Source organism: Nanorana parkeri, unplaced genomic scaffold (genome assembly GCF_000935625.1).
Source record: "Nanorana parkeri isolate BGI_ZX_2015 unplaced genomic scaffold, ASM93562v1 scaffold8, whole genome shotgun sequence".
NCBI lineage: Eukaryota > Metazoa > Chordata > Amphibia > Anura > Dicroglossidae > Nanorana > Nanorana parkeri.
This window is the reverse complement of record NW_017306276.1, coordinates 2,464,494-2,536,582: the sequence shown is the minus strand read 5'-3', so window position 1 is coordinate 2,536,582 and position 72,089 is coordinate 2,464,494. Positions and strand designations below refer to the sequence as shown.

Here is a 72,089-nt window from a genome sequence, read left to right as displayed (position 1 = left end):
TCACACAGGACTTGTGGCTCCCTGCTGGGGCTGACCCTGTCACTTATGTTTCTTACCTCCGCGGCTGGAACTGGGTGGGAGGAAGTGACATCAGGGAGAGGGACAAATCATCCTCCGTCTCCACCACGCGCTGTTGTCTGGGGCCAAATAGCCAACACCGCCCCAGTCGCACTTTCCACTACTAACAGGTAACTGTATATATATTAAATATCAATTGAAAAGGGGGGTGGGGGGCTAGTATAGCATATTAAAACATACCCCCATAAAAAAATGCCACAAGTAACCTGTGACATCTTTTGTGGGGGCACCTTTTATGTGCAATAGTACATATCTGAACTCCAATTCAGATGTCACCAGCACACCAGCACAGAGATTCCATGTTAGTGCATAATCCATTTAATTCATAGTTGTCATTCAAACGGCGAGCGCTTTTGGGGCAGCGCAGGGTCCCCTTCATCAGGCTCAGAAATTACATTCTACTATGTCTATATAAAGCAATGGCAAGAAAATAAAAAAGTGAGGTTTTTGAGGCACCAAATGACAAGTCCAAAAAGCTACAGAAAAGTTTTTTTTATATAAAATAAATTATTTATTATAATCCAGTACAAAAAGTTATAAAACATCACAATTGATAGTAGGTTTTCTCTCTTTTTTTTATGATATACTAACACCCACTATGTTCCTAGATAAAGGTCATACTGAACATGATAAAGAAATGTGATAACATGATTGTTCTAAATAATACCATATAATACAGTAGATGGATATGCATGAACTAGACAAAAATATAGGAGAATACAATCAATTTCATAGTTGTGAGAACCTTAACTGGAACCAGATTAGTGGGTGGTGACAATATGCTCTACGCGTTTTGCACCAGCAAGCGCTTCATCAGGAGGAGGAGGTGATCCCCTCAGTGTGAAGCCAGCGAGTGCACACACCACATGCCGGGCAAGCCTGGGAGACACGTATTCCCAGGGTGAGGGAGGATGGAGACCCGAGTCAGAGGCTATAGCTAGGGGTAATAGTAGTATGGTGGGAGAGGAAAATTACCTCATAAACACAACAGATCCACCAATGAAAGGACACAGGACAAGAGGGGATTTGGCGTGATGGAGCATCAGGGCAACCTCCTGTCACCCTCCCACACTGAACGCCGCCGGTACAAGTGAGGCCGTCTCCAGCCATTCACGTACTTTTATGCTATGCCATTTCTGAGCCTGATGAAGGGGACCCTGCGCTGCCCCAAAAGCACTTGCCTTTTGAATGACAACTATCAATAAAATGGATTTGCACTAACATGGAACCTTGGTGCTGTTGTGCTGGTGACATCTGTATTGGAGTTCTGTTGTGAGCGTCGCCATGCATAGTCATAACGAGCACACGTTACTTTTAAGATATCTGGTAATGAGTGCGGCAAGGTAGTTACATAGTATTTGAGGTTGAATAAAGACATAAGTCCATCAAGTCCAACCTGTTCACAAAATATATGCATAGTGTATACTTTACAAAAAATTGCCGCCAGGCGCCACAGTGTTAGGGTTTGGCTTGAAGAAAAGGTGGCAACCCTAATGCTAAACTGTGTGGATGGAGGAATCTCCCACTGGGCCAAGCTTCAGTATCTCACTAGTTGGCCCCACTGGCTCTAAAAACACCTGAACAATGTTTGCATCCAATCCACTATTTTGACAGCCAGCAGGGCCGACTAGCAAGATACTGAAGCTTGGCCCAGCGGGAGATTCCTCCAGCCACACAGTTTAGCGTAGATGGAGGAATCTGTTGCACTTTTTCTGTCTGACCATAGAAAATCTGCAGATAATCTATAGGTGTATGGCCAGATTAAGGCTGAAAGTGGGTTGATCTTGTATATAGGGAGGCTTACGATGGTCCCTTGCAGCAGGTTAGCATACAAATGTTGCGTGGAGGACCTATATTAAACAAGAACTAAAATTGACCCATAGTTTATTTAAACCTTTTAATAACCCATTCTATATTATGACATCATGAATATCCTATGTCACTTTCTACCATTCATGTCTAGAGGAATTGAATCCTTGTTCCTGAGCATACAGGAATCTTCTGCTGAAATGTCTAATTGCCAGACTATCATGCTGATCCAGTGTCTTCAATAATTTCTGGTTTACTAACCTGTATCAAGTTGCATGGCTTTTGCCAGGTTGGTGAATAAAACTGAATAAAATTTAAAAATAAAAAAAAACATCATGACAGTCAAGTAACCTGCATTTTCAGAAGTAAGGCAGCAATGGCAGCCTACATTTTCCTGTGAGCACAGCCCTGTTCCTTAGCATGTGAACATGGCTGGGAAGGTAATGGCTAGGAAGGTCTAAACAAGGAACAAAGGCTTAGCTTCCTTGATGCAATGGGAGTGTCCAGTGTTCTATAGGAGGTCTTCCTTAAAGGAGAACTATGGGGTTAAGGCTTTTCCCCATAGTTCTCCTTAGGGTAACGGGAGGACACAAACTAGCGTCCTCCCGTCACCCTGGGCTCAGTATACCGCGAGCTGCTGCTCGCGGTATACTGAGACACCGCAGCTGAAACGGATCCCGACAATTGTGCCGGGATCCTCCCAGCTGCGTGACTGACAGCTGGCTCTGCCTATCTAGAGGCAGAGCCAGCTGTACCCACCCCCTCCCCCGTCAGTTCCGCCAGTCAGCGCTGGCGGATTGGAGCGGGGAGGGGGGAATCCAGCCCCTCCCCTGTCACGGCAGAGAGCCGTGACAGGATCGAGAGGTGAGCGAATGCCGGTATGTTTTCGCTCACCTCCCGATCTACTGAGTCGAACTGTGACAGTCTCATTGTCACAGGTCGGCTAGAACTATGAGGTGAGTGAAAAGCACTCACCTCATAGTTCTCCTTTAAATATGGCAGAACAGTGGGATGGTGGTTGAGGAAAATTCCAGATTTAATGACTAAGAAGTGGCCAACAATGTAGAGGATAGGCACGCATTAAGATGATAATAAAGATAAAAGGTTTTTAAGCTATTTTAAATGCTGCTGAAATAACTTATAATTGATGCTGCTCCTTGATGTTTAAAAGTTTTAGTTCCCTGCAGAATTAGCTGGTCACCTGAACACTGCCCCTGCCACCCTGTTGTAGGGTGTCTCCTGTCCCTTGTAAGGTCCTATGAATCCACCCTTCGGTTGTAGTATGGGAGTTGTGTGCATACAGGCAGATATTTCACCTTCTGAAATATCTGTTTATTCTGTGTGCAGGTACCATTAACTGTTCTGTTGCGTGGAATAATATTAGGTCAGTTAAAAGTGTTAATTTCGGCAAATCCACTCTGGTGATGATTAGGGGGAGTGGACGTTGACATGTGCTTTGCAGGACAGATATGCACTACCCTAGGGAACTAATGAGGAGGTCTTTTGAACCTTTTTAGTTCACTAGGGAAGCCCGAACGCCTTCTCAGGACCTAATTTCCCTTCTCCCCACCTAAGGACAGTCCAAAGATATCACATGCAGAGTACAAGAAAATAAATGGCCACTTAACCAAGCAGAAGTCTGTTCATTGTCTCCTTTCCCTGTGTGCCGAAATCAAATCAGTGACATTGGCAGCTTTTAAAACTAATCACATATGGCATTAATCGCACTGCTTGCTCTGCACTAAAAGGAAACTGTTTAGTTAAATGGATCTGTGATAAAGGAGGCATGCACAAACTGTTTTTTCACCAAACATTCACATTTTAGACAGAGAGATAGATAGATAGATAGATAGATAGATAGATAGATAGATAGATAGATAGATAGATAGCAAGGGAGGAATAAGTAGGCTGTGTACTGGTAGTAAGGAAGTTACAGGTAGATGGGATAGGCTGTGTACTGGTAGTAAGGAAGTTGTAGGTAAATAGGATAGGCTGTGTACTGGTAGTAAGAAAGTTGCGGGTAGATAGGATGGGCTGGTGCTAGTTATAGGAAGTTGCAAGTAGATGGGAAAGGATGTGTGCTAGTAGGGGGCAGAGCCGTCTTTAATATTGAATGTACCCTTGGCAAACATTTTCTTGCCTTCCCCGCTCCTACACGCTACACCCTGCCCCTACCTGCCCCACCTCTGCCATGCAATTTCGCTTTCCATCCCAACACCCCTCCCCCAAAAAAAACACATAGGAGGAGAAGTCAGAGGGAGACTTGACCTCGCGTGAGACGTCATGCAGTCACGCTACATAGCGCACGACAGGGGTGGAGAAACACTATGTGATGCCGATTGTATAGTAAACAGAATAGTGCCATGTGTGGATCAAGGGGCAGCTGCTTTGGGCCCCACAACAATGATTGGGCCTGGGTCAACTGCCCCTTTTCCCTTGCGTAAAAGATGGCCCTGGTAAGGGGGTTTCAGGTATATGGGATAGGCTGTGTATTGTTTGTAAGGTAGTTGCAGGTAGATTGAATAAGCTGTGTTCTGGTACTAAGGGAGTTGCAGGTATATGTGATTTGTGCTGGTAGTAAGGGAGTTGCAGGTAGATGGTATACGCTTTGTATTGGTTGTAAGAAATTTAGAGGTAGATAAGATAGGTTTTGTGTTGGTGGTAAGTTAATTGCAGGTAGATATTCAGGATGCCTGAACAGAGGTCTGCAGATAGGCAGTGGTTCTATGCCATGTGTAAAGATGTCCTTCATTCCATTACTGTAGCCTCCATAAGTCTCTTCAGCATTGGACACTTCTGGGAGTATGTCAGATGTCTGCATTCCCGCCAAGAGTGCTGTGGTTCCATCCTATGGCCCCTATGTCTCTGCTGTGTTTTGTAATAATGTAGGGTGTCAAAGGATGGAACCACCACACATTGTGGAAACATGGGTATTCAACTGTAAGTGTGGAATGCTGAAATGACTGACGCAAGCTGTAGCACTGAAATAAAGGTAAGGTAGGAAATATTGGCCACCAGTTATATGAAGGTCTGTTGGAGGGATCTTCCTTTGGAATTAGTTTTTGGCCTGACAGGGTAATTTTAAAGTTGGGGGTCATGATCTGTGGGGGTTTACTTTACTTTCCCCCTTGATTTCTGCACTAAAATCCGCAGGCTTAAAAATTCTTGGTGCCAAGTGGATGCGATCCGGACACAAAAGATTCCTTCAGACAACAATCATAATCCCAAGATTCCAATTATATGCTTCCTACCGTATTTTCGTAGCTGCAGGAATCCTCTTTGTCTAGATCACATATGGCTCAACAACCTTCTCCCTGTGAAATGATGGATGAATTGTATTCACCTGTTTGATGGGTGACTGCAGTAAAAAATAGATGCTAAAGTTCTGCCTGCTGGATGGAACAATAAGGGGCTGATGAGGTAATTCCTTTGTTTCCCCCTCCTGTCAGCATGCTCATTGTGTTTGACAGAATTGCTTAAAGGCATAGTCCATCTTTTGCAATTGCACCAACATTGCACCAAATGCACCAACATTGATATTGTAAAAATGTGCATTTGTTTAATGTTTGCATTGAGGTTTGCAGAGCATTGCTGCCATGACCAAAGTATTATTGGCACAATTCACATCAATTTTTACCTCGAGTTTTATGTCCATATGGGGGAATGGACCTGAATGAAGGAAGTGCTGCTGAACTACAGTGGGGCAAAGGAGGAGGAATTGCCGGCGCGCTCTCTACAAGTCCCATCTGACGCAGTGACAGTAATTTTAAGTAAATAATACCTGACCTGGGCGACGCAGCTGTGTGGGCAGAGGCACACACCACCGTGCTGAATTAAAAAAAAAAAGCAGGATTCTTCTAAAGAATGCACCCCTCAATTCAGGTAATGGGGTGGTTGGAGTATTGAGGATAGTGTTTTATACCATGTTTTACTCTAAATATGGGTGTAACATGAAACATGGAATACATTGTAATGTACTGTATGCCTTTAAAGTAGTAGAACCCTACTGGCCCGGAGTGCTGACCTTCCCTCAGTCTAGGTGCTGCCGTACATTGGATTACAATAACTTACATAAAGATAGATTTTGGCATTTATACTAGATGTATGTTCAAAAAAACTAAAACAAACCTTTTCGAGTGAGAGACTGAAACAGTTGAGTCTGTAATCTTTTTATTATTGCCTGTACAGCCCACATTACAGTTCTACAAGTATGTTTTATTCATTTACTTCCTTTTTTTATAGCGCTGAAAAAATCAGCAGAACTTTACAGAATACAGATAAACATTGATTTGAGTCCCTGCTCCCACAGGAACATACATCTAAAAGTCCCTAATAGAACCGTTAAGACAAGGGCACTAGGTACGGCCAATTTGGATAGACACTTATGGACCTGCAGGCATGTTTCTTTGGGATCTGCGTAGAAATCAAACCACCTGATGGAAACCTTTGCAAATGTGAGGATAAAGCACAAATGCCATGCAGAAAAAGTGAAAACGTTTCTTTCTTTCTGGATCAATGTATGTATTGTGCGCCAAGCATTCATTTACTGTGGTGTCTCATTTTAGTAGGCTCCAAGGATGACGGGAGTAGATCCTTTTTCATACACATATCCTTGGAGAGTGTCATTTGCGTAATACGTACTTCAGTTTATTGTGATGTGATTCATGCTGTTACTATGGAACTTGATCTCACCTGAATACTTCTCTGCTTGTTTTTAGACATTTTCTGAGTGATTGCTCAACCAAGTGAATTTCATAAGCAGGTAATTGTAGTGTAGAACCAGGACAAAGTGTGTACAGCGAGCAATGCAGTCACCTGACCCACACTGTACAGTATAACCCTGTCTCAATTCTAGCTAACCCTTCAGTGAACAACAGGATATGTGGGATGAAAAGGGATCCATTGAGGGGTACACAGGCCCACTTGTAGTCCAGCAAGTTTAGCCGTTTAAATGCCAGGATTAGTACAACTACCATTGTACTTCCAGGCCACTCAGATTTAAGCATTGCAGGTCTCAGAGACCCAAGCACTGCAGTCACATTTCCGCCTTCCTTTCCTCCTATCCATTCACAAAACTCACAGTCCCAAGTTTTTATTTGTAAATGGCCAGAAGGAGAGAGAGGCGGAGACGCAACCAAAGTAATGGGGTCTACGAGACCTGCAGTGCTTAAATCCCAGAGGGAGGTGTACTAATCCCGGCATGGAAACTACCAGATTGGCAGGACTAGGAGAAAACTTCTGTTATGGGGGTTGCCTTTGACAAAAATAAATGTTTTACTGCTTTCATCCAGGTAAGATTATTGTGCCGAGAGTTGGGCTTTAATTATAGTGAGTCTGTGTATTGTTCAGTATTTCGTTAGTTAAACCTGTTTGTGATGTGACAATTAATAAACAATATTCTGTGATTAGGCTCTCAACCACAATGCCTATATAAGTTGCATGTGCATTCAAATTCAAAAGGTTGATCTCATCACTCGATTGGTTAATTCCAGTTAGACATCTATTTGACTCAGAGTGACCAATAGTGATGGTAGCTTACATAAATAAAACAGTTATCGTCGCCCCAAAACGAAAAAACACAAGGTCAGAACGAACAGAAGAAAGAAGCAAGGAAAAAGAAGGAAAAGATAATAAAAATCGGAAAAACAATAGACAAAATGTCTATTACTTTATCTTCAATCCGTGAATAGTCTCCATGAGAAAGATCCATTTTGTTTCATTTTTAGAGACCTCCCTCTTCATGTGGTTCCCTCTACAATGTTTTTTTATCTTATCTAAACCTATGAATTTTATTCCCTTAGGATTACATCTGTGTTTCTCTTTGAAATGTCTTGGCATGCTATGATTTAATTTTCCTTTCTTGATATTATTGATATGTTCCCTTATCCTAATTCTGAGTTCCCGTGTTGTTCTCCCTATATACTGGAGTCCACAGGGGCATTCTAGCATGTATGTGATGTGCGTGCTTTTACAGGAAATTAAATCCCTTATTTTAAAATTCCTTTTATTGAAGTTGGATTGAAACTCTACTATTTTCCTTTTTTGGCCTGTCACAGTGCATCCTATGCATTTACCGCATGGGAAAAAGCCTTTTCCATCGAAGAAAGAGAAAGTTTTCTTAGGCGGGTCAACTATATTCTTTACTAACCGGTTTTTGATGTTGGGGGCTTTTCTATATATAACCTTTCTGACATACTGGACAAACCTTCAAAGGCTGGGCGCCGCTTATACCCATATGCAAATTTGTATTCAACCATCTCGTAAGTGTAATCATTTTATTTGGAATAAAGGATTTTTCGTGACTACACTTAGATCTTCCTTCTCTCTTGTGTCCTTTTCCCCGTCTTCCTCCCTCGGTCGGACTGCACCTGGAGGGCGTTCGACACCGGCACCAAGACCGTGTGCTGACCGATTGGAGGAGAGAGAGGAAATAAAGATCTCGGGGACTCACGGATTGAAGATAAAGTAATAGACATTTTGTCTTTTGTTTTTCCGATTTTTATTATCTTTTTCCTTCTGTGAGTGAAGGAGTTAAATGCCTCTTCGATTGAAAGAATCTTTGATGTAACTCTAATCCACGCCTAATACAAAGACACTGAAAATTGATGATTGAGGCCAGCATATAACAATCTTTATTTGAAGGATTGAAAATGTTCTAGGATTGGCCCAATCTGTTTGCTTCTTTCTTCTGTTCGTTCTGACCTTGTGTTTTTTCGTTTTGGGGCGACGATAAATGTTTTATTTATGTAAGCTACCATCACTATTGGTCACTCTGAGTCAAATAGATGTCTAACTGGAATTAACCAATCAAGTGATGAGATCAACCTTTTGAATTTGAATGCACATGCAACTTATATAGACATTGTGGTTGAGAGCCTAATCACAGAATATTGTTTATTAATTGTCACATCACAAACAGGTTTAACTAACAAAATACTGAACAATACACAGGTGCAGTTTATAATTTATTAATACTAATTTTATTATTATATATACTTTACACCATTTACTATTTTTTTGTTTTTTCCTTTTATTCACTTATTTTTCATTTATTTTTCACTTAATATAACAAACATTTCCATTGAGATAGAAACACTGAAAGGTAATACAGTAAAGAATATTGCTCACTACCAAGCGCAACACAATCGCTCACATTAATCACGTTTATACACATTTTTCCTAGCGCAACTAAATTGGTTTAAAATATGTAAAATGGTTTTGGGGTTTACATGCACTTGAAGTGATAACTCTTGGCATCTTGGAAAATCACATAATTTATTAGTAAATGTGTTGAGTTGTTTCCATTGTCATTTAGTTATTCACATACACTACTGTTTTAAAAAAAACAGAGCAATTAAAAATACAGTGTACAAATAAATCAATAGTTTGTTCCAATGGTCAGTCCGACAAAGCTCAATTTGTCTGTTTCATGCAGATTCTGGTTTTTAGCCAACCACATAAGTCTTCTATCTCCCTGGTACTTCATGGTGAAGATTTTTCATCCTGGCTTTCCTAGGTCAGTATATATGATATTACATGCAAAGATCAGAACCTGGAGGGTTTGAAGCCTTAGTCCCCTGGTGACCTAGTTGAATTGTTGTGTGGCCCTCAGACCTCAGCAGTCTGTACAGAAGTCAGTAGTGAAAGTTGGAATATTGATTTTTAAAATGATAATAGCAGTAATATCTAGTAGTCTTATACAGTACAACATGTCCCCAGTTGCTCACTGTTCTCGAGTGCCCAACCGTACCTGCAGCATGTCTCCATTCTCCAACTGTACCTGCAGCAGGTCTTCGGTCTCTAACCGTACCTGAGGCATGATTAAAGTCTCAAACCATACCTACAGCTTGTCTTCAACCCTGCCTGCAGCAGGTCTTCAGTCTCCAACCATACCTGCAGCATGTCTGTATTCTCCAACTGTACCCGTGTATGCCTGTAGTCTCATAATGTACCTGCAGCAGGTCTTCAGTCTTCAACCTTACTTGCAGCATGTCTCCAGTCTTCAAGCGTATCTGCAGCATGTCCCCAGTCTCCAACCATACCTGCAGCATGTCTCCAGCCTCCAACCGTACCTGCAGCATGTCCCCAGTTCCCAACCATATCTGCAGCATGTCTTCAGTCACCAACTGTACCTACAGCGTGTCTCCAGTCTCTAACTATACCTGCAGCATGATTCCAGTCTCCAATCGTACCCGCAGAAGGTCTCCAGTCTCCAACCCTATCCGCAGCAGGTCTTCAGTCTCCAACCATACTAAAGTTCTACTCTCGCTCTGACTTCACTTGTTGCATGCTGTTTCCAAGTCAGGGACTCAAGGAATTGAAGCCAGGGACAGTCAGGTAACTAGTATACTGTATTTCAGAAGGAGCTTAGCTATGGAAGCCAAAAAGTTTTTTGTCTTTGCAGGCCTATTTTAAAGGCTTAGCAGAATGCCAACTGTAGTGCTCACCCTTGAAGGGACCCGTGGATGAATTGGGTACTCTTAGCATGTCTAGTGTACTCAGTTCCATAGCTGTTCTAAAGCAATTAACCCACCAGTGGCGACCAATTAACTGACCCCCATACGGTCGATCTTTTGCTTGTAGGGAATTTATTTGATAGCTTTAGGAGAGAGTACTAGGGCACAGGACACCCATGGACTTGCAGACTCCAGAAAACAGAAACAGAAGTACTCACAGCCTTCACAGATAAAGAGCCTTTAAGTCGATCTGGCATTCTGTGAATTCAACTTCTGATTGTAAGATACTGGATGTTGCAGCCACCGATTCAGTGGGTAGAGACTAACATGCTTCAAGTCAGGACTGAGCTTCTACACAGCTTCTAAGACTGTGGGCTCATGATGTTTTCTAACTTTTGACAGGGGAAGTGAGCCACATTCAAAGAGAAAGCAGAGAAAGCAGACATTTTGGCCATATGTCTCCCCTCTACAGATTGTTTGGGGAGTCCTTACTCAAAAAAACATAACCCAACACCAGATAGCTGTTTAATAACACTACTGAACAACTTCAAAGTTGCCACCGCTTAGAGCTGTTTGGATTTCTTCAACACAACATAGCCAAGACTCAGAAACCCATTGTTTGTCAGTAGTTTTCCAGGAGGCAATGGATCTCCGAAGTCTGGCTGCATTTTATCAAAGACAGCTAAGCAGAACCTTGTACAGTGGAATCTTTGGAGCGGCTAGAACCACTAATACCACTAGAACTGCTATAACAGCTGAGTGATGGCGGTTCTCCATGGTGAGACCTTCCACTCAGCAGCAGAGGGGCTGCAGTCAAGTTTTTTTTTTCAAATTCATTATTGACTGAAAGAGCGTCAAATATAAAATAGACATTGTAGGTGAACACAAAAATAGGTGCATAAAGTCAACAGAGCACGTATTAAAACGGACTACACCGTATCACATTTGCATATCCTGACTAATAAAGTCACATCGGAATAATCATAAATCAGCTCAGTACAGTAGTTGACTCATCAAACGTTGGACTCAATATGCAGTCAAGTTTTTAACTTTCCCTGAAGGTGCAAACCTTTTTTTTTAAAGAGGATCTGTTCCCAGTAAAGTCTATTGTAGTTTTTCGCTATCTAGGTCTCCCAGATTTCTTGGCTTTGGTAGGGTCCCAAAACTTTAGTTATTAAACACTTAGCTAGAAATCAAATAGTTACAGTGCCCGAATACTGCAGACTGAATTTTTCCAAGAGGAATTATCTCTGCCACTTGCTTCTGTATTTTTCCATGTCACACTCTGTACTTCCCCTTTGTGCACTATTTATTTATAGTATGTAAAAAATGTAACTTGTATAGAAGTATAGGAGTTAAACGTCTGCCAATAACAGCCAATAAAATCCACCTTTATTACAAATCCACTGGTGATTACAACAGGCAAAGAAACATTGCATGTGCCAAAGGACTGCCTCTCCCTGAGACGAGAGAAACAAACAAGAGAAAGGAGAGATGGCTTCACATAACCTGAACATCATAACTGCATCAGAACTGCGTACATCTGCGCAGCTGCAGTGCGATGCATTTTTACGCATTTTTGCTGCGTTTTCGCCACCGTCCGGTTTGTTTTTTTTAAGCTTAAAATGGGCCCAGTGCGTTCCAGTGTGTTTGCATGTGTTTTTATTGTGTTTTGATGCGTTCCATTGCGATCATGTGCAGCTAAAATGTGGCAAGCAGGATTTTTTCTGACTGCATCAGAGCTGACTGTACTGGTGTGAACAGAGCACCAGAAATCCCATTGGAAAGCTTTGTGATGCAATTTTGATGCAGCTAGCTGCCAAACTGAACGGACTACATCACAACTGCATCTGGTATGAATTAGCCCTAAAGAGTCTTCTGACTGCTATCACCATCTCTCTTTACTGCACAGCTCCTTTGCTGAATTTAGCCACGGTTAGTCAAAAGAAGAACAAAGAGTACAAGGGAGGCCGTATGACATTACATACCTTAACCGCTTCCAGGACAGCCATTTTAATTAAATGGTAGGCTGGAGGGGGACAAGGTGCTGGAGTGAGTAAATTTGATCTCTCCCCCATTCTCTGAATGTAGGAAGTGATGTATATTACATCACTTCCGCATTCAGCTGTCATTCTCCGGCTTCTGTAGCTGGAGAGAAGCTGGGGAAGCAGATCTCTCTGTCCCCAAAAAATTATATAAAATTAATTTCAGTACAGCGTTGTATGACTGAATAAATGTCAGTCAAAGTACTGCAGCGCTGAATACTGAAAAATGGCCTGGACAGGAAGGGGGTTTAACACCGCGCACTTAAAGTGGTTAATAACAGTTATTATGGATGGCATCTAAAAATAAAAGTGTCTGTGGAAATGATCTAATGGTGTGTACCTGTAGTCTGATGTCATTCCAGCACATTGCCCCCCTTCACTCCTCATCATCCCTGGGTTGTATTAGTGTGTGTCATTGAAGAGGAGGGAGAGCTGATTGTGCATAGTGTCTGTGGAAATGATCTGATGGTGTGTACCTGTAGTCTGATGTCATTCCAGCACATTGTCCCCCTGCAGTCCTCATCATCCCTGGGTTGTATAAGTGTGTGTCATTGAAGAAGAGGAGGGAGAGCTGATTGTGCATAGTGTCTGCGGAAATAATCTGATGGAGTGTACCTGTAGTCTGCTCTCACTCCAGCACCGTGTCCCCCTCATCCCTGGGTTGTATAAGTGTGTGGCATTGAGGACAAGGAGGGAGAGCTGATTGTGCATAGTGTCTGTGGAAATGATCTGATGGTTTGTACCTGTAGTCTGCCCTCACTCCAGCACATTGTCCTCCTCAAGTCCTCATCATCCCTGGGTTGTATTAGTGTGTGTGTCATTGAGGAGGAGGGAGAGCTGATTGTGCATAGTGTCTGTGGAAATGATCTGATGGTGTGTACCTGTAGTCTGCTGTCACTCCAGCATATTGTCCCCCTCTAGTCCTCATCATGCCTGGGTTGTATCAGTGTGTGTCATTGAGGAGGAGGGAGAGCTGATTGTGCTTAGTGTCTGTGGAAATGATCTGATGGTGTGTACCTGTAGTCTGCTGTCACTCCAGCATATTGTCCCCCTCTAGTCCTCATCATGCCTGGGTTGTATCAGTGTGTGTCATTGAGGAGGAGGGAGAGCTGATTGTGCTTAGTGTCTGTGGAAATGATCTGATGGTGTGTACCTGTAGTCTGCTGTCACTCCAGCATATTGTCCCCCTCTAGTCCTCATCATGCCTGGGTTGTATCAGTGTGTGTCATTGAGGAGGAGGGAGAGCTGATTGTGCTTAGTGTCTGTGGAAATGATCTGATGGTGTGTACCTGTAGTCTGCTGTCACTCCAGCATATTGTCCCCCTCTAGTCCTCATCATGCCTGGGTTGTATCAGTGTGTGTCATTGAGGAGGAGGGAGAGCTGATTGTGCTTAGTGTCTGTGGAAATGATCTGATGGTGTGTACCTGTAGTCTGCTGTCACTCCAGCATATTGTCCCCCTCTAGTCCTCATCATGCCTGGGTTGTATCAGTGTGTGTCATTGAGGAGGAGGGAGAGCTGATTGTGCTTAGTGTCTGTGGAAATGATCTGATGGTGTGTACCTGTAGTCTGCTGTCACTCCAGCATATTGTCCCCCTCTAGTCCTCATCATGCCTGGGTTGTATCAGTGTGTGTCATTGAGGAGGAGGGAGAGCTGATTGTGCTTAGTGTCTGTGGAAATGATCTGATGGTGTGTACCTGTAGTCTGCTGTCACTCCAGCATATTGTCCCCCTCTAGTCCTCATCATGCCTGGGTTGTATCAGTGTGTGTCATTGAGGAGGAGGGAGAGCTGATTGTGCTTAGTGTCTGTGGAAATGATCTGATGGTGTGTACCTGTAGTCTGCTGTCACTCCAGCATATTGTCCCCCTGCAGTCCTCATCATCCCTGGGTTGTATTAGTGTGTGTGTGTCATTAAGGAGGAGGGAGAGCTGAGTGCACAGTGATCTGCAGCTCCTGCACAGCACACACAGCTCGGACTGCTCTTGATGAGCTCCTGGCTAATTATTAATGGCCAGTCCCTCCCTTCTGTAGAAGACTGATCGCAGCTCATGGGTGCCAGCTGATAAATACATCTGGATTGTAGCAGCAGGAGGAAGACATTATTAAGAGATGGCAGGTGTCAGGTCACTAGTCTTGTGGCTGGCATGGGGCTGGGGACTCTGTGCCCAGCATGGCAGCACAGAGAACATATGGGAAAGGTTTGCCAATCTGCCTTACCCTAAGGACAACCTTTTCCTCTATGACACTTTCCCTCCAGGGTTCATGTGGTCTGTGGGCACAGCTGCTTACCAGGTAGAGGGGGGCTGGCAGCAAGATGGCAGAGCACCCTCCATCTGGGACACTTACTGCCACAAAGAAGGACGAGCCACTGGAGATGTGGCCAGTGACAGCTACAACAACCCATTCAGGGACACAGAGGCTCTACATATCCTGGGGGTGACACATTACAGGTTCTCCATCTCTTGGTCTAGGTTGTTCCCTAATGGGACAGAATCTGGTGCCAGCCAGGCAGGGCACTCCTATTACAGAGCACTCATTGACAGGCTAAAGGACAGGGGCATAGAACCCGTGGTCACCCTCTACCACTGGGATTTACCCCAGAGGCTGCAGGAACTCTATGGTGGATGGCTCAATGAGTCCATGGTGGGCATCTTCCAAGCCTATGCTAAGGCGTGCTTCCAGCTCTTTGGAAATGATGTCAAGTACTGGATTACTATTGACAACCCTTATGTGGTGGCATGGCATGGGTATTCCACTGGCAAATTACCCCCTGGCATCAAAGGAGATAAACTGCTGGGGTACAGAGCTGGACACAATCTCATTAAGGTAAGAAAGAAGGCGTATGGGTTGTACATATATACATTCCAATGAAAATAATGTTATCTTTTAAATTAAAAAATGTTATTGATTCAAATGTATAACCTCTCCTGCCCACTCACTGGTCATTGTCTGATTGTGCACCTGTTGGATAGATGTGGTATAGGGCACATGAAGTTCCATTATAATAGACATAATCTGTCACCAGTATATGTACATACCAGTTACCTTATTTCTTTAAAGACTGGTGACAGTTTATGTCTATTATATCTGGAAATGGAACTTCATGTGCCCTATACCACATCTATTCAACAGGTGCACCATCAGACAGATACATCGGTCTGTATTGTATTATTTTTGTGAACAAATGTTACATACACAATATTTTAGAATTTAGAGCCAGATTGGGGTAGGTCGCATATGTTAGTATCTGACATTAATATCACAGATGCAACAGCCTGAGAGCTTCTTACTAAAAGGGATACAAGCAGTCAGCATCAGCATTACTGATGTATTGATAGCATAACATGGACTTGGTTGTTTTGTACACTGTGACTGATGGATAATCAATAATATTAAAAGTGTATGTCCATCCAACAATGTTTTCTCTGTTGTTGGATAGAGTGGGGGAGGGTCAGAACCCCTGGCTGGTTTTTACTGCTATCCGGACCTCTGGAAGAGATTTATCCTTAATTAGTGTCACGGTGACAGCAGTTTCATCAGACAGTATGTGAGGGAAAATCTGAAAATTCCCCTAAATTGCTGTCTGAAGAAACCCTTGTTAGCAAAACAGTAAGTGATGGTAATTATTTTTTTTTTTACCAACAAAGCCCTGGAATGCACCCCACGGGGGTTCTAATGTTTCCCCAACTTATCCGAAACGAGAAGAAAAAGTTTTGGGTGTGCATACACTTTAAGAATTCACATGGTATTTTTGTTTCAGAGCTGTCAAAGCCTGCTAAAGCTTGACCAAAGCTACAGTCTGCACACCGACAGGTGCTTTAATGGCTTTTATACAGCTGCTTGAAGCTTGTTAATTGCTTTGTAAATGAGTCTGATGATCTCTGAAATTGTATTTACATACAAAACATTAAGCAGTGCTTGTGTGCGCAGAACCTTTCACTGCCATGTTATTGCTTGCTGGTGATTATATTGTTCCAAATGTTTCCTGAAACGAGAAAAGTTAACAAGAGCTGGTCATTTGTCTTCCAGATATTCAGAAATTAGTAATACTCTTTAACCACTTCAAGACCAGGTGTTTAGACCCCCTTCCTGGCCAGGCCATTTTTCAGTGTTCAGCGCTGCGATACTTTGACTGACGTTTATTCCGTCATGCAACGCTGTACTGAAATGAATTTTATACCATTTCAGTTAACTGAGAACTGATTATTTTAGCACTTTTACCGGTGATGATCCCATAGATATACATTTTAGGGATCTATGGCTTTCTCAGGAATCTGTCCACTCTCTGTTGTCCATTAAGATCCATCGAATCAACACACTAGCCCACATCTTCAGTTTCTCCACATTTTCTCTCCACCAATGATGAGACTGCAACATTGTTACTTTGTATCAGGCCACCACATGAGATACTGAAGTAGAAGGCTGGTCTGTCAGACGTTTGTGAATACAGCCAAGAATTGCCCAGGCACCAGGATGGATATGAGTCTGTCAGCTTTGAGGGCTAGTTCACACCAAGCGCGTTCCAGGAGCAGAGCAGTTACAGAACGCAACAAAACTGCTGCCAATGTATTCCAATGGTATTTTGGGCTCTAGTTCACACCACAGCGTTCAGTTCCAGAGCATGTAAAAAAACTGCAGCAAGCACTATTTTTCCTGGTCTGGAATGCATGGAAACGCATCAAAAATGCATGCAAACACCCTGAAACGCACAAAAAGCCAATTTTAAGCAAAATATTTTATTTTATACATAAACGGCCCGTAAACGCGGTAAAAACGCGGCAAAAAAACGAGGCAAAACACACTGCACTGCTTGTGCAGAAACTCATGCAGATCTGGTCCACATTTGGTGTGAACAAGCCCTGATCCAGCATCTCAGTCCAGGAAGAAAATGCTGACCCTGGCCAATGCCTGACCAAAGATGGCACCATCCTTCTGAAAAGACAAACTGTACTATGATCTCTGGGAAGTAATAAACAACTGTAAATGTTGCACTTACATATTACTTAGCATGCATGCTCAAAAATGTATCTCATGCATGTTATGCTCACTTGAAGCTCCGAGCAGGCTTCTTAGACCGTTCCTCCAGTGTCACTCCCCCTCCTCTGCATTGGTCTAACGTCCCATATATCATCACATGTATACACAGTGTATAGATGTGAGGACGCTGAGGAAGATTCCAATGCTACTGAGGAGGGGACAGACGGAAGGGAACGATGTGACAGCTGGCCGACTGGGAGCTTTGGGTGAGTATAACTTTGTTATTTTTGTCCCTAGACACAAACGAGCCCTTGCAGTGCACAGGTTAATAAAAGGTTTTCCTGGAGATCATCTTTAACCACTTGATGTCCGCGCATTGTAAATAAATGGGTGGATGGCAGCTTCTTCCCAGCGGATGGACATACATGTTTTTTTCCCAGTTTTTTTTGCTAAAATTAGGTACCTCGGCTTATATTCGGGACGGCTTATACTCGAGTATATACGGTACTTGCAGTGAGAACGGAGGAGAGATCAGCATTCTTCCATTAGCTGTCATTTCTCTGGCTGCTATAGCCAGAGAAGAAGCTGGTAAAGCAGATCTTTACTTCATCAGCTTCTTTGGGGGTCCCAAGGTGACATTAGGGGTCTTAGAGACCCCTGATGTCTCCATAAAGAGGACCTGTCATTGTATATTGGCTATCACATAGGGGGCTTGTTAGTCCCCTATGTGATAGCAATAAAGTTATTAAGTGTAAAAAAAATAAAAAGTTAAAAAAAAAGTCTATTAAAAAAACCAAAACCAAAAACCCCCCAAAAATGTAAGGCCCCTGCATGCATGCACATATAAACGTAAATACATGTTGGGTGCGCCTGTGTGCAAAAGCAATGATTACACCACACATGTTACATATCAAACTTGGGAGTGTGCACAATCATTTTAGGGCCATCAATCACTAAACTGATGAGCGGTAAAAGCTTTTAAAGCCAATTTTAGGCATGGTAGTTTTTTGCGATTTCGTGGGCGAACGCAATTTTAAAGCTTGATATGTTTGGTGTCTATTTACCCAACATGACCCCATCTTTTATGTTTTACCAAAAAATTGGGTACTGATGAAATCCACGGTCACAGCCCCACGGTCTCTGTAATCACACAGAGCAGACGATTCGCTCCATAAGACGCACTTTTTGTGCCTGCGTCTTATGGAGCGAATACCTATCGCCCGATGCCCGGAACATGCAGTTTCGGGCGGCGGGCGAATAGTTTTTTTGTACATTCAGCCCTGACTCCTGACAAGCAGCGCTGAATGTACAGTGAGAGCCGCTGCTCGTTTAATACAAGTGATCTAATTAGATCACTTGTATTAAATTGAGCGGCGGCAGCGATCGCGGTGGCAGTGGTTTACTAGGCGATCGCGCACGGCATAGGAGCTCACCATAGAGCCCTTTGAGCAGACGAAGAACATCGTTCTTTTCCCCAAAAATTGGTATAAAATTAATTTCAGTGCAGCGTTGCATGACAGAATAAATGTCAAACTAACACAGCGCTGAATACTGAAAAATGGCCTAGACAGGAAGGGGGTTTGACACCCCAGTCATCAAGTGATTAAGAAAAAGGGCACACGGGGCAATGTCTAATGTAACAATATATTATTTAAAGTGCATTTGGTGTGGTAGGTTAGCGCTAATTCAGTGTCGGCAGGAAAACTAAAAAAATAATATCAGAAAAGTGATGAGAACAAAATAAGCTACTAAACCTAAAATGACCCTCTAAACCTAATCTTCAACTTTGTCCTAAACCAACCTGTAAACCTGAACCAGAATGTAATCATATCTTAGAAGTCTATTCCTGTAGACGCCTCTTCTATTCACTTCTCTCCTCAGTGGTTGCTCCTATTCGCAACTCTCCTCAGTGGTGCTCAGCTTTAAATAGGCCAATGCGTGCTTAGACATGGTCATGTGCACACAGACATAATTTGCCAACTTAGCCCTTTGCCATGAACCACGTCCATGTGCATTTCTCTGAGCACACCCGCATGCTTGATTTGTCATCTGGCCAGACTTTTGGGCATGGCTGCATACTGAATTAGCCTGACACAGTCACTTACCTTCCTCGTTCCATCACCTGCGCCTCTTCCATCTCCCATGGCCATTTACTGGTTTTGATGGAAATGTTGCATCATGTGACACCAACATCTATTTAAGCTCGAGCAGGACATGCTGCCACTGCTCAAGCATTGTGTCAGTATACTGTCAGACCGCGATGTCCTAAGCTCCCTGACACTTGTGTGCCTTGCGACCAAGTACTGCCTTGTTTCCAGTGCACCCAGCTACCAGTCTTCATTGCTACAAGTACAGAATTAATACTATTAAACTTCACAACCTTTGTGCCTTGTTACCAATACAGATTAAGCTACCAGTGCACCCAGCTACCCGTCTACCTTCCTATAAGTACAGAATTGATATCAGTGCACTCTGCAACCTGTGTGCCTTGCTACCTGTACAGACTTGATACCAGCGCATTCTGCTATCCATGCAACCTTGTTACCAGAGCACCCAGCTACCATTACTACTTTGCTTCCAGCATTATCCTGCTTATTGTGGTACGCAGCAGGCTGAACATCTCTTAGCGCACCTACCCTCCTCCATGTCCATGAGTACTTGTCAAGTGACTTGGGGGTAGTTTGCAGACACCATTCGTGACACCATGGTTCTCTGAAAACACTTTGTCATGTAGTAATTCATTATTATTTATTTGTAAACCAGATATTGTATACATCTAGTAAAAAAATCAGATATAAAACATGAGTTTAAAAACATATGAAGTTAAAAATAAATCTACCCAAATTATTATAATTTCCTTTATCAGTTCACTGGCTGATTTTACTTGATGTCTTAAAGCGGAAGAAAACCGCTTTGTAATTCTTTTAGTTTTTGCACAGCATACTTGCGCATTAGGGCACACTTACTTTACAAGTGTGCCCTTCTCCAGCAACAATATCTCCTGCCATCTCTAACATTATACAGGCTCTAGAAGACCTTCATTAGAAGACCTCTCTGGCTTTTGAGTGGCCACTGATTGATCTTCGATCCTCAACACTTTCCCTTGCCGCCTCCGAGACTCAGAAGTGCTTTATAGCCATTGGGTGGCCACTGATCGATCTTCGAACCTCGACACTTTCCCTTGCCGCCTCTGACACTCAGAAGTGCTCTTTAGCCATTGGGTGGCCACTGATCGATCTTCGATCCTTGACACTTTCCCTTGCCGCCTCTGACACTCAGAAGTGCTCTTTAGCCATTGGGTGGCCACTGATCGATCTTCGAAACTCAACTCTGTTCTCAGCCACCTCCGACACTTCCGGGCTCTCAGATGTGCTCTTTAGCCATTGGGTGGCCACTGATTGATCATCAATCCTCAACGCTGTTCTCTGCCACCACCGACACTTCCGGGCTCTCCGAAATCCTCTTCAGCCATTGAGTGGCCACTGATGATCATTTATTATATTTTATTAATCATTATCATGTACACACCACAACCTTTGTGCCTTGCTACCAATACAGACTAAGCTACCAGTGCACCCAGCTACAAGCCTACCTTGCTACCAGTACAGAATTTATATCATTACATTCTACAACCTTTGTGCCTTGCTATGAATACAGACTAAGCTACCAGTGCAGCCAGCAATATAAGGAGTGCAATGCTATCAATTCTGTACTGGTATCAAGGTAGACGAGTAGCTGGGCGCACTGGTAGCTTAGTCTGTTAGATAAACTGATTTTTTATTTATGTTTTGCCCATGCACACAGGAGCTCCAACCTCCACAGCGCCTGACCCATTCCCAACATCTTAGAGTTGTTGTTAATAAGCTGTGCGTACACTGCACGGCGAATGTGTCACACAGTTTATACAAAAAATACAAAATTACTGGGGGACAGTGGCATAATTTTTTTGCCATGTCTCCTCTTCCAAAGGTCCAGAGCTCCCAGCAATTTTTTCTGACTTTACTTCACCTTTAAGTTTAGGCTTTTTCCTGTGAATCACAGTAACTGGCAATTACAGCTGATTGAACAATGATTTACAAAACTTCTAATGATTCTCCACATACTTGTAGAGTGGGTTGTTTGAATATGCCTGAGATCACTTTAGCTATCAGAGTTTAATTCTAGGCTAATGGATTATTTTCACATTAGTTTATCACTGTATTCTTGTTTTTAGTTTTGTGAAGAATACAAGACAGAGAACCATTAATATGAACTTTGTCATTCAGAACTAGTCAAGCATTTTTAATGTGGACAAAGTTCCTATGGTTTTGGATGAACATCTTCAGGTTATTTGAAAAAAAGATTGGGGAATTTACTGATAATAAGAAGACTTGATTGTTGTCAGCAAAAACTTAACTAGTGTTTACTACAGAACTTTGTATGTCCCTTTTCTTGGCAAGGTGCATTGATGATTCCCTGAATAATAGGCCTCTGTGCTTTAAACTATTGTGACACAAGTTAGACTTTACAGCTTGCAAGTAAACACAAATTTTCATTTTTTGTAAGCACAATTTTATATAATTTAAATCTGAATTACAATTTTTAGTTTATTATAACTCCGTGGTTACTTATCATTTGCAGACACCTGGTTTGGTTTTGTAAATTATTTCTATGCAGTTTAAAAAATATATATATTTTCAACCTTATAGCATCACTGAACTGAGATGATAAGGTGTCCCATTGAAATGCCAGTAACCCACCCCCCCCCGGAAAATGTGTGGTGGTGGAGGGGTAACATTGTAGAAAATTGCATGGGCTTTGCTGACAAGTATGTACTTGGTTCAAACGTGATTGATAAATTCATAACTAGATTATATGGGGGCTCTGCCTGGAGGTCTCTTTCAAAACAAGACTGGAAAGCCAGATGGTCCTATGATAAGGATTGTGGTGGGGTCAGTCATATAAGTGCAGATGCCTGTGGACAGCTCTACTACCCTGGCAATATCTCAATCACTGCTACGCTCTGGGGAAGGGACAGGTTGGGTCTGAAGGGGATTTATTGTTGCAGCTAATTTGATATATTGGTCAAATGGTACACATTAAAGTCTGTTATAGTCAGAAACAGGAATTGTTTTGGGTGAGACTAGTTTATAACAGGAAAATTGTATTTCATACTTACCGTCATTTTCCTTTCCTGTCCAGCTCCATGGCAGCACACGAATGGTTAATCCCTCCCTCCTCCCCCTAATCAGGATCGTAACTCATAAAAGCTGAAAGAGTACCCTGGCTTGCCGTTCCGTAACTCGACTACTATACGGGTGGGCCTTGTGCTGCCATTGAGCTGGACAGGAAAGGAAAATTACGGTAAGTATGAAATACAATTTTCCTGTTTTCCTGTCAGCTCCATGGCAGCACACGAATGGGAATTAACTAGCCAAAAACAGGGGTGGGTATGTTTGAAAATTTTTTAATCAAAACTCATGGTAGAAGAAATAACCCTACGGCCGAATTCAACTTTAGTTAAGGCAGCTGGATCTACACAGTGGTGTGTCATGAACGTGTGCAAAGAAGACCATGTGGCCGCTTTACACACAGTCTCTAAGGAAACACGATTGGGTGCAGCCCATGATGTGGCCAGACTCCTAGTGGAAATGGGCAGACACCCCACTTGGGACAGTCATATGCTCGGCTTCATATGCTGACGACATCGCCTTCCCTATCAAGGATGCTATGAGCCTACTGGAGGAGTAGCATCCTTCCTGGCACCTGCTGTAAAGATAGAGATGACTCGTAGACCTGAGCTCTTCCGTGGCCAAAATATACGCCTTTAGCGTATTACCTACGTCCAAGCGGCTAATCTGGCCCCCATCATCCGACTTGAAGGTTGGTAATACAATTTCTTGGTGTATGTGAAAGTCAGTCACAACCTTGGGAATGAACCTCAGCATGGGAACTAGAATCACTACATCTACCAGGAAAGTGAAGAAGTGTTTTTTAAACTCAAGAGCAGCCAACTCCAAAACCCGTCTGGTGGAGGTGATAGCAACTAGAAAGGCAGCATTTAATGCGAGGACGAGTAGTACTGGGCTTCCTAGAATGAAGAAGAGTATTGACTACCCTATCTGAGCAACCCAATGTGAGAAGTCTCCGCCTCTCAATATCCATGCTGCTAGGCAAAGTTTCACAGGTGCTGGGTGAAGGATCGGACCGTGAAAGAAGATCGGTCAATGGCGGTAAGAATAGTGGAGGCTGGATACCCATCAGGCGGAGGAGAGGATACCAAGGCCCCTTGGGCCGGTTCGGAACCACTGCCAGGACAGCCACCTATTCTCTCCAGAGTCTCCTCAGAAATTGTAGTATGAAAAAGGCACTGGCGGGAAGGTGCAAGCCGTCCAAATGTCCACTCTGCTGTCAGGGCGTCCGTTGCCACCGCTTGTACACATTGAAACTTCGAGAAAAACTTCACGACTTCGGTGTTTGTTCGCGACAAAAATAGGTCTACTGCCGGAGCTAAGCCCCAGGACACCGTGTCCTGAAATATATAATCGAGGAGACACCACTCGTCGTTGTCCAGACCAACCCTGGATAGATAATCTGCTTGGTGATTGAGGGGACCCGACACGTACACTGCCAATAAGTGAAGATGGATCTGAGCCAAGGTAATAATAGTAGAGACTTCTCCCAGCAGGGCACGACTGCGTGCATCCCCTTGTCTCCTGATACAAGCCATCGCTGAGGTATTGACGATTTTCATCAAAACTGACTTCCCCAGGATAAATCGCTGGAAGGCCAATAGCGCCTGAAACACTGCCCTCAGCTCCAGGACATTGGAGACAAACCCCCACTGCAGGAAAGGACCAGAGACACTGAGCACCCTCGCTCAGACAGACGGCACCCCAACCCCATTCTCTTGTAGCTGAGGAATTCACGGTCCACGTGGTAAGGAGGAGAGACTGACAGCCTAGTCAGTTGCAGTCCATGAACCACCACCCCAGGCTACTCCGCATTGGGGAGAGATCCAAATGAGGTGGTCGAGACTTTCCGGCTTCCACTGCCGCAAGAACCTGGTCTGAAAGAAACAAGTTCGCCATTGGGCCCACTGGGCTGCAGGAAACATTGACATCATGGACCCGACAATCTGAAGACAATGAGACACTAACAGTAGAAGGTACGATAGGGCACCCGGGATTGCACTCAAAACCCTGGCTAAAATTAAACATCGCCGAACCTCGGTGCAGAATGTAGAAGACAATCTGATATTCTTTAAGCCGTCTAAGATCTTAGATTTACTAAGATTCTGCGAAACTGCTGCTTCAGCGCTGCCCACCCAAGCCTTCAGGGCCTTGGAAGGTACTGCCATAGCAACTGCAGGTTTTCAGGCCCCACCGGCCAAGAGATAGATCTTTTTAAGATCCAAATCTGCCCAAGACATCCTTAAAGGTAACAGCGTCACCAAGGGGCAGCGTGACATGCCTTGCCAGCCTCATTAAGGCCGCATTAACCACAGGCGAATCATCTGAGTGTTTAAGATCCTCTTTCTTAAAAGGATACAGTTTAGAGAATCTATTTCCAAAGGAATACTTCCCATCCACCTGACTCCATTCATCCTGGATACATTCTTCATCTGAAGAGGGAGAATCAGAATGGGGTTCGGAGGACTCCCAACTGCGGCCAGCTCTAGAAGGGTCCGGACTAGACTCCTAAGCTGGATCTACAGTAGGCTGGTTTAAGGACTGACCCTATGCAGAAGAAACATTTCATGAGGGTATCCTGAAAGACTTTCTGCAGTAAATAAATATCCTGCATATACCTGCCTCCTTGTCTGTAGTGGCCTCTGACAACATGATTCACACGCTGTTTTCTGCTGAAAGACAAAAAAATCTCCAGATTATTGTAAGGTGTATGGGGTCCTTTAGGTGCCCAGACCATGTAGGAATATCTCCTCCACCATTAATGAGCAACAGCAGTGTACTTACACCTTGTTAGCCAGGCCCCGAGGATCACCAGCGGGGCTCCCATGGACCTGCACCATTTAGGAAAGGGCTCACAGGGACTTTGCCAACTGAAGGAGGTAGAAGAAGAAGGCGGACAGCAAGAACTTTATCCCTGCTAGGTAGGCACCCTGCTCGGATCCTGACATGTAGGAGGAAAAAAAGGAACGGCAAGCCAGGGGACTCTTTCAGCTTTTATGAGTTACGATCCTGATTAGGGGAGGAGGAAGGGATTAACCATTCGTGTGCTGCCATGGAGCTCACAGGAAAAAGACTGTGAACTCCAGACCCAAAGGTTTTGTGCTTTGTTTTTGTTGGTGTACATACCTCTTTGACTGGTTAATCCCTCTTTGGCCTCCCAGAAGTTCACATTCACTTCCATCCTAGCCAGTTATCATTCATATTTTCTCTTTACTCGGTTCTTATATTACTTTACTCTCTGCATGTTTGCTATTGCACATTTCTGAGCCCGAAGGTGAGTATTGGTTTGTTTATCATTTTTGGTATTGCTTTGCCATAAGATCCGGTTCTTCTACAGACACCGTCAAAAAAAACCTTTTCAGCGATGCACATATGTATTACAGAGGCAGGTTAGTGTTTAATGTGGGAATTATCATTTATGAGGTATGTGAATTTGTTTTTTAAATTAGAACTCCGGGCAGAATTTTTATTAACCCTTGCAGTGGGGCTACCCGGGGGTAACCCCCCCACACACTGCAAGGGTAAACTGCACATTTTTGTCTAGGTTAAACAAAAGTTATACTTACCCAATCCTCTGAGCCAGCTTTCTATTAGACTGGTACTTTCAGCCTCTCCCCCCCCCTCTGGAGCAGCTGTGCCTGGCAACCAATTCGCTTTTCTCTTTCATTTTAAAGTCTTAACTGGACAAACTGAAGAGAGAGGCTGGTTGGTTACCATGGGCAACTGCTCCAGAGTCTGTCTGCCCCAGTTTTGATAAATTCCCCCCACTGTATACTGAGGACTCTGTGAACCATTCTAATGCTGTAGTGTAGGAGGAGACAGACTTTAGTGACCGGAGAAGCAGGCAGGCGGCTCAGCGGTTCAGGTGCATATAACTTTTTTTTTTTTAGTACTTAGACCAAAATGAGCACTTAACCCTTGGAGTGTGGGAGTAACCCCACTGCTAGGGTTAAGAACACTTTTGCCTGGAGTTCTTCTTTAAGTGTTTTATTGGCTAGCGTATACTTTTTGTACTTTTGTATACTCAAGTTTTTTGTAATTGCATAAATAAGCTTTTGATAATTGCTGTGCATCAGCTTGTAAGAATGCGTTGTCTCCTTTGTGGCTGTGATGACATATGATCTATAAAAGTTAGAGGTGCACCATAATGAGACTTTCAAAACCGAAACGAAACCGAAATTTAAAAAAATGTCAGGCTGAAACCGAAAATGTTTTTTATTTTAACTTTTTCCAATTTTTTTAAATATTTTTTTTTATAAACTTTACATTTTTTTATATTTATTTATTAATTTTTTATTAAATATTTCTATTTTTTACTTTACTTTTAGGGGCTTTGGGGAAATATTAGGGGTCTAAACAGACCCCTGATATTTCCCTTTTTTGAAATATAAAAAGAGATTGAGGACACAGAGTCCTCAATCTCTTTTTCTGCAGCCCCTGTTATCAATGAGCAAGAATCCTCTATACTGAGTGTTCCTGTCCATTTATAACATGAGCACAGAGTGTGTTTACTATAACCACAATCATGAATGAACAGGAGGTGATGTAGATAATTTCCCATTCATTCATAATTGAGGATATAGTACACATACTCTGTCCTCAATTATCTACAAACACTCAGCGATCACTGATCACTAAGAGGGTTATTCACAAAAGGGTGAAGAGTTTGGAGAAGGCAGGAGAACTGAACAATCTAGGACAACATAGCTGATTTGGAACATTTCTCCAATTCAGCTCACTTTTCAGTTCAGCTATGTTGTCCTAGATTGTTCACTTCTCCGGCCTTCTCCAAACTCTTCACCCTTTTGTGAATAGCCCTATGAGTGTTTGCACTCGTCTCCTTCCTGACACGCTGTCACAGCAGGCTGAGTGAGCGGAGTCTGGAGAGCTGTGACAGGAGGCTGAGAGGTGTGGCAGGAGAGACGCTGGCCGCTCACAGCGCTCTCTCCTCCCGCAGTGCTCGGCCACCTGTCACAGTTTCTCTCCTCCCGCTGGGACACAGAGCAGCGCCCAGCGGGGAGGAGAGAATAGAATGGATGGGCCGCTGTATCGGCCAGAAAATTGCACTTTCGGCATTGTGCCAAAAGTGCCATTTTCGGCTGATATGTTTGGGCAGCCGATGTATCGGTGCATCCCTAATAACAGTGGTTCTCAACCTGTGTAACCTCAGGACCCACATTTGTCCTTGATCTTTACATCGCAACCCAAGTCTCACTGCACTGGAATGCACAGCATTGCGGTACCATGCTCTCCGCTTGAGGGCGATCTAACTGTAGACAGGAGGTCCTTTTGGAGGTGCCATTTAACTGAATAGCAACCCAACGCACCTCCCACACCAGAACACGTAGGTGCAATTGGTGGGTGCAAGACTTTGCTTCCGTTCGCGAACTCCGCTTTGTGTGATGAACACAACCGCAGCCATCTTCCCTGCTCTGACACATGGTCATGGCTTCCTCTAGTCGAGATCGCGTTCTGATCACAGTTGGATTTGGTTCACGACCAAATCAGTTTGCGACCAGAATCGTGGAACGAATTAAGTTCGTGAACCGAGGTACCACTGTAGTATTGGATTGTGTAACATATTATTGTATATTATAGTATAACATTGTATAGTATAGTATAGCATTGTATAGTATAGTATTATTTATACATATATTGCACTGTGCTTTATAATATCTAAACTTAAAAATAATTTTCTCTAGCTTTGCTAAAGGAATTATTTTTAAGTTTAGATATTTGAAAGTGCAGCGCAATATACGCATAAATTGTGGTATAGTGAGCTTTCACTGACAAGCACAGTGTGTCGGAGCCTCTGTGACAGAACAGACGAGCAATGAGGGGAGAAAGAGGCGCCGGCTGTCAGATCCTGGCCGAGCGTCTCTCTCTCTCTCTCCTCACCGCTCTGCATTAGTTCTGTGACAGCGGCTCCGTACTCTGCCCTCCCCCGCCACCGTTACTTCACTTCTTCTCGGATCCCCACTGGGGAGAGCAGTGGGGATCCAGAGAAGCGGCGGGAGGAGAGGACATGGCGATCTACCAGTGATCGCTACGCGATCGACTGGTAGATCGCGATCGACCTTGTGGGCACCCCTGGTATAGTGCATAGTATAGTAAAATATAGTATAGTATTATACAGCATAGAATAGTATTGTATAGAGTAGTAAAATATAGTATAGGAGTGTAGGAGTGTATAGTATAGCATTTTATAGTATAGTATAGTATTGTATAGCATAGTGTTGTATTATATAGTATAGCATACGATTGTATAGAAATGTATAGTATTGTATAGTATTGTATAGTATTGTATAGAATAATATAGTATTGTTTTGCATAGTATTGTATTGTATAGAATTGAATAGCATAGTATAGTATTTTATAGAATGGGATAGTATAGTATTCTAATGTGTTGTATAGCATAGTATTGTATACAATTTTATAGTATTGTATTGTATAGTACAGTATAGTATAACATTTTATAGTATAGTATTGATGAGGGTGGGTTTAGGGGCGGAGTTAAGGCCGAGGCAGGGTTGGGGTTAGGTGGGGTAACTGGTGGCGAGTAACTCTTAAGGCCTGGCTAGTAGCTCAGGACTTGAAATTTTGAGCCCTGTAGTATAGTATAGTATATTATTGTATTTTATAGTATAGCATTGTATAGTATGGTATAGTATAGTATAACATTGTATTGTGTAGTATATTATTGTATAGTATAACATTGTATTGTGTAGTATATTTTTATATAGTATAACATTGTACAGCACAGTATTGATTACCATTACCATAGTATACCATTGTATAGTATGGTATAGTATAACACTGTTTTGTATAGTATAACACAGTATAGTATAGTATACTATAGCATTGTATAGTATGGTATGGTATAGTATAGTATAGTATAACATTGTATTGTATAGTATATTATAGGTATAGTATAACATTGTATAATATAGTATAGTATAACATTGTACAGTATAGTATAACATTGTCTAGTATTGTATAGTATAGTACAGTATAGTATTGTATAGTATAGTATTGTATAACATTGTATAGTATAGTATAACATTGTGTAGTATAGTCTAGTAAAGTATAGCATCGTATAGTATATAATTGTATAGTATAGCATTGTATAGTATAGTATAGTATATTATAACATTGTATAGTATAGTATAGTATATTATTGTATAGTATAGTGTAACATTTTACAGTATAGTATAGTATGAGATTGTATAGTAAGGTACAGCATTGTATAGTATAGTATAGTACTGTATAGTATTGTATTGTATAGTATAGTATAACATAGTATAGTATAGTATTGTATTGCATAGTATAGTATAACATTGTATAGTATGGTATAGCATTATATACTATTGTATAGTACACAGGGTTTTATCATAATTTTTTGATCTGACATTTTTACAAAATTATGCCTCATTTTATATTGTAATAAATGTAGAGATTGTTAGATTAGCCACTGATGTAAATTGGATACTACAACAACTCAGCCTAACTATTTAACACCTCTTAGCATCACATATTAGACACACAGTGAGCACTTTGTTAGCAGTATGTCTGTCAACTTATAGACTTGCATTGTGTAAAGGAGCGGCGCAGCACAACCACCACAGCACTGCAAAGCAGGACACAGATCCTGAGTATGTAATCAGCACATATGGCTTTTTAAACATATCTATATGATATTATTATTATAATTCATAGTATAACCTATACATGGGTTTTATGCATTTTAAACCTGTTGTTAGGAGTATTTATATCATGATGGTGTCTTTACATGTACAGTAAATCTAAAATAAAGTTTGAAACAGCTATACGTTCCCTTTAAATGTAAACTCCGGACAGGCGAGTAAGTAAGTAAGCAAGTCATTGGTATGTTTATTATCTGCCTGTAGTTCAGCTTTAAGAGGAAAGTGCTTGAATAGCACAGTAAGACTGGGCACACAGCTTACAACCATCGCAAGACTTTTGTCTTGCGATGGTTGTAAGGTACTTAAAAAAACGTACGATCTGCCTATGTTGCATAGGCAGATCGTACTTGCGATGATCGCAAGCCACGCCCCCTGAGGGGCGGGCTTCCGATGACCGCAATGCCGAACGGGCAGTGTGCGCTTGCGCACACGGGCCCGTGCGGCTGTTATCGTACGGACATGCCACAAACCCGCCGAACATCGTACGATGCTCAGCGGGTTTTCAAACATGTCCGTAAGTTTAAAGTCGTGCGACCTTACAGTAGTAGAGCAGTAGAAAGGCATCATGGCACACTCACAAACTAGCATGTAAAACAACTAGTCTCACCACTAAGGACAATGACTATGACAATGACTATCCGCACTATAAGAGGTGCCTTGGCGCGGCAGTGCGGCTTACACATCCTTTGCAGAAGACGTGTATCCACACCTCTGTCATTGTCCTTAGTGGTGAGACAAGTTGTTTTACATGCTAGTTTGTGAGTGTGCCATGATGCCTTTCTACTGTTCTACTGTTCAAAGCCCATTTCGTGTGCACCTTACTGTACAACTGGTAATTGTTGAGTGCGTTTGTCGTTTGTTTTGCCTTACAGTAGTAGAGGTCGCACGGCTTCCACACACCTTACGATCATCGTACGATCGCGGGATTTCCCGCGATTATCGTACGATAATCGTAAGGTGTGTGGGGACCCTAAGACAGATCTTGCCGGGTAGTGAGCTTGCCTCGGTATGGTGATATAAACAGCTTTTATTACGTATGTTCAAGGTCATCTGTACACATAAAATAATTGAATGACACTGTTTTCAGGCAGTAAACTGTGGATGGCCCTTGTTACGGTACCTGTTATCAGTGCTAGAATTACTGTCATTTCCTATTGCATAGAGCAATACATCTACCCTAGAGCTATTTTCCAGGGTGCATGTTTGCAAAAAGTCATAAAGAACAACTATGAGTAGCTAAGATGCCACATTCCAGATGACAGGAAACTGACATGATGAACACAGATTTATATATAAACATAGATAAAACCAAATTAAAGGGAACAATTCAGAAATAACAGAACACTTGGGTACACAGCAGGTCTTTAATAACCCACCTGTCCATAACCCATGGTATCAGGAGCAGAGTCCTGCCATGAGCTAAGCTGCACAAGGTGAGGAGCTAAGAAGAGAGACGGGGGGTGAGCAGTGTAGGAAGAAGGATGCAGAGGGTGCAGAAGTTAACATTGTTAAAAGAGTGTGGCAACCTGCAAACTAGGGATGCACTGATACCGTTTTTTTCGGTATCGAGTACAAGCACCAATATTTTTTTCAGTACTCGCCGATACCGAGTACCGTTACCTTGTCATCATGAAGTCAGGCGGCGGATCATGACCCATCGCCCGGCTTCCTGATTGCCTGTGTGTGCTGTATATACTGTATGTACTACATATACATTACACACATCCAGTACACTATAGCAATAGATTTACAGCCAGCCCTGTCCCAGCTTCCCTCACTCACAGTTTCACTCCGATCCCTGGTGCCTCTCGTAGTCGGCACTGGGCAGGATCGCTGCATCGCGTCTCCGTGCTCAGCTTGTGGAAGACGCTCACAATTCTGCCCTGCTAACATGAATAGGCTAAATCATGATCCATAGTACATATACAGCACACACGTCCAGTACACTGCAGTGATAGAGTTACAATTATCCCCTGCTAACATGAATAGGTTAAATCATGATGCATAGTACATATACAGCACACACGTCCAGTACACTGCAGTGATAGAGTTACAATTATCCCCTGCTAACATGAATAGGTTAAATCATGATGCATAGTACATATACAGCACACACGTCCAGTACACTGCAGTGATAGAGTTACAATTATCCCCTGCTAACATGAATAGGTTAAATCATGATGCATAGTACATATACAGCACACACGTCCAGTACACTGCAGTGATAGAGTTACAATTATCCCCTGCTAACATGAATAGGTTAAATCATGATCCATAGTACATAATATGTACATAACATGTAGTTGTACTATGGATCATTTAACCCCTTCATATTAGCAGTGCAGAATTGTAAATCTACTGCTGCAGTGCATTCTATATGTAGGACATATACAGTACTACATATACATATACAGTAGACTGCACTGCAGCAGTAGATAGTTTTTTGTGTGAGCAAGAACAAAGCCCAGTCCCCGTCTTACTCACTGTTGCCTCGATCGTGGTGCCACACACATGAGGACGTCGTCGACGCTCAGCTGGAGAGGAGCGTCACTGCTGCTCCGGTGGTCGGCGCTCCAGTTTGGGTCCTAATTTAGGTGGCCGTCGACTGCCTGGAGCGCCGCCCACCGAAGCAGCAGTGACGTGACGCGGTAAGTAAAAAAAAAAACACATAGCGCAAGCTTCGGCGCTTTGTATTATGGCATTTTGACATGTACAAGTACTTTTCAAAATGCCCTGTATTGGTCCCGATACCGATGCTTGTATCGGTATCGGGACATCCCTAGTTAGTAGTACAAGCTTTTAGTACATTACATGTTTGATGAGAGATTCCCTTCATGGGGGAATAAAACTTCTGACAGCCAGGATTGTCTTCTTTTAGGCCCCTTCCACTCCTCCCTAGTACTTTGTGACTAATTACCTACTATATGCTGTATTTTGTGCCTTAATTTGTGTTGCGTTATTCATTTTCAATCGCCTGCCAACGCACCACAATTCACAAAAAATGGCCATTTACCTTTTTTTTATGCAGCAAACCACAATACACACATGCACAAAATTAATGGCACTGTGTATTACCGCGCTTTGTGGTAGTAAGCAGCAGGGAGGTATGGTCAGGGGAGGCAGAGCTTCACCTAGTATTATGGCGGAAAAAGCTGTCAGATTCAAATCTAAAGCCGACAGCTTTTTCTCCATTCATATTGGCTTGTAACAGGTTACACAGCAGGGAAAGCCTCCCCTCTATGTAACCTGTCATGGACGGAGTGCTGCCTGTTAATTACAGGCAGCGCTGCATCCGGCTTCTGACAGGTAGTTAAGTTACGCAGCAGCGGGCTTCACCACTGCTTGTGTAACCTAACTAGTGAGGCAAGAGCTGTCACAGAATCTACTCTTTATTAGATGCGTGAGCTCTGTGGATGGTTTGGACCAATGGCAAAGCGCCATTGGTCCAAGCTGTGCAATCAAAAAAGTAAAAAAAAACACTGAGGCCATTGATCTCGATGCCTCAGCAGTGACGAGCAAGTGAGGGACAGCGAGGCTCCTCCCTGTCTGCTTCCTTCCTCCTCCCTCCCTTCTTCACACTAGCTGGGTGTGGCTTTGGCAGGATGTGGGTGGGGCTCTGGTGTGCTTGGGGGCGGGGGGGCTGGGTGTGCTGGGAGCGGGGCTGGGGAATGCCTCACTAAGAAGCGAAGGTACCGCACGTCACTGGTAAGCAGCACAGTGGTGTAGTGGTTAGAACTTCTGCCTTGCAGCACTGCGGTGTACCTGTTTCAAATCCTTCTATATGCAAGGAGTTTGCATCTTCTCCCTGTGCTGCGTGGGTTTCCTCCAGGTACTCCGGTTTCTTCCCACATTCCAAAGACATGCTGGAAGTTTTATTGGCTCCTTTCTAAATTGGCCCCCATATGTATGCATGTGGGATAGGGAACTTAGATTGTAAGCTCCTTGAGGGCAGGGACTGATGTGAATGTGCAACTATGTACAGCGTTGCCGCTATAGAATAAATAATAGTGGGTAAACATGTGAAGTCAGCCTTATTAGTCACACACATAATGATTTCTTATAGCCGCACCCCCCTTTTATCTAAAGGAAAACTATACTAAAACACACACAGAGGCTCCCATTGCCTACCTTAGTCTGCAAAATGATAGTTACCTGGCAGCATACCTCCAAACCGTCCTGGATTCCATAGGATTGTCCCGAGATTTCAACAAAATTCCGGCATCCTGTGGTTCTGGGCTGTATCCTGGAGCTAAGTGCCCAGATGTAAACCCTTCCCTGACACCTCACTCCACAGATACTAACCCTTCCCTGACAACCTCACAATGCCCAGATTACAGTGACTGCAGAGGTGTGTGTGGGGTTTATAGCTGTATGGTAGTGACTGTAAAGGGGGTACATTGGTGGCGGGACATTGGTGGGGGAGGTGTACTGGGGGAGAAGTGCTGACAGAGGGATGTGGGGTACATTAGAGGCAGAGGTGTGGTGAAGGGACATTAGTGGCAGACGTTTGGTGGTGGGAACATTAGTGGCAGAGGTGTAGTGGGGGGACATTAGTGGCAGAGCTGTGGTGAAGGGATATTAGTGAAAGAATTGCAATGTGGGGACATTGCTGACAGAGGTGTGGTGAGGAGACATTAGTGGCAGAAGTGTGGTGGGGGAACATTTCTGACAGAGGTGTGGTGAGGGGGCATTAGTGGCAGAAGTGTGGTGGAGGGACATTGCAGGACAGAGGTGTGGTGGGGAAACATTAGTGGCAGAAGTGTGGTGGGGGGACATTGCAAGACAGAGGTGCGGTGGGAAAACATTATAGGAAGAAGTGTTTTAGGAGGGGCATTGCTGGCAGAGGTGTGCTGAGGGGTAGAGTGTCATCAGACATGCACCAATTTGTTGAACACAGTGCATCATAACAAAAACTAGTGCATTACGGGGCATTGTGGTGTGCTGCAGTGCAGGTGCGTTGCAGCAACACACGTAATGTGCATTATGGCAATGCCCTAGTGTGCACTACTGTGCACTTACTGTATGTCAGTGTCTGGAAAGGGGGAAGTAGAGTTATTCCTTTTACCACCAGTACCCCAGGAGACAGGTTTCTTCCTCCCACTGATGCAGGTGCTGGGAGGGGGGAGGGTTTCTTCTCACTGATGTAGATGATGTGATTTAGCTTGAAACAGGCCCTCACAGACCTCTGTAGCTGAAAGTACTGTGGAGTAATTAATCGTCAAAGTTTACAGCAGAAGCACTGAGGTTGTTCAACCCTGTTCTCTCTACAGCACAGCTCCCCTTGCTCCCCTCTCCCAGCTGCCACTTAGACTTCTAATCTCTAATATATACACAGAACAGAAGCAGAATATGGTGAGATGCCAACTTGAATAATTTCAGTGCTTCTGCTGTGAAGTTGGATGAAGTGCTCCTTAGTGCCCGCAGCTACAGAGGTCATTGAGGACTCATTTTAAACACTATGTACTGCTTGTCACATCTATATAAATAGTTGAACTTCCATACGTTGGTCATAGGTTTAGCTTATGGCAACAGTTGCAGAAGCCTCATTTTGTTCGGTTTGTGTAGTTTCAAATAAGAGCACTTGTCCCTGACTGATTTGATCATTTGCTTAGCTAGTTAATCTGCAAAGGCAGCCTTGTATGTCGCAGTAACACAGAGTTTAACACATTCCACCACAAGTATGCTAAGACGATTAATTGATTTTTCCTTATTTTCCATGAACACAATAAAGAGACAAGTTGAGTCTGGTTATAGTTTTTGATAAACAGGGTACCCGTCATCCTGGCTTATAAACCTGTATGTTGTGAGTATATGCTTGAGGAAAGAGTTCTCACAGCTCTGTTCACATCCTAATTGTTTTGGTGCATAAAGAATACTTTGCAGTCTATTCATTTTATGTTTTGGGATTCATCAGTTTATAAAAGTAAGAGGAAATCTCCATTTAAGACAAAAAATGCCAACCTCCTTTAAAAGGGTGACAATATTTTAGAGGTAGTTAAGGAGACTATGTGCCACTGCCCAGCCTCCTACCTGCTCTATGGCTTATTACTGAACATAATTCCTCTGGTTACCCAGAACCCTCAATTTTGTCAGGACCCAAAACCAATTCCTGCCAAACCATTCCTGCCATGATCTTAACCCTTGCATTGGGGCTACCCCCCGCGCTGCAAGGGTTAAGGGTGCACCTTTTCGTCATGGAGCAAAAATAACAAAGTTATTCCCACCTGATGAAAAACAGCAAGCTATTGCATTAGGAGTAATGGACAGTGTGTGGTGAACTACCAGCTGCAACAATGTATGGTGATAACCCGTGTAAATCTATTGCTAATATGTTGCGCTAGGTCCTAATTACGATTCACATTATGAATTATGTAACAACATTAATTCTCCTCCAACGAGTGTGGTTGTGAATAAATGAAATAAATAGTATAAAAGGTGGATTGTGTCTTAAATCATTACTATTGTGCAAAATTTCAAAATTATATTATGTTTGATATTCGTGATCGTAGTTCAGCCTTATAAACATCTATAAACGTCAATACTAAAGTGCAATTATTTGAAAATGGGCTAGAACAGGGTCACTCATAAGCATAGATAACCTGAGTACCCTGGTGGGTATGTCCGAGCAGTCCTCTTCTATATATCAAACATAATATAATTTTGAAATTTTGCACAATACTTATGATTTAAGACACAATCCACCTTTTATACTATTTATTTATATTTATTTATACAATCTTTATATACAAGATTATTTATATTTTTTTTATAGAATATATAACATTTTCAATCAAATTCAAATATATTCATTTATTTATTTATTCACAACCACACTCGTTGGAGGAGAATTCATGTTGTTACATAATTCATAATGTGATTGGTAATTAGGACCTAGTGCAACATATTAGCAATAGATTTATACACACCTGAACCTCGGAGCCAGCTTGCTCTTGGACCGGTCCTTCCTGCCTCTCTCCTCCTCTGCTCCAGCGGTCTAAGGCCCTTCGAGTCATCGCGTCTAATACAGTGTAGAGGATGTGAGGACGCCGAGGGACATTCCATCGGACCAGGGTAGCAGCCAGCCGGTTCCAAGGTTTAGGTGAGTATAACTTTGTTATTTTTGCTCCTAGATGAAAACAAGCACTTAACCCTTGAAGCGCAGGGGAGCGCCATTGCAAAGATTGTTTTTACCTGGAGTTTTTCTTTAACGTTTATTAAACGCTATTTTTTTTCTATTTTGGAGGAGAGAATGGTTAATGAGTATTATCACAATTGTAGTCAAATTTGAGAAACCCCATTCACATAGCATACCTAAAAATATCTGTTTAAAAATCACAATACATTTGCTTAGAAAAGTATTTTCATTTTAGTTGAGAAAAAAAAAGTCAATGCCCTCTGGGTGATCTGTGTACAATAAAATGATTTTAACAAACTTATTTGCAGATTTCTGTTTCTGTTCTGAAGAAATAGCTGTATGTTTCTCTATGGCCTTTGTCCCATAGCTAGGGAAGGGGCAATAAAACTGTGCGGTTGATGTGCATTTTTACCACCCCCATCCACCCACTGCAATGGTATCACTGCGGCCCCACAATGCTGTATTTACTGCCACAGTGCATCGCAGCAAAAAATATACAGCACTTGTCAAACAATTGAAATGAATGGGAAATAAATGGGAACGGTATTTCAATAGAAAATCCCATTGGCATTAAAATAAACTCCCTGCATTCGGGAGGCGGTAGTATCACCTCCTGAATGCTGGGCAGCCACTGCTGAAAAGCCATGCTGAACACACTCTGGAAAGCGATCCACCACAGATCATTTTTCACAGGGCGGTGAAATCTGCAGCCATTCTGGTCAAGACCTACGTCCTTTTCAAACTGATTTCTGAATGGGAGGGTCTGGTTCATTATAACCACCTGGTGCACTTTCAGTGTTCTAATGAGAAACGTTTCAGTGTCTGCTTCCCTTTACAAGAAGTTAATTTTTAAGCAGTGCCTCCAGGGGCGTAGCAAAATCTTGTATGGGGCCCTGTAATTTCTAGATAAGTCCACCTGATAACCCAAACAGCCCACCTGAGGGTGACCCTGCAGACCCCACCATAGACGCTCTATGGTGAGCTCTGCAGGGTCTCAGGTGGGCGGTCAAGCTCCTCTGTCCGACTCCTTCTCCTCCACGATTGCTTGCGGGCCCCGCCTCCTCCGTCACTGGGCCCCACTTCCTCGATCGCCGGGCCCGCCTCCCCATCGCTAAGACCTGCCTCCTCGATCGCTGGGCCCCACCTCCTCCATCGCTGCCGACGACGGGCCCAGCCACCTCCCCCGAAGCTACTGGTTGTCATCGACTCAGCAGCTGTGAGGAGGTACGCGCCGCTGCACATGTGAATGGCTGCGTGTTTCTCCTCACAGCTGCCAGTGACAGCCAGTAGCCTGAAATGCCATAGTGACCCAGGCGGCCCGCACGGCATCAGGGGGATGTCCTGGCTGGGCCCCCCTGTGCCCCGGGGCCACATAGCGGCTGCCTGGGTCGCTATGGTGATTGTTATGCCACTGAGTGCCTCATAAAAAATGAAATTTCTATTGCAGGGGATGCCTTGGACCACCATAAAATGAAGTTTAGTGCCCACCCTGAAGGAGCCGCTGGACTATGCCTGGTTCATCATCACTAGTCTGTCTAGGGGTATGATCTTCAGCCGCCTCCATTAACATTAACCTTCCTCTTCTACTGCCCACAAACTGATGTCCACTCCAGTAATGCTGAATAACGTTTATTAACATCTTCATACTGGGGAGAGATAGTATAGGGGTCCTAGACATCCAGGGTGTAACAGACATAGACTCCAGACTCACCAGACCTTTCTAGAATCTCAGTGTAGATCCACTAGGAGTACAGCAAATAGCAATTGGAGTAACAGATCAGCAGGAGATAAGTACAGATCCTCACCAAGAGAGACACTGGCCATGTCCCTAAAGTCCTTTAGAGTTCTAGGTAATTTCAAGAGCCATCCCTTGTTCTGGTTCTCCTCCTTTGGCAGCAACACAGAGCTCCTCCGTGTTGGAGGCCCCAGGCAAACACTTCCCTCACTCCAGCCTCTGCCGACCCCCAGGCCTCGGGCCTAGCCTGGGGGTTGGCTGGACAGCATCCAGCCTTAATCCATGGCTGGTCCTGGCTAGTCTGAGCACATGGCAAATTCCTCCAGTATATGCACCTATCCCAGCATGCACCACTGGTGATTGGCTGCTATACCGTACATACACTACAGTGCCTCTCTTTGGCTGTCCCACAATACACTGGAGTCACACTCCACCCAGAGGGGTTACAGACAATGCCAGACACCTGGAATTAAACAGATAACCTCCATATTAATCCAGCCAAGCTGAGTACAGCCCTGGCAATCACTAAGGGGGTTATTCACAAAAGGGTGAAGAGTTTGGAGAAGGCAGGAGAAGTGAACAATCATGGACAACATAGCTGAACCGGAAAGTGAGCTGAACTGGAGAACTTTTCCAAATCAGCTATTTTGTCCTAGATTGTTCACTTCTCCTGCCCTCTCCAAACTCTTCACCCTTTGTGAATAACCCTGTAAATGTTGTGAGGATTAGCTTCAAATGGTAGCGCATTAAGTATACTTCCACTCGTAAACAACTTTTTTTTAGGGAGTCCTGCCCACTTTTATTTAAACGGTCACATAAGTTTTTCCCTCACAGGGGTTCCTCCAACAGGTTAAACACAAAATGTTGCTTTTCCCTTCAGCAATATAACATTTGCTACATCTCACTGACTTCAGGTTGTCTTTTTCTACAAAACCTTTCCCACAAAGGCTGTCTCAAACACCCTTGCCACGCAGGCTGGTTTTCACCACACAGGTGATCCGCTGCCCCCAGTCTGCCAGACACAAAGACTGGTTCTAGGGTGGGGGCCCCTTCCTTAGGAGGCTGGGAGTTTTTGTAGAGGTCTTAACAAGCCAGCTAGCTTCAGCTGAGCTTGTTACCTCCAAGCCTCCAGCCCTTCCCCCTAGAGGACAAGTCTTTAGTATAACCCCTGAACCTGGCATATACATCTCTTGCATTCTGGCTAGACCCAGACATTTTTATCAGCCTGCTGCCACAATGTCTAGTAGCCACCTCACAGAAGGTAATGGGGCTACAGAAGCATGCATAAATGCAGGAATAAATGGCATCATCGTTTGACTACGGCCGCCCCCCAGGAAGGTGCCGCCCTAGGCAAACGCCTACTTTGCCTCGCGGTAAATACGCCCCTGCATCAGATCTTCCTGCAGAAATCCATGAGCTATAGAGATGGGGTTGATAGGATTGATTTACTAAAGCAAATAAACTGTTCATTTTGCAGGGGAATTTTCCCTTAGCTTAGTGAATATGGTAAAGCTCTACTGATTTCCATCATCCAATTATGTGGAAAATAAAATACTATTTTTTATTTCCCTTGCATCTGATTGGATATTCTTTGCAACGTGAATTTTCACAACAACATTCACTAAGCTAAATGGAAAATTCCTCTGCAAAGTGAACAGCCTATTTGCCTTTAGTAAAGCAACCCCCATAATGTATATGATCATCATTTACACAAAGTAGGAATGTCACTAAGCCCCCCTCCCCATCAATTGAGAATGGCAACCAGATGGAGCCGGTGGGCGGAGCCTCAGGCCGCCCCGTCGTGATTGGACGGCGGCGGACCGTAGTGTGCGGCCGCCGGACACCCTACACCGGCGCCCGCAACTTCCCCACAAGGTCACCGCTGCCGCCCCTCTGCGCTCTGCCGCCCCGAGGCCGGGCCTCGGTGACCTTGTGGGAAATCCGGGCCTGGTCCTAATGGTCACTGATGAGTGTTGTATGACATGCATACATGTGTGATTCTCAGAATGTAGCGTGACCTCTTACATTCATTGTACTCTATCATACAAATATCTCCTTTATCAGCCATTTGTTCCTAATGGGTTCAGATTGCTTTTTATTGATGTTTTAATGCCTTGACCTTCTAATAAAAATCTGCCTTCAGAATGAGATCAAAGTCATGGCTTCATTATCTCTTCTTGATAATTCTTCAGAGGTGATAAGTGTTTCTTGCTGCTGATTAAAATAACATATGTGATTAGATTCAAAAGCCTTAAATGACCCTGCTAGTCTCTGTCCATATCTGCAAATCCAACTCTGCTCTGTTTCAGGGTGAAACGAGCCCCTGCTCGCTCTGTTCCACTCTCCCGGCACTCCTCTGCTACTACTGGATCAGACCGCAACGTCTGATTTTCCGGTCGTCCGATGCTCCGGTATTCGAACTACAGCTATGTGCCGTTTGAATCCAGTTGTAATAGCTCAGAACAAACACCAGGCAGGCTGTATGTAAGTTCAAACAGGAATCTCCTTTATTGGATGCACACAACACACTTTTATACATAGCAGTTTGAACACTCCGCCCAAACAACCACCTCCCTATTGGTCAATTGTAAAGTACCCTCTAGTCTTCACTTGGGTCCTCTTGGCCAAGCAAATGAGGACTTGAAACAGGGTCAGCAGGGATTGGTCCGATAGCTTGAATGGGAGGGATGATATGTGTAATGACACAGAGACGTCCCAGGAGATAATTAAATTGCATAAGCAACAAACAGTCAAACACAGAGTGATCCAAACATAAGACCTGATTCAATAATTGTTTATGCATTCACGGGCGTGGTGTGGATTATAAAAGTTGGAAGATATATCCTCACATGTTTCAAGGACTTTATTGCATCAAGAAGTAATGGACTTCACATATGAATATGTAGATTAAGAGGGAGTTGTACATCACTTGTGAGATTTAACATAGGATGTTCTATATGTACACATTCTATGAGATGTACTAGCACATCTTTTTTTTTTCTTCTATGTTTATTATGGTTTATAGTGTCTAGACCATTGGACCTAGAGTTTTTTCTTACTATCATCAGCACAGGCATTGTGCAACATAGGTGTTGTGTATTACAGAAAATTGTTTATCACTTTGCGACAATTTCACAATTCATACTTTTTTTTCCTTCACATTATAGGAATATTTTTTGAGTTTGTGAAGCACAGTGCCATTTTCTTTTTTCCTATTTTGGATGTACTCACCTATTAAGCACAGATGCTTTTAGAGTGCTATTTGATACCTAGCGCAGTTTTATTCTATCTAACAGTATATATGAACTGTCTTACCTATTAAAAAAATTGTAATTCTGTTCATCCACTCTTGTGACCTACTGTAGGCACCCCTGCTATATATAGTTACATAGTATTTGAGGTTGAATAAAGACATATGCCCATCAAGTCCAACCTATTTGTGTATGTGTATGGTCCTATTGGTGTGTAGTATGTTTAGGTCCCTGTGTGTTCTCAATCTTAAGAGTACTTGTACCCCTGTATATTACAATCCCTGAGAAAATCGTCCAATCGCCTCTTGAATGATTGCACACTCTCAGACGAAATCACAGCACGTGGCAGCGAGTTCCAGACCTTGACTGATCTAATAATAAGAAGCCCCTTGTGCTGAAAATTTTTCTCCACCAATTTTAAGTGGTGGCCTCTCGTTGTTGTCATGGAGTTAATTGTAAAAAGTTACTGCTAATGTTACTATCCCCGGTAAACATTTTATACATGAAAATCATCGTAAATCGCTGATGACAGAGGGGAAGGAGCTCTCTCTCTCTCTTCAGCATTTACTACAAATCGGAAAGTCCATATCGTTTTAGTATGTCAGTGTCAGCAGGGAGAGAGAGAGAGGGGGGGAAGGAGCCCGGCTGGCACACGGGGACGTGCAGGTAAGGAGAGAGCTGCTGCGCATGTCCATATATTCGTGGACGTGCAGCAGCTCTCAAGAATCACTGTCAATCATCAGCGGGGAGGATCCCGTCGGGATGCCTTCTCATTGCGGTGCTTAGCCCCGCCCACCACCTTAAATAAGGTTTTACAGCCTTACTGTGCATTTTGGCTAATTACAGTAAATTACATTATTTACTTATTTAGCCTAAGGAATGCATTCATAAAAAAAAGATAGAACCCCATAGTTCTCCTTTAATGTATTGCCTGGCCAAAACAAACATCACACACTCTAAAATTTAGTTGGACCCCCTTTAGCTTTGATTACGGCATGCATTTGCCGTGGCCTTTTTTAAATAAGCTTATGCAATTTCACAATATTTATTTCCGTCAAGAGCTGCATTCTTTTTTCACCAAGATCTTTTGCAGTGATAATGAGAGAGTCAGACCACTGTGTAAAGTCTTCTTCATCACCTAAAGATTCTCAGTGGGATTAAGGGCTGGACTCTGTGGTGGCCAATCCATGTGCGAAAATTATGTATCATTTGGTCCCTGAACCACTCTTCCACTCTTTTTGTGGCATAACGTTTCTGAACCTAGGCCTATTATCCAGTAGAAGGCTCTTACCAGATTGCTTAGCTAAACCCAAGTGGTGACTTTTTTTTTGGCCAGGCAGTGTACTTGCCAAGCAAACATGGTTGCAGTGCTATAGCTGTCCAGTAGATAATATATTAGTGTCTGGTGTCTAATGATATTTGGACCAGTTCTTCAGTAAATGTTCAGCTAAGTTTGGTTTGTAGGAAATGATTTGTCTTCTAAAAAAAAGAGCTGTGTCCATTTCAGTATACCAATATGTATGTACAAGGGTCCATTGGTGGATACACAGCTGTAATGGAGTGTGCACATTAACCTGTGCAAAGCATAAACTGTATGACATGCATTGCAAAGTAAGGTCCACATGGAAGGGCTTTGCACAGTACAAAAACAAACATTTACCAGTATAGTTACCAGCTAGCCTGCAACAAAAACAACGTCATCAAGGCCCATCTGTGTAGTGTGGTCCTAACTCTAATCTTTGAGAGCCTCCATCTTGGAGCATATATAACAGTATACAGTTGAGGACATGTATGCCCATTTAAAGAGGAATAGGCTAACTCCAGGCATACCCACCCTCATTTGATTAATTGCTATATACCAGGGTAGTGATTTAAAATTTAAAACTCAGCTCCCATGCTTGGAGATTTCAGCCTCAACATTTTCCTTGACAGCGTCTAGACGATCACAAAAGGTTACAGACACAACGCCATGCAGTTTGTAACAGATAAAAACACATTTGGCTAGGCGTCAAAGACTTGTTGTACATGCTGCACTTTGAACAGAATCCTTGTAAAAACTAAATCAAAATATGTGCTGGACTCACTACCATCGATCAAGTTAATGTTACACTGAGCTCTACTAAAATTTCCTTTTGTAAGACGAACATCAAGATTTACATATTCAGCTGTGCAATACATTGAGTATTTTGTAAACATCATTTGTTTTACTGTTCTTAGTAAGTATATTCATGTGAAAGTTGGTGAAATAATTTTTCAGCAAAACATTTTGTATTATATTGTGTATGTGTACACTAGAATTCATTTTAGTGTTTTTTCCCCTTAAAAATATCAATGACATAAACATTTGCACATATATCCTACAACATAAAAAATTGCAACTAACATTTTTTTATTCTACAGGGCTTTTGATTCTGAAAAATATATCATTATTTGGGGGTTTTAAAAGCTTTTCTAGCCACAAATTCAGTTTTTAATATGTGTGTTAAAAAAAAATAATTAACTGTAATTGGGTTTAAGTACTCCTGACAGGATAAAGCTGCATTTGCTAGTGGCAGGTATCCATGTCCAGCCAACAGTATTATCGTTTCCTGTTATCCATGTTAAAGTAAGTCGTCTCATCATATGTGCACAAGCATGCTTGAAGATGCTGGAGTAGCACCTGAAAGTTCACGGTTACCACAGTATGTAGAGTGGACTATACAGTGATTTTCAGCATCACCAGCCCTCGTGAGATCAAATACAGATACTTACATCAAGCCAAGCTGCACCAATGTAGGTTTCCTGTGCTGTGCATGACGATGATAAACCACTTTATCATGTCTATAGCCAGTTGTTGCCTTTACGCTTTACCACCAATAGATTGTAATAAATTATAAACTTGACACATAGGATAACCTGGTAATAAAACAGCTCTCTTTTTATAACAGGCTCATGCATCTGTGTGGCATCTCTACAACAAAGAATTCCGTTCCACGCAAAAAGGTCTGGTATCAATAGCACTGGCTTCTCATTGGATAGACCCAGACAAAGATAACATGTCAGAAGATAACGTTCGTGAATGTCGCAAGTCCCTAGATTTTGTGTTAGGATGGTTCGCAATGCCAATCTTTCTAGATGGTGATTATCCTCCGTCAATGAAGAGCAACCTTTCCTCCTTGCTGCCGGAGTTCACAGAGAAGGAGAAGAGGTTTAACAAAGGGACGGCTGATTTCTTTGCCCTGTCTTTTGGACCGGCCTTAAGTTTCCAGTTGTTGGATGTGGACATGATGTTCCGACAAACAGAATCTCTTAACCTTCGCAAGCTCTTATACTGGATAACTATGGAATACAACAAACCGCCAATATTTATTGTGGAGAATGGCTGGCTCCTCGCCGAAATCACAAAGCAAGAGGATGCAAAGTTTATGTATTATCTCAAGAAGTTTGTCATGGAAACTTTAAAGGGTAAAATTAAAGAAAGCCATAAAAAGCAATTCTCCAACAGATGATTTTATTAGAGGTTTTCTGCAGTTTTTGGAAATGTGTCACTTTTGTTTCATTCAACTTATTTTAACCACATTTGATGCCTATTGCAGTTTTTTTGTATCAAAGAAAAAAGTAAAAAAAAAACAAAAACCCTTTCATTAGTGGAATATACCTGACAACATATGCTGTTAGCACCAACCTTTAGTCTTATGATGTGTCAGTGCAGACTCACCCAATGCAACTTTCTCATGGTCACTATTTTCCATGTGTTTTATGCAGCAGTGTCATGACCTGATTGATGATAGGTTCCTGAGGCATAGGGCATTGCAGTGTGAGATTAAGTTGCAAGACATACCTATTAGAGATAGTCCTGGAGGGGGTCCTGAACTGTGCAGCACTGACAGATCATGAACAGAAATATATGCACTGATACTTGGTGCTGTTTGCTGTTAGCCATGTGCTGCATATGTTAGTTTGGTACATCATTGCCAGAGGTAAACTCTAGGTCTCTATAAGAAGAGTGCAACCTGAACAACAAAAAGCGTCTCATGTCCCAGAGTCAACTGAGCACAGTTTTAGTATAGTCTCCTCACAATAGGGATGAGCAGAGTAGTTGTAGCAAAATTAATTTTGCTGCAATTACTAGAGGCACCTTTACACTTAAAAGAGAACTAAAGCCAAACCTTGTAATTCCATTTATGCTGTAGGTGCATTTTTAAATGCTTTTTTTCAGACTGAATGTGCAACTTAAAAAGTAAAAGGGTCAGCATTTATTATTATTATTATTATTTTGTTGAAAGTATGAAATTATACTTGTTCCTTTCTCTTCCTTTTTTAGCCATTAGGACAGATGGAGTGAATGTCATTGGCTACACGGCCTGGTCTCTGATGGATGGATTTGAGTGGCACAGAGGGTACCTGATTCGCCGTGGATTGTTTTATGTGGATTTTAGAAGTCACAACAAAAAGCTGCTCCCTAAATCCTCGGCCTTATTTTATCAGCAGTTGATTAGGAAAAATGGATTCCCTCCACAACAAGAATATCAGCTAATTCAAGGAACCTTTCCCTGCAATTTTGCATGGGGAGTTACTGCATGCAGAATACACGTATGTCAGATCTTTTTACAGCCGACTGAAACAGTTACACATTAATTATTAGAATTGCACAGACTTGTCTGTTATCAGTTTCTACTTGTCCCTTTTTTAAGCTTAGCTTAATTAGTCTGTGAATGACGCTTTAGAAAACCTGGGGTCAGAGGTCATCTGACATCTTGATAGTTGCAACCTTGTTAATTGCCTGACCTCTTAGACTACTTTTCTATATAATAATAATGATATTAATAATAATAAACCTTACTATTTCCAAACGGATCAAACATTAGAAAAGTGCTCACGCAGTTCAATGCCATGCTTCCACTGTTCGCCCTGGAACTCTCTTTAGTTGGCTACATATGTTGTATTTTTTGTTTTGTTTTATGGGAAATAACTCAGCCATAAAAACTGTATAATTATTTTCTAAGCTGTGATTGCCCATGTTCAAACCAGCAGCTGCCCCACCAATGAAAGGGCCTCCAAACAAAAAAAACAACAACAATATACAATTTTATACATATGAAATGTTTATATTATTATTGAAATAAGATAATAATAATTTTAGGAGATTATTAGGTGGTATAGTGGGTAGCAGTATTTTGAAACACACAGTTGTCACTCTGCTGAACCGTGCAAACTTAATTTGATGGCCTTTTTATTTCCTGGCATCTAGAGTCTTAGTAATATTAAAGTGACCATGTCATAAAGCTGTCCAACTGAAACGAAAGCCACCCTGTAATAGAAGAAGATGTCCATGTCCTAAAACTTCACCGTGCTGCAGTACTCCAGCCAGTACATTTCCAGATGTGTGGAATACTGAATTATATACTGTATACTGTAGGAACCACAATGTGAAGGGAGCATAGTGTCGACACACCTGGAAGTGTGCAGATTGGAAATTGTCACATTTGATCTTTGTGCCACCAAGTCTGCTAGTTTAACAGAGATACCGGCTCTGCTTCTGTATACTGGGAATATATAGTGGTTTTAGACCTAATTTCATTCTTTTTTAATGGTTAGGAATAAAAAAATATATATTTTAGTAAGGTGAATATTTTAATAAATAATTTTTGCATTTTTCTTTTGAGACAGCAGGTGGAGATTTAGGCCCCCCTCCACATTTTCCAGGCCCTCTCATTGTTGTAAAGCCTGATGTTTATAGGATTCAATAGCTCAAGCAGACATTTACAGAAAAAAGTAAATGACTCATCAGCAGTGACTCACCCCTTACTGCACAACTTAGTCCAAAGCTTCAGTCACACAAAGCTGCAGAAATTAAAATCAGAACCTCTTTGATCTGGAATGAAACACATGACCTGGAAGGCAGTGATCTAATTGAAAAAAACCCTTCCTAATTTATCAGAACTGAAAATTATATCCTGATGAACAGAACCTGAGGTTTATATGTAGGCATATTCTGGTGAGGTAACAAGTGCATCAGCATGTGACTATTAGCATATTGTCATGGCGCACAGAAGCGTCGCTCACCTCTGTGGTGGTCACTCTGTCCCCCTCCTAGTAGCTGCGGTGTGCGGAGACGTCACTCTCTGTATCTGCTGGGACCATAGGCATGTTTCTAGTGTTTCTCTAATGTGGTTGTGCCTCGGAATCAAGGTTCTGTATGGCACCGCATGTGTGTGTCAGGAGCTGCTCTGGTCACGGTGTTGGGGCCGTCTGCCTTGGTAACATCACACGTGAGGGATCGTGGTGTGACGTCTGTGCGTTGTAATGCAGTGGCCTGACCACGGAACTGCACTACTACGTCCCTACGTCGTCCCCCCCCCCCTGATTACATAAGCGTGCATGCCTTACGCGCAAGTGTTCATTAGAATCAGATGGCCAGTGCGGCAGGGTTATATTTCTATTTTATTGTTTTTTACTTTATCACCTTTTCTATTTTTTTTCTCTTAACTTTTGCTATCACAAAGGAGCTAACAAGCCCCTATGTGACAGCATTTGAAGGTGAGAGGTGCTTGATCTTTATGTTTACCTGGCACTTCAGGTGACTTCAGGCTTCAGTGATCACAGAGCAGATAGAGGAATAGACGTTCCATGGTCTGCTCCTGCTCTCCATCCTGACACTGTTTGCTGTGGTCCCGGGCTTCCCAGAATTGCGAGTACCTGAAAACCAGGGTGAGGGGAGGGGGGCACAACAGCAGGCTAGTACAAGTGATCTGGGTGAAACTTGCTTAGAAAGATAAAACATGTGGTACAAGTAATTTTTAAGTGGACTGTAGGGAGCAAAAATGTGAAAGCAATGATTTGTAAATAGGCTCAACTTGGGAAGGGCTAAATATCAAAGCAGATGATTACCAAGATTGACTGCTCCCTTAGAACCACGCCCCAGCACTACTCCATAAATAAACACAAAAAAACACAGATTTTTCTTTAGAATATTTCTTAGCCAGAGCATTAAAACATAAAATTGAGTTAACATTTTTAAGGTTATCATAATAACAACAACAACATTCTAAATTACCGAAAACATCAAGCAATTGTGATGTCAATGAAGCGGGCCCTTGACATGGCAATTACCATCACAACTACGATTCATTGGTTACTCTTACCAGCCACCAGCCATTATACACCAGCTAAGTGGGTACACACCACAATGATACATTTCAAAAACTTTGCCATACAATAGGAGTCCCCCCTCCTTCAACTCCCATGATACTCAATAATAGTTTATGTGATGGTTGCATATAACAACCAATCGCAAATAAAATCTTACCAAATACTCTTGTTCCTTTTTGGCACCGTCAGAACTCGCCAGTGCTGTGACAAGAGACTCCTCCCCAAATTTCAAAAAATTACCCCCCCCCCATATCCAAAAATCCAAAGCATGTTTTAATCTGTAAAGCAAAAATACGGAAGGGAGGTGGAACAATCATTTCCTTCTCTATCAGCCCATTGTCACGATCTGGGATCAGGTACAGAGTCCAGTAGCTGAAACAGCAGGCAAGTTCATAGTATACACCAGGTTCAGTACACAATCAGGTGGTAGCAGTATAGGAGCAGGCAGAAGCATTGTAAGTGATCAAGCCAAAGTCAGTAGCCAGGGGTATCAAGGTTCAAATTGTAAGCAATAAGCATAGTCAGTGAATCAGCAGCCAAGGTTCGGTACACAGGTAGAGGTATAGAAATGCAGTTAAACAGTAACAACCGGAAGCAAGATATTGGCAGGAGTACAATGATCTGGCAAACAGAAAATGCAGAGGCATGGCTTAAATAGGAAGTTCAAGGGAGGAACAAGGAGTTCAGCAGAAAACTGCACAAGATTGCACAAGAGTTCAGGCAAGGAGCTATCCAGAGTTCCAGGTGGCTAAGCAGGAAGAGTCAGTGCCAGACACAGCAAAAACCCTGGGTTCAGATCTGAATCCTGACACCCACCCACTCATGTGCCCCTTTGTCTAGGAGGTTTGTGCCTCTTGGGACATTCTTTACTAGCAGTGATCACTAGCTGAGCATGTAATGTGTCTCCCCTCTATGACTGTTTCCAATCTTAAACAACTCCTATGGCATGTTTGTAGTCTCTTACCATCACCTGTAGCATGCAGTAGCCTCTGACCATCTCCTGTTGCCTGTCTACAATCTTTGACAGCTTTTTTTAGCATTACATTCACCTAATATTATGAGTGGTTCTTCAGTGATGTCAGGGGCTGTACTTGAGGGCCGCTATGTCAAGTAAGTTGACCACCGGTGCTCTATAGGCTTCAGCCTATCTCTGCTTACTCAACACTGCAGCAAACTGTGTCTGCTCAGTGATTTACCAAATTATCTAATTGATGTCCTAGTGTCTAGAGCTTATCTGCTATTATAAACAATTAATTGTAATGTAATCTAAAGAGGGTACTCTTAATTAGGCAACATTGCTTGGAACCAAACGATCTTACTACCACAAGATCCAATATTCAGTGCATTTTGTGCTATCTCACAACATTCTGTGCATTTTAAGCAAGCATACTACCCACGAGTACAGCCTAGTACCAGGTTAGCCTATCTTTAGCAGGAAAAAATGAACAATTTTGGTAATGTTTTCCAACCCTCTCCCTTTCCCTTTCCAACCCTCTTAATCTTTCCCTCTCCTCAGGCATCTTTCCCTCCCCTCTAAAACATGCACTGGTCACCCCAATACCCAAAAAACCTTCACTGGACCCCACCAACCTCAACAATCTCAGACCTATCTCCTTACTCCCCTTCACCTCCAAACTCCTTAAAACAGCTAAAAACAACAGCCACTACTCCATACTCTTGCTATTAGACCTTTCTGCTGCTTTTGACACAGTTGACCACCCATTGCTCCTCAAAAAACTCCACTCGCTTGGCATACAAGACTCTGCTCTCTCATGGTTCTCCTCCTACCTATCTAAGCGCTCTTTTAGTGTAACCTACAAATCTACATCTTCCTCTCCTCTTCCCCTGTCTGTCGGGGCTCCCCAAGGCTCTGTCCTTGGACCCCTTCTCTTCTCTATCTACACCTCCTCTCTTGGTCAGTTGATCACCTCACATGGCTTCCAATACCATCTCTATGCCGATGACACTCAAATATATCTTTCTACTCCACAACTCACCCCCTCAGTCTCCTTACGTATCACTAACCTACTAACTGACATATCAGTCTGGATGTCACAACATTTCTTAAACCTCAATCTTTCAAAAACTGAGCTCATGGTATTTCCTCCCCGCCGCGCACCCTCCCCCAACTTTTCGATCATGGTTGATAACACAACCATCCAACCCTCCCCCCATGCCAGGCTGCTGATTGTCATCCTTGACTCGGACCTCACCTTTCTTCCCCACATCCAATCACTATCCAAATCTTGCCGCCTTCACCTTTGTAACATCTCCAAAATCCGCCCCTTCCTCACCAAAGAAACCGCAAAACAACTCATTCACTCCCTTGTTATCTCTCGTCTTGACTATTGTAACTCCCTCCTCATTGGCCTTCCTCTACACAGGCTATCTCCCCTTCAGTCTATCATGAATGCTGCTGCCAGACTTATCCACCTAACCAACCGTCAGTGTCTGCAACCCCCCCTCGGTCAATCACTACACTGGCTTCCAATCGCCCAAAGGATAAAATTCTAAATATTAACAACCACTTACAAAGCCATTCACAACGCCCCTATTTCTCAAAACCTTGTCTCAAAGTATCACCCTAACCGTCCCCTACGCTCCTCCCAAGACCTCCTGCTCTCTAGAGTCTCCTCCATTCTGTGGAACTCTTTACCCCAACCTGTCCGTCTATCTCCCACTCTGACTACCTTTAGGCGATCCCTTAAGACTCATCTCATCAGGGAAGCTTATCCGACCTCAACCTAACCACTGAAATATCACTTTCTAAAACAATTTATCCCCACACAGCTATCTCCTCATGTATCACTTGCCCCTCCCTTCTAGATTGTAAGCCCTCAGGGGCAGGGCCCTCCTTACCATCTTGTCTTGAATTGTATTGTAATTGCAATCTCTTCCTTATATTGTAAAGCGCTGGGCAAACTGTTGGCAATATATAAATCCTGTATATTAATAATAATAATAATAACGCATTCAGCTATTTGCATGCAGTGCAGACATTCATCTTCCAACAATAGCAATGAGGCATCAGAAAGTGAAAGATCTCTGTTTCATTGTGTGTACACCATCTTAGGTTCACCATATACTTTTCAATCCGACCATACATTCTTTCCACAATCAACTTTAAATGTACCAAAATGTAATATGAGGTCCTACCTGAAGTATCAATTTGTATTCAGTCAGGCAGGCTCTTGCACTAATTAGTTGCTGGTAGAAGGAGGTTGAACAATCAGATTGAAATGTTTGTCGTGAGCAACTGTAGGCTATACTGTAGGATTTTGTAGTGACGGTTCACTAAATTTTAACAATGCTTTTTTTTCTTTCCACTGCCAGATTGACACAATGCCATCTCAATTCAATGACCCAAGTGTCTATATATGGGACATGTATAGGACGAAAGGTCTCACGAAAGTGGATGGCGTCAAACTTCCTAAAAGAAAAATCCATTGTGCTGACTTTGCATCTATTAGGCTTCAGATATCCATGCTACGTTCCATGCACATCTCCCACTTCTATTTCGCCCTGGAATGGACCTCTGTAATTTCCAAAGAGAACATTTCTCAAATTAACCACACAATTATACACTACTACCGTTGTTTCCTCAGTGAACTTGTCCGTGTCAATATTACACCAGTAGTTGCTTTATGGCAGTCTATGGCTGAACACCAAGGAATTCCTTTTGCTCTCTATAAAATGGGAGGGTGGGAGAACTTTACCACTGTCCAGGCATTCCTAGAGTATGCTAGGCTATGTTTTAGAGAACTTGGCAAGTTTGTAAGCATGTGGATAACCATGCATGAGCCCCCGGTGAGAAATCTCACCTCAAAAGCTGGGCACAACCTTTTGAAGGCCCATGCGGCAGTTTGGCATTTGTACGATCGAGAATTCAGAAAATCACAGAAAGGGATAATCTCCCTGGCTCTTCACGCCGACTGGGTGGAACCAGCTTCTCCATTTTCTAAGAATGACAACAACACCAGTGAGAGGTTTTTAGAGTTTGAGATTGGTCGGCTAGCAGAGCCAATATTTAACAATGGGGACTATCCTAAAATAATGCGCGAATGGTACAGCCGAAGGAACAATCATAATGTCTTTGACTTTCACTTGCCCACTTTTACAAAAGAAGAGAAGCGTATGATCCGAGGGACATTTGACTTCTTTGCTTTGACTCATTATACAACAGAGCTTGTGCATTGGGAGGTGGAGGACCTAGCCAGATATGACCATGGCCTGGAGGTGCAATTTATTATGGATCGAACCTTTCTGCAGTCAGCACACAATAACGCTGTTGTTCCATGGGGACTGAGAAAAATCTTAAACTGGGTAAAATCCAAATATGGAGATATCCCAATATATATCCTAGCAAATGGGATTGATGATGGCCACTTAGAAGATAAATTACGGGTCTACTACATGCAGCACTATATTAATGAGGCCTTAAAAGGTAAAGCCAAAACATTAATTTTCTGTATTTTTTGCTGTCTCCAAAGTGATTGTAAAAGTCTCCAAGTAAATTTGCAACTCTGAGTAGCATGTTTGCACATAAGTAGGGAAACTGTTTCCAACACAAGTTAGTCCACACAGTTCCTGAAAATTACAACTACCTGGCTCCCATGAGCAGATTGCAGATAATATGGTCTAACTTTCCTGGTCTGCATGCTTGTCCTAGTCAGTGACGTACAAATGGTCAGCACAACAGCTAGGCAGCTAGTATGCTGAGTAAGTTTAGTAATGGCAGGCCCTATATTCTTCATGTCACTACTGTAAGGGAACTGTATTGAACTTTTGTTAGTTCAATACAGAATTGCACAAATGCAGTAGAAGCAATTTTTTTTTTAATAAAAAACAATCTGATCCAAACTGCTCAAGACCACTTCTTGTTTCATAGGTTTCATCACACACTTTAACCGATATCAATATATTCTTACTAAGAATGTAAGGTATTTCCTCATGGTTACCTATCAGATTTAAACTTTCAGGGACTGTCTGATACTGATTTGTAACTGGGGAGAACTCCAGGTCTGGTAAGGACACATTAATACTTAAGGCCCTTTGTCTTTAGCCTTCTATTACATACCTCAGACTTGTGGTCTCAACCACGCTTTGAGCTTTCACTGTCCTCCATGGCCTTAGCACTGGGTTCAAGGAGAATTTGATTTTCTGGAACTTACTTCCTACCATTACCCTGCACTTGTATAATGTTCCATGGATTACAGAATTAGATTGTGTAGGACGAGATATGTACAGCCTAGCATACAGAGTGAGGCAGTGTGGAATAGAAAATGTACAGCACAATGTGCAGAATGAGACGGTGTGGAATAGGACATGTAGAGAATGTCTGTACTAAACGGTCCTATGGCCACGGCTGACCGACCCCTTATGCTCCCCCTGCAGCTGCCTGTCAGATCTCAAGTGGTGTGGTCTGACAGGCATCTGCAAGGGTAGCAGAAGAGGTCGGCAGCTGTGGCTATAGACCTTATAGTGGAGCTGTTTTTCAACAACTGCCAGTCAGCAAAGGCAACCTGATATAAATAAATTATATATATATATATTGTGATGTTGGGGAGCTCACAGATCACTCGCACAGCTTTTCCATTAACAAAAAGTCTTTATTTCTTTTTCAAAAGGCAGACTGTAAAGGGAGTCCAACATAAATAGCTTGTCTCTAGCATATAACATATATGGGCTCACCAATCCTCGAGGTGTCCCACACACTCACAGTGTCCCAGTCCTGTAACAGTTCTCTCTTACTGCTCCTGGCCTCAATCCTCAGGGCCACTGTCTGTCACCACCAGATAACCCCAGTAACGTGCTAACCCGCACAATAGGTATCACAAACCCGCACAATAGGTATCACGAACCCGCAGCACCCTGCTGCACTGGCCTCCACTCTGACTCCTGGGTGGAGTTCTCCTGACTCACAGGTGGGGCCCTGAACACATCCCAGCACACTCTTCATGAGGGATGTGCACAGGTGTACAATAAGGTGCTGGTCACTACTAACCCACGGACCCAGGACTGGAGATTTCCTCCCACCCAGAGCTCTAAGAAATCTCCTGGCTCCAGGATCCCAACTAAGATCCAGAAAACAAGCTAAGGACCGAAAAGGCAGTGCTTTCCTGGTACACATATTTTCTTACTGGAGCCACTAAGCCCTTCTGGCTGAGAATCCTGGGTCACTTTGAGGCCACATAACACAGTGGTATTGCCACGCAATGCCACAATATATATATATATATATATAGAGAGAGAGAGAGAGAGAGAGAGAGTAGAGAGGCACCATTGCACCCTTGAATCTACTGCTCAGTGTAGCATGCAACAGTGTGGGACTGTGTCAAAAATTCCAAGACTGCTACAATTGACATTTGGCAACTATGTACATGAAATTCAGTGTGCAGTGTGAAACCTGTGCTGTCCCATAGGGTTTTCTGTGCATAAAGCTTCAAAGAGCACTCCATGATTGGAGAAGAGGCTGGGCAAATGACTCAAGTAGATCATGTGACTGGGCTCTCCTCCTCCTGGATTTTTTCCCTTTCACTAATTAAGTCCTGAAGCACATTTGCATAGCACATTTTGCTTATTATGCTTTTAAAAACGTGCCACCACAATTGGTCCTACCAAGATCTACTCGTTATTTCCTTGTGGTAATTCTACAACCAGAATGCTGGTTATTAGAACAGATACAATCTAAGTGTTCTGATTAATGTGATGACGAGTAAAAAAACATTGTTTAACTAATGCTGTATGTCCATGTAAATTTAGGAATTTGTGATCTTTTACATACCTCATCATATTCTGTATGATTGTAATGTCTCATTATAAGGACATGAATCTGCTCCTATCCGTATATCAAGCCACATGTCTGAAAGTTCCACTGTCACAGTGCATAGTTACAGAACCTACATCTAAGTATAATGTACTATTTGTACACAGTACAGATGAACCTATTGTAATGCATATATATATTATTTATTTGTCTTTCAGCAACTCTAATAGATGGAGTGAATCTCCGTGGATACTTTGCTTATGCTTTCACAGACAAGATGGACCCTCAGTTTGGCTTGTTCAAATATGTAGCAAATAAGTACGAGGCTAAAGATTCCAAAATCTTATACAGAAAAATCATAGACAATAATGGCTTTCCAGCTGTTGAAGCCACACCTGCCCCCTGTCTAGAAGAGATTTTTGAATGTACAGACTGTCATTTTTTTCAGACCAGAAAATATTTATTAGCTTTTGTGGCTTTTATTTGTTTTATCTTCATAGTCTCAGTCTTCATGATCACCTATTATTCAAAAAAGGGCAAAAAGCGATATAAATAAACAAGGAAATACCTCCGATTAGGAAGATGAAAGATGAATGTGGATTTTGCGGAAGGCAGCATCATGGGGAAGCATCATGGGGAAGACTTGTGAACTTTGATACTAGTGAGGCCAACTGTCTTAGGCTTTACTCTTTCCATTATGAGTGCATCCTCATGGGCATGTGCTGTATGGCTGCCAAAAAGGATAGAAGGAACAGTGATATTGAGGGTTCCCTATCAATAAAGCTGGAAATGATAAAACCTTTATTTAATGCAGTGCTGAATTCCACTGTATATAACTGTGAAAGAATGTACTCGCAGCTTGGGACCAATCCTTGAAGTTTGTTTAGTAGAGATCTATTTCCTAATATGCCTTTTAGAGGATTCTTAGATATTTTCTCAGATTCACAGTTAGAATAATTGATATCAAACCCACACTCAGGTACTCAATATAAAGAATCTAGTATTATTTATTATATGGAAGATGTAAGTTAAATACTTTTCCTTGTTGTCTTAGGGCTGATTTTAGACAGGATGACTTTGCATCTCTTGCAATAATCTTTGCAATATTTAATTACCAATTTACACAAACGAGATTCGGTAAATTATAAAGAGCTCTTGAATATCCTCATGCTAGAAACCCGTTGTCATATTTAGATGGAAAGTATTCATATAAACAGCATTGGCTTTGGTGATTGGCATTATAATATGCCCATTTCAGCCACCCACAGACATTAGATGCCCATTAATAGGATGTCAATGGGGAAAACTGCTACTAAAATGATGATCATAATGTGCCTTGATTGGTGACTGCTGTGCTTGTTGTATTTACTCTTCTGAATATGAAGAACGCATGACTGGAAAGGTAAATTATAGAAATCTTTTTATACAGAGATTCCAGTTATACAGAAATTCAAAATGTCCCTGTAGTTCTCCTGTGCTGGTTCATGTCAGAGTTGATTTGATTATGATATGTTGACAACAAATAAATCAAAAAAGTCATCTCAGTCAATGGATGTAATTTAGTAGAACTGATTATGTATATTTGATTTGTCAGGCCTTAGTAAACATATTATAGAAGTATTACTAGTTTAAAGGATTATGTGCTAAACTAAAGCTGACACATATTGATGGTATAAATTACTACGAATCCTACTAATCATGTTAAAGGTACCTTACTAGAAGAATTATTGTATGTTATGCCGTACACATTTAAAGTAATACTGAACTCGAACAGTGAAGATTTGTAATGCTTATTGTATACAAGCTGGACCTAGAAAGATCTGCCTTTTGTCTTGACTTCCTCCTGAAAAATAACAGCACACGTCCTGGTATGTGAATGTGCCTAAATACTCCTGTACCTACAACCTCATAACTGTATATCTGCAATGTAATGTCTAAATGGGATCTGGAGTGAGATTTGGCGATGTCACTAGCCCTGCCTCTACCAATATGGCTGACCCCATACAAAGACCAAGCAACATGGAGACCACATGCAATTCTGGTGACAAGTTCTCTTTTACCTTTGCCTATGCTCTGAGGTTTTTTTTTAACATAGAGTTAAAGGAGAACTATGAGGTGAGTGATTTTCACTCAACCTCATAGTTGAAGTCTATGTGTGACAATGAAACTGTCACACGTCGGCTCAATAGATCGGGAAGTGAGCGAAAGCATACAGTCGCTCGCTCACTTTCCAATCATCTCACTGCAGTGAGTGATGACTATCAGTCACCGCTCCCCGCAGGGATCCCTCCCCGCTCCGATCCACCAGCGCTGAGTGGAGAAACGGACGGGTGAGGGGGCGGGCACAGCTGGCTCTTTCTCTAGAAAGGCAGAGCCACCTGTCACTCCCGCAGCTGAGTGGATTTTGACAGCATTGTCGGGATCCGACCTGGCTGCGGTGCTCTCAGTATGTAGCTCGCTGTAGCTCGCTATATACTGAGTTTTGGGTCACTGGAAAACGCTAGTATATGTTTTCCCGTGACCCTTAAGAGAACTATGGGATAAAAAGGTTACCCCATAGTTCTATTTTAAGTTCCTTTTTAAGTGTAAATTGTTCATGGTTGTCCCATAAAGGGCCTTTGCCCCAGGCTTTCTAGGACAGGGGTAAGATTCTACAATAAAGAAAGAGTGTCAAAGTTATAAAGGTATGGGCAGACTGGAAGCCAGAATAAGGGAACTCAACCACAGAGATTTCACTGACAAAGTTCCTAAGAGATGCAAGTAATTGTCAGGTGGTTTATCACACCAGCATCAACTTAAAACTCTTTAGTCTTGAGGGACTGAATCTTTAACCTAAATCAACCCTACCATTTTAACATATCATATGGTGATATTTCCTAAAAAAATATATATAAACTGTTATCTGTAGAAGGGTTGAATTCTTATTGACAAATTGCTGTGTAAGATACCTGTTTGCCACAATCTCCTTCCTAGTTTTTTGTATGGATGTGATGCAATGCAGATTCTCTTTTCTGCTTAGAAAAAGAAGCAATTTTTGTTCTTTGCAAAACCCAAATGTCACCTACGACATTTCTTTGCTCTCTTTTATTGATCCATGTATAGCTAGTTGAATGTGCAACATCTTTGGAGATGTTACAGCTATTATAGTTGTACTGTTTCTGATACAGAGATATATCGATGACAAGGCCACACATCTGCTTGTTAAAATCTTCTAAACTGGGCCTGACAAAGCATGGCATACGACCTTTCTAAACAAATACAGGTATATGAGGGTGCAGAACACATGCATGGGCCTGGCTTAGAGTCGCCACCTTTTCTTCAAGCGAAACCCGAACACTCTAGCGACGAGGGGACATTTTTTTGGGAGAATGAGTCGTGGCTTATTCATATGTAGATAGCGCCACCCATTAATATGTAAATATCACAGTTGAGACTATTGTCATTAGGGGCCAGTAGCCCCTATCTTAATGTTGGTTGCCCCTGTCTGCCTGACCCCTTGTGTCCGGGTTTCTGCTGCCATGAAACCCGGACACAGCATTCAAAACCTGGACTGTTCGGGTGAATCCTGGACAGGTGGCAACCCTAGCCTGGGTGGGAAATTTTTGAAAAGCAGGAGTGCAGCCTCATTGGCAATAACTCTCTGGATTGTGACAGGTGAGCACATGACTGGTGGTTTGGAGCAGGAGAAGCTACATTATAAGGGCCTGTGTTGATGGTCTTTGATGGGCAAATGCAGTGTGATTTTGACATCAGTTTGAGATGTTTCTGAGATCATTCAGCATTCATTGCTGGTGCTTTTGACCTGCTTCAAGCTGCTTTTGCATTTCCATAGGTGTACAGTTACCAAAGGTGCATTTACACTTCAAGCCTCATGTACACAGGCTTCAACTGCCAAAAGGAAATCAAATGTATTATGCTTTCAGCTTGCTAAGGATGCAACCTCAGCTGAGATATCCATTCCGCATATAAGAGCCATTCGACCCCATCACATGCTGCAAGGTGATTGCAATACAAGGATTATTTTTTGCCTGACAAAGGTGGCATTGGGCTAACTGTCCTAAAATGATGATTATTATTATTATTAACTTGAAGGCAAACACATTTCTAGGTTACAAAACCCTGCAGGCAAAAATTCATAATTCCAAATAAAAAGGTTCTTAATAGCAACAGTTGCTGTAAGTCCTTTCACTTGTGCAGGGGACTCTTTCTAGAAAATTACCTGGATCACATTAAAAAAAAAAACAGTTTATAGTCCCCATAAACACGGGGATGCAAGATAACCACACCGGAAAACAACTTCACTGCAAGATTTTCAGTAATGGCTTAACTCTATGTCCCACTAAACCCACCACTAAACTATTACTATCACATCTCCTTTATGTAATAGTATTTTTTTTAGAAAGATGTTATTTCTTCCTTTTCAACTAGAGAAACGATGAGGGTTATTCGAAGGATATAGCCGTAGCTTTTGTTAATCCTTCGGCTCACTTTGGCCGCCGGAGCCTTTCGATTCAGCCAGAAACTCCACACATTTTTTTTTTAACTTTTTAACTTGGTGTCCCTCCTATTTTTTCTACCAGACCTAAAGGGTTTGGTATGGTTTGGGAGGGGGACCCCACACTGTTTTTTTTTCTTTTGTTTACATTTCTTTTATTCTGCTCGCTACCTTGGAGGTAGCGAGCAGAATAACCGAGCCGAATGCTGCTCGGCAACATTTGGCTACTCGCTCACTGCCGTTCGGCCCCTATGAGAATAGGGGTGAACAACAGCAAGTGGACTGCCGGGTGTTCGGCTCAGCCGATAGAGATGTTGGATCGGCTGAGTCGAACGTGTTCTTCACTTCGGCCTAGCTGAACATGCTGAGCATGTGGGGCTGAACCGAAGCCATCCGATGTACGGTTGAAATCAGGGCTGAAGTGAATAGCCGAACGGCGTTCAGCCCCCCTTCACTTTGGCGCAGTTATTCACTCGGCTGCTGAGTGAATAACCCCCTATATGACCTTCTGGGCACAGTGCCTGTTTTAGTAAGTCTGTTTTAGTAAGTTTGTTACTTTTGCCTGCTTTAGGCTCTGTTCACACCAGGGCGGTTGCGGATCAGCGCATTTTCCACACAGATTTTAAAAGGGTGGTTTTGTGTGTTTTTAATTGCGTGTTTTAAAAACGCCCCAAACCGTGCTGAACGGTGTGGTTCCATTGAAAGCAGTATGGAAACCGAGCTGATCAGCGCTGCAAAAAAGGGTCAGTGAGCAATTCGGGCAGGAGGCGGTTTGGATTGCGCGGAGCCGTGCGGTCGCATGAACGGTCCCCATAGCAATGTGTGGGATCATTCATGTTGGTGGATCCGTCCTGGTGTGAACGGGGTCTCATACACTGCATATTATCTCTGCTCTTTTTTTGTAGACAATTTCTTATACTTTGGCAACCACCTTACAACATTCCCAAAGCAGTATCATCAGTGGGCTTGCTTGTCTAGTAACTGACAAAGATCTACATTATGATACTGAAATGCTCTCCATATACTTGTCTATTTTGTTCTCAATCAGCTTTGAACCACAATCCTGGTTTTGTAATTTACAAAATGGAACACTTATTACACAACGGACACACAGTAGAATGTATGGACAATAGGAAATATACAGTATTTATTCATAGAGCTGGCTGCTCTGTCTTCCCATGGCCAGTGCCTCTATCATGGCAAAAAGCCCAAAGGCTTCCACATGGCCAATATTCATATCCATTGCATTTGTTCTGTCCTGAGCTTCTGTCTCCGCAGAAGAGGAGAGGCAGCTGACAATACAAAGGCTGACTGGCCATTATTATTTGATTGTTTATTATTGTATTTACTTTTTACGAGTTTCTAAATGCTACTGCACAAAATGTTTATTCCAGATTGTTTGTTAGATTGTTTGTTAGATTTATGTGCACAAAATATTGCATAGATTATAAAATATATAAATGTATATTTATGAGATTTTTAAAAGTGTGAGATTGTATTTATATGTATCAGATACTAGAAGTAAAATAAAGGTTTATGAATGCTGTGTATTAATACTTTTTTTTTATTTTGTGCTTAAGAACGTTTTGTGATCCTTAAACCTTTGGGCCCAGAGGTCATTAATGCCTAGATGCCAAGGATACATTTACAACATCAGTATGCCTTAACTCGACTATATATAATCTTTTTACAGACACATAAGGCTTTTATTTAAAAACCTTGCTGCTTGTATTATAGGTTGACAAATGTTAAAAAACAAATACATTTTTAGTGAATAATCATTATATTATTTACTGTAATTGTATCTGCCAAATACAGTAATAATCTGAGGAATACTGACATCTTCAGGATGCAGTGGCATCTGCAGGCTGAAGGGGCAGATTTTGTGAATGAAGCCTCCAGCTTGCATTTGATTACTATGTCATAGCTGAAATAATGACCACATGACCAGGAACTGTGCTGATTGGTTCACAACCATTAGTGGGGACAGGAGTTGTCAGCTTGGTATGACAGCTAGCAGTGGCAGACAGTGTCAGAGAGAGGATATAAATAAGAATTCACTCAGCATGGTTGCATCATGCAAGAAGAAGTCAATCTACAATTTTTAATGCTGTCTGTAATTATCCCCGATAGGGAGAGTCATTTTCTCTAATTGTCCTAATCACTATTGTCACCAGGAATAAAAATGAGCTAAATCCAAAATTTTGAGCCACCACCAGAACAGGAATAGTGGGGAAATCTTCCAATAGGGATGTTTGTTCGCATTATAACTGTCTAAGTGTCCATTCACACCAGCAGCCAACAGAAGATTTACACCTCTCCTGTGCTATCCAAAACTTTAAAAAAATGAAATTTTTGTTAAGGAAACTTTTGCAGCTTTTCTTATCAGGACACTGAAGCTGCTCATGTGGTTAAAAATGAAGGCAGATACTTAACTTAGAAGTGGGGGCACCTTCCCGTGTAAGAAATCTAGATGCCTTACCTGTCAGTTTATAACATATGGACAGGACAGCTTCTTTGACCATCTTAAAAAATCATACAAAACACAACAGTTTATCACGTGCTCTCATGATCACGTGGTATACGGGCTTACCTGTCCCTGTGGCCTGATATATGTAGGCCGGACTATACGTCCCCTGCGGGCCAGAATAGGAGATCATAGACGACTCATAGAGAAGGGCGACCTCGAACATAGTGTCCCAAGACACTTTACAAATAAACATCACAAAAGAATTAAGGATCTGACGGGGTTTGGAATCGAGCATATGTCCACAAAAATACCGCCATCTGAAAGATTCCGTCGCTTATGTAGCGGGGAAACTTTTTGGATATACAAATTAAACACCCTTACCCCTGTGGGTCTAAATGAAGAACTTGAAATCCACACTATTTTATAGATAGGCCTATTTGATTATAGGCTATCAGCACTATCATACCAACAATCCGGCTCCTTGCCCCCTTCCTTTCCCAAAGTTTCCCTCCCCTTCTTTTCCCCCCTCTCAACGCTTCATGTTTCATCAAAGCATGTTGTCATGATCAGCAATAACGTTGCAGGCATCTGAGATGCAAAATGCGAGTACGGCCAGCGCAGGTCCGAGAGTTACACTTACACTGACCTTTTAAACTATTTTAAAAATTTTTATAAAATCGGATGAATTTAATTTTCTATTAAACTTGTTATATCCCCAGGGTGATGTAATTGTCCAGAATGCTTTTATTTAATTATTATTATTTTTATCCTTTGTCAATATTAAAGATTTTTACATTGTAGCAACACTAACATCTCCAAGAATGCACTTAAACTTCCCTTTGAGCCCTCTGAGTGAGTGAGAAATATGCCAGCTTTCTAGATGGGCCATACTACCCCGACACACATCTTTCCTCCAAACATGCGATGCTGACAAAATGACGAGGATACATGTCTTAGAAATCTGATAGAGACTTGTGACGAGAGTCCATCCTCCTCGATCAATCCAAAACACAAGCCCCTCCCACCGTTTTAGCAGTAGCCTATGACATGATGAACTGATCGTTTACTCCTCCCCCCTGTCAGTTTTAAAGTGGAGAACCAGCTTCCCGCGGTTAGCACCACTCTGTGGCTTGATAAAGAGGAAACCTCCTCGAAACGCGTAGCCGTATCCTGCAGGCATCAAGATCCAAAAACCCCCCCTAACAGATCCCGCACTGTCCTATCTCTGTGTACCCCGCTGACAGTCACATCTGACACTGGAATAACACGCACAGAGTCCGGGGTCACGGAGCCGATCGCGGCACACTGTTTTTCTGTCTCAGCTGCCGCAGCTCAGCCTGGCCAGCTGAGCTTGTGACACCGGCTGACACTTCGTCCTCCCACTCCAGCCCGGGCTGACACCGACTCTCACCTCATCTGACAGCTGTGGACATCGGATTGGACAGATCCGGGAGAGCATCCTGTGAGAGACACCAGGGCACATAGGCTCGCATCTCAACTGTGAGTTACTATTTGTCCCTTTCCACATGACAATCCAGTTTAGGGTGTCTGTTATTTAAACTGTTATGTTTCTTCCGTAGCTTAGTACATTGGGTCCATTATTCTAATTATAGGTAGTTGCGCTCCTCAAGAAAAGTGTTTTGGTTTTGTCTAGAATTGTGGTATACAGGGTCCCTCCCCCTGTATTGAGGAGCTTTTGCACACCATCAATTTCCCACCTGTGTTTGTCCTACAGGAGTGCGCTCTAAACATTGTGTATTTTTATTAGAAGTCGGGGGGGGGGGGGGGACGGGGACGTGCGCATTGAGTAACCTGGCCTTGGGGCAGCAGAGAGAGTAAATCCAGCCATGTTCATGTATCTTGGCAGCCCCAAAGTGATCCTAGAAATGCCTTAACAGTGCAAGGCAACATAATAATTATTTTGCAATTCCTACATATCAAAAAATCAGCAGCAATCTATAGGCCACACTTTGCTGCTCCAAGGGGTAAAGAAATTTACTGAGCTGACAAAGTTGCTCTCCTCCCATCAAAGCTCCTGTGCGAGTGATTTGTTTAGCTCAGTAGAGTTAATGCCTAAAGCAGCAGAGTGTGGTCCTTAAAGTGTAACTCCATTTTTGTTGAGGCAAAAAAAATCAATCCTCTCTGATCAATGTACATTGCAAGGATTTGAAGAAACTTGGTTGCAGATTCCTCCCATTTCTGTTCTGAAGAAAAAGCTATTTACTTCACTGCGCCCTTTCGAAACTGATTCATAAATGGGAGGGTCGTGTTTGTTATAACCAGCTGGTGGATGTTCTGTAATGAGGATTGTTGCGGGATTGGCATTCCTTTAGTAGTAATTAACTCTTAAGGAGTATCTCATCAAAAATGGAATTCCTATTGCAAGGGATGCCTGACATTTTGGGGGAGTTATTGTACAGCGGATGCAGTTTTAAATGGAAGGGTCATTTTTTTAAAACTTTAAATTACAAAATGTTGTTTGCAGCAATTATTATGCTAAGTTAATTTTTTAACACTTCTTTTTTCTTTTTTTTTAAGTTTAGCTTCCCTTGAGGGCCCATTCACACCACATCCAGATCATCTCCCGACCAGACCAGATTGTTTCCGGGCCCAAAATGCTTCCTAATGTATCCCAATGCTATTTCTGGCCTCTGTTCACACCATCACAGTCCGTTCCAGACCCAACCCGAAAAATACTGCATGTCTCATTTTGTCTGGTCTGCAATGCACTGGAATGCATGGAAACGCATCAAAAACACATACAAACGCACTGGAACGCACCTGTAAGCCAATTTCAAGCTATAAAAAACAAAAAAATGTGGCAAAAAGCAATCCACTGCGTTCCAGATCTGGTCCAGAAAATGGTGTGAATCTGCCCTCTGGGGTTCTGTTTAAGAGTGCCCATGTGAGCTAATCTGAAATGACAGATCATTCTGCTGAGTGGTAAGCAGAAACTTGAGCAGCCAATAATAGTTATCCAATTATATACTGATTGGGCCGGACTATAGGAATCTGTTGGTACCAGGACCATATCCAAAAATAAAAGCAGCCATATTATAGGCACTTCTGTTTATCCTGCAGTTTGGAATGCTTTAAATCAGTTTACATTTAAAAATGCTCTAATAGATCTAAAACCCTATTATGTATGTATGGCTAAATCTGTTAAAGATCTAACTACCTAGTGTTCAGGTTGATTAGCTCTAAAATGTGCACATATTGGGAACGTATTGACACAGCTAAGTATGCGTCTGTGGATAAAAAAAGAGAGTTCACAGTCGCCATCTAGTGGGTAAATGTGATAAAGTCATGTGGAAATGTAACAGGGTTTTTCACTACAGGGTGAAGAGATTGGAGAAGGCAGGAGAAGTGAACAATCTAGGACAACATAGCTGAACTGGAAAGGGAGCTGAATTGGAGAAATCAGATATTTTGTCCTAGATTGTTCACTTCTCCTGCCTTCTCCAATCTCTTCACACTTTAGTGAATAACCCTGTTAGTTTACGTTGCTTAACGGGTTTTAAAGGAGAATTATGAGGTGAGTGCTTTTCACTCAGCCTCATAATCTGACCCAATTATGTCTGGATTCGCCCAGCTGTGTGAGTGACAGCTGGCTCTGCCTATCTAGAGGCAGAGCCAACTGTACCCGCCCCCTCCCCTGTCTGTTCCGCCAGTCAGCACTGGAGGATCGGAAAGGGGAGGGGAGAATCCAGTCACTCCCCTGTCACGGCTCTCTGCAGTGACAGGATAGAGAAGTGAGCGAGCGACGGTATGTGTTCGCTCACTTCCCGATCTACTGAGCCGACCTGTGATAGTTTAATTGTCACAGGTCAGCTCAGTTTCATTGTTCATCGAAGTTCATCGAAGAACTATGGGGAAAAGCCCTAACCCCATAGTTCTCCTTTAATATCATTTTTTGTTTTCATTTCCTACTTATGAACACTGCTCCAGTAAAACCACACTACTAATTTTCTAGAAAAATAATACAGCTGGCAAACAACAGTCTGCTGCATTATACCTGTGAATAAAGCCTGTGATGAAAAGTAAGAAAATATACTTACCTTACCCCCCACTTCCCCTCCTGGTGCCTAGACAAGGGTGGCATCATGATCCTTCCTGTGAGTTCCTGGGAACATTGAATATCCCAAATTTCAAGATACGAAGCTTCAAATATTTGCAGGAGCGTCTTCTTTTGAGATTTGGGATCATCGTTACAAGGATCATTCGTGACGTTACCCTCGCTTAGGTGCTACAGGCAAAAATCAAGTGTAAGGTAAGTGCATTTTCTTTCTTCCACATGTATCTTTTACAGGTATAATGCAGCAGAATGTTGTTTTCTAACCCTACTTTTAGTTTTAGAAAATTGGTAGTGTATTAATCCCAACCGCAGTCACAATACTAATATCAATTGCAGCTACAAGTGCTAATCCCCAACACAGATACAAGTACTATTAACCAACCGAAGCCACAAGTACTTCTACCAACTGAATGGTTCTCTTGAACATTATTTTATTCTCAAAAGATAAGCAGTGCTGCCATCTTTTGTTGCTTTGTCACCCTCACTGTCTCATAAACTATCCAGTTATTAAGAATAACTTTTAATTCTGTATTTGAACATATGATCCACATAAAGAAATGATAACATTAAAATGTGTATGTCTGCCAGTCACACACTCTTCGAGGCATATTGTCTCTTGTGCATGGTGGTGGTGCATTGCGTAGGTTGTTATACCTGCTGTCAGATCAGATGAATCCCCCCTCTTAGTATGCTGCAGGCAATTCACATCTGAATCATTTTTTTCCACTGATTTCTGACTTGGTTCGGTGATCGTTTCTCTAAGGAATTTGTGCATACTGTTTTAAATTAAAAGCAAAATTGTCTTAATGCTCCTAATTGTCTTCAAAGTTCAAAGTTTTAAGTGAAAACATTTCCAATCCACCTAATCAACTTTTGTTCCATGGTGATCATTTCCAGTTATTTTTACTACATACTTTGTCAAACATGTCTAAATCACCAATATTGGATCAGGCAAACCTTATATACAATTTTGCCAGTAACATAATAAGCTTGTTTTAACTGAATCCAAAAGTTTCCCTATACATAAACATATCTTTTTTTTTTTGTTTCAAATAAGTTTTATTGAGTTTTCACAGAAGTACAACGTGGAGACAATAAAACAGTAAACAACAATCGTCAACCCTCACCGGGTCAACGTGCATTTCCATTCAAACAGTCTCATAACAGTGAAGGTCTTGGTATGGAAATGTCAGGTAGGAGACCAGGAGATGGGTTGGAAAGAGGATTTTTGGGTGCGGGTGGTAAGGAGCTCCGGAGTTAAGCGGCCATCTTGCGTGCCGCGGTAGCCACCATAAACATATCTTTTTCAGTGGTTTACGTGAAGGTGAATCAGAACACAGACCTTCCGGCCTGTATAATAGGAAGTTGCAGAGAGCAAAAATTGCTGTGGAAAATGTGGTGACCTAGAGGAAAAAGATTTCCAGCAATCACAAGAATGAGATGAGATTACTGAGTGGTTCTGCATATTATTGTACATTGAGCTCTGCCTTACTTGATCCATCTGATAGTCTGTATTCAGCAGTAGAGATGAGGTTCCGGTTCAGAACAACCTTGGCTTTGAGGCAGATCCCCAGGTTTCACAAAACTCAAAATTGTTGGCCGAAATGTCCCACCTGAACGCATAATGCACTGCATAACCTTTGTTCATGGTCAGATTCCAGAGCGCAGGCATATTGCATATCAGGCAGTTGGGAGGCAAGTTGTGTTGCTGCTTAATTTCAGCCAGGCAAACACTGCCTGAGTATTATTGCCTGAAGTGGCCGCACATTCTTCTGACTTGCTGCAGGACATCCTGGAAGCCAGTGTTCCTAACTAGGAATCACTGCACCACCAGGTTTAGGATGTGTGTCAGGGAAGGCACATATGAAAATTTCCCTGCTGAAGGGCAGACAGCAGGTTGGTACAAGATGGTGTGGTGTCAGCCACCTCTGGGCCTACCTCTGAAAAGTGAGAAAGAAAAGAGAGAGAATCTCAGCCCCATATGGCTCCTGTCCCCAAGGCATACCAGCTGCAAAACAGCATAGCATTGTTTAGTCTGGGCCATTGCTCAGGTTCTTGGTTGCTTTGGTGGGACTAGTAGTTCTGGCAATTCACCGGATGAGGCAAATGAGGAAGAGGGAGTGGAGGTGACTGAGCTGTCACTATCACTAAGTGGCACGACACAGGGTGGTAAAAACAGTTCCAGAGGTGTGTCCCATCCTGCATCCTTCCTAGCTGCCAGTAAATGTACCCAGTGCACTGTGAGGGAGATGTAACGTTTCTGCTCATGCTTGCTGGACAACGTGTCTGCGGTCATGTGGATCCTGCCACTGACTGCATGCTCCAGTGACATGGAAACATTACCTTCTACATGCTAATGGAGGGCAGGGATGACCTTCTAGGTGAAAGAATTGAGGCTGGGTATCTGTCACTGGGGTACAGCAGGGTTAGCAAATTTGTGGCAGGGGACAGACTCCACTAACTGGAATAGGAGCAACTGTAAAGCCAGCAATGCTTCTCAGCTGGTATGGGGATGACTGGGTGAATATTATTTTCTATGCTGCAGCAGCTGAGGAGGAGACACTTGCCTGGTCAAGAATGTAGCTGGAGATGGCAGAGTTGGGTTAGGAGACTTAGAGTGCAAGTTGAAGACTATGCCTGGCCCTGCTAAGCATTTTCCCATGCTGACCCTTTCCCACTTGATTTGCTGTAAGTTATGCCTTCAAACTGCTTGCATGATTTCCATCTCTAATGCCTTAAACCACAGATGCCATTGGATATTCTTGTGAAGTGGCAGAAGAATTGGGAAGGGAGGAGCAAAAAGGAGATGAATTGTGGGCCTTTTGCTGCCAACTGGTATCATTCATGCGTTGCTCTAACCGAGCTTTGTGGTGAACAGTCATGTTTCTACTCATGCATGTGGTGCCCAAATGACTGGTACTTTTACCATACTTGATACACTACAGGAGAGGCTGCAAACCACTTTAGTGCAGTCTGAAATACACGTGTGAAATAAGGCCAAGACTGCTCAGCCCTGGGATTCCAGTGTCCTGCACCTGTGGAGCAGTGCCATTTGGTAGAATAGGGAGGCTGCTTCCTCAACTTCTCTGCAAGCTCGCCCTGGACTACATCCTGCCTTACTGATCTTGTGCCTCTCCCTCACTTCTTTACAATCTCAGGTACCCAGGAATTGCCTACCAGGTTATTATCCCCACTGGTCTCCTCACTTGAGACCACTGGGCAGTAAGCTGCAGCAACATTACTGGCAATTGTTTCACCCTGCCTGATGTACTCTCGCTCTAAGTTCCTGGAGTTGTCTTTCTCTACATCTGATAAACTTAATTCCAGTGCATCCTCCTGCAGCAAGTTTCTGGTGGTATACTCAGATAATTCAGCTGACTCCTCAATGCCAGTTTGCAGGGCAATGGCAGGGTTAGCTGTAGAAGAGAAGAAGGCTAATTTGCAGCTGCTGATTACACAGTGCTATCCTGCGCCTGGGAGAATGGGGAGGAGGATGATGAAGGCTTGGTTATGCACTTCACCACCTCCTCCATGTGCTCTGGCTGTATAGAAATCTCACTGCCAGAAAAGAAGGGCAAATGTGCCCTGCCTCTCAAAGGTGTGATCTAACCACCGTTTTGGCCTGTGGATGCAGAACCTGCTCACCCCCTAATAACTGTGCATTATGAACCTCTGCCTCTCCCTTTACGCCTCCCACATGTGATGTAAACAGATGATTACTTAATTTTATTACCAGCTACGGCAATAGGGTAATTGTGGATATGGCATTTTGGTGCAGAAATTTAGTCCTAAAAAGGGCTGCGGTGTTTATCCACTCTCAATACAATGGGTGGGATACGCCGCAATGCAATTCACTGCAATGGCACACTGAACAGCACATTGAATATGGGAGGGAGTAGCCTTACCACACTGAAATGCCCTGTAATGAAGCTATGGCACTGTAGAGTACTTTATAGAGCACTGCATAGCAATCCCGATCTCTCCCTGAAATTGCTCCTAATGTCAGCAGTCTATATCTACTCCAGCTCTAACACACACTGGAAAAAAAAGAGATAGGAGGGGGCAGGCAAAATTGCAAACCCCCTTACTGGCCAGACAACGCCACCTGACCACAGTCCACATGTCATGCAATGCATTATAGGGGTTCACTTTTGAAAACAGCGACGAACCCTGCATCACAGCAAACCCAACCTCATCCCTATTAGTTATCACTTGTTAGGATCTACATGATCATTATTAATGACGCTGTGCCTATTTCATACATATAGTAGTTGTGTCTTACCAGTGTTCTTCTGGAATTAGTGTCCTCTCTTTGTATTTAGTATAATTTACTTTAGCATGAAAAGAATCATCTACCTGTGGTATGGGGCACCTGGTAATATAAATAGAGAACCATGTTATCATAGGATTTGCATGGCTTGAGGACCCTCAGTGCAGTTTGAAAACATATTTACCAAAATGCAAACTGATACGTCATGGCATTATAGTGTTTAGCTTTTCTGGGCGAGGATATTTACTTTGAATATATGTCATTTATGCCCACCAGGCCAGCTGTTATTAGATTGTGTACACAAGTGGAACCAGTGGCTGCCTATAAGCGCTCTTTAACCAATAGATTTCTATCTTTTTATTTAGTGTTTTTATCATGAGCTAACTGGAGGGTGCTCTGGAACTGATCTAGGTAGACACACACAGACCTGTAGAGCTGTTTTTGCTTTAGGTGTATGTAAACATAAAAAATGTTTGGCTTAAAGTGTCCAGTAAAATGGAACCCTATTTTGTACTACATAC

The 72,089-nt window shown here is 42.6% G+C and overlaps 1 protein-coding gene across 1 annotated transcript; it reads left to right on the top strand.

The window, feature by feature from the left end:
- The first annotated feature begins 14,498 nt into the window (after nt 1–14,498).
- On the top strand, nt 14,499–56,887 carry KL (klotho). Its single transcript, XM_018554017.1, has 5 exons — nt 14,499–15,215; nt 45,289–45,805; nt 46,665–46,933; nt 52,826–53,936; nt 56,477–56,887. Exons 1-5 carry the CDS (start codon nt 14,499–14,501, stop codon nt 56,812–56,814), a joined length of 2,952 nt encoding a protein of 983 aa, XP_018409519.1. The 3' UTR covers nt 56,815–56,887.
- The last annotated feature ends 15,202 nt before the right edge of the window (nt 56,888–72,089 follow it).

What these genes read in the sequence shown, in the direction of transcription:
- KL (XM_018554017.1), top strand. Translation starts at nt 14,499, where the DNA reads ATGGCAGGTGTCAGGTCACTAGTCTTGTGGCTGGCATGGGGCTGGGGA. An exon ending in TTACTGCATGCAGAATACAC is followed by an intron (nt 46,934 to 52,825) that starts GTATGTCAGATC and finishes TTCCACTGCCAG; the next exon opens with ATTGACACAATGCCATCTCA. An exon ending in TATTAATGAGGCCTTAAAAG is followed by an intron (nt 53,937 to 56,476) that starts GTAAAGCCAAAA and finishes TTTGTCTTTCAG; the next exon opens with CAACTCTAATAGATGGAGTG.